This window comes from Tachypleus tridentatus, chromosome 9 (genome assembly GCF_004210375.1).
Source record: "Tachypleus tridentatus isolate NWPU-2018 chromosome 9, ASM421037v1, whole genome shotgun sequence".
NCBI classification, from domain to species: domain Eukaryota; kingdom Metazoa; phylum Arthropoda; class Merostomata; order Xiphosura; family Limulidae; genus Tachypleus; species Tachypleus tridentatus.
Window position 1 is genome coordinate 86218514 of NC_134833.1, and position 69178 is coordinate 86287691.

General features: G+C 32.7%; 1 protein-coding gene and 1 long non-coding RNA gene across 4 annotated transcripts in view; both read left to right on the plus strand.

Moving 5' to 3' along the window:
- Positions 1-9275, plus strand: part of LOC143227417 (uncharacterized) — a 108645-nt gene extending 99370 nt beyond the window's left edge. The window contains exon 39 of the mRNA XM_076458870.1: positions 9076-9275. Coding sequence (XP_076314985.1) covers positions 9076-9275 — 200 coding nt within the window. The remainder of the gene's footprint in view (positions 1-9075) is intronic.
- An 18368-nt stretch (positions 9276-27643) lies between these two features.
- LOC143225669 (uncharacterized) lies at positions 27644-56460 on the plus strand. Of its 3 annotated transcripts, none has more exons than XR_013013980.1 (3): positions 27644-27901; positions 46850-46934; positions 55728-56460. It is a non-coding gene; the product is annotated as an uncharacterized LOC143225669 (long non-coding RNA). The 3 variants fall into 3 exon arrangements; XR_013013981.1 differs by having other exon boundaries at positions 55885-56460; XR_013013979.1 differs by lacking the exon at positions 46850-46934.
- Positions 56461-69178: the final 12718 nt, after the last annotated feature.

Genomic DNA, 69178 nt, shown 5'->3' on the forward strand with positions numbered 1-69178 from the left:
TATTTATTACGAGTTAGCGTTATAGTTTAAAGAATCAAGAAACGACGTTGCATGACGGGTACCAGAAAAAATGTTTTCGCGTGCAACCTTGGGCTACACTTCTATATAGTTCAGCGTCTGTAGTTAAACAATTGCTATTGTTATTTGTGCCAGTCACTCTCAGTTTTCGTTCAAAATAGCTTTGGTTTTCTTCCTAAATGAAATTGCACATACAAATAGACATCTAACTATCATTAGCTAGCTTCAAAGAGATATTGAAAAATAAAACGCATCATTTGTTTACAATGACATGATTATATTTTATTCTATTTTCATCGACTATGCTTTAAGCTTATATAATGTTTGCAAGTGAAACAGAACATCAGTAGATCATTTAATCACAGCACAAGCGTTGAGTTTTATCTCTGCACTTAGATCATCAATTATATTTTTTTTCACTTAAATACATTAGATGGTAAAAGTTATTTCCACCAATAACGTTTAACAATAAATTTTATAAATCAACATATAACGTTTCAATCCTTAATTAGTAGTATATGACTCATAACAGACACCATAATTAATTATATCCTTTATTTAGTTTTTTATATTACAGCAGTTCTCTGACGATGCTCAAATGTTATTTCAAAGCACTGTCGGTTCTAAAAAAAACATTAACTTATGACGTAATTCTTACTGGCACGCCCTCCAGTGGCTAAGCGGTATGTCTGCCGACTTACAACGCTATAAACCGAGTTTCGATACCCATGGTGGGCAGAGCACAGATAGCCCATTGAGTAGCTTTGTGCTTAATTCAAAACAACAACTTACTATTACTACTTTAGAAAGTGCTTAATAATATGAAATAACATTCATGAATTTTCTGCTCAGTCTTAATATTCGATACATTTTCATCTTCCCTTTCGCAAATACAAATTTTTTATAACAAATTAAAATTTCTTTTCCAAAACGTTTGTATTTTAGTTTCCTAATAATAAGTATGATTATATATAAAATAGCCAAGCCTGAGCTGTTTAACAAATTATGCTTTTGTTCAACGTTAATCCATGTTTAAAGCCTAAAGTTTCGACCAATAAAAGTTAAATTAAAACATTTATTTTCTATGATAAAAAAATAGAAATTCCAGCAGGAATTAATGTAATTAATTACAATACTGATGTTATTGCTGTTCACTTTTTATGATACTCATATATTTGGAGATTGTACAGACAATAAAGTCATGGACCGACAAGCACTTTTGTGCATGAAGAATACGTTAAAATTGTGTTTCGAAATCCAACTGGATCCCCTACCCATATTAAAAATTCTAAGACTTATGTCTTTATGTTATATAAATGCTCAGTTCTGACAGTTTATGTTCCATGGACTACTGTAATACTAACAAAGAAGTAAGTTTAATGTAACTTTATTGTTTATGTTGTTTGCAGCTGAAATATGTTTTAGAACACATCTGATCTTTTAACGACAATAAGGTAGAGGTCTGTTATATCTTAACGAGAGCAAAGCCAATACTATGAAGTACTGTCAGCGAGACAGCCAGAAGAACCAATGATTGATTTTACCAATAGCTAAGTTCCTATACTTTTACAAAAGGTTGTGTTGGTTAACGAGTTATGAAAAAAAGACAAAAATGAATTTTTTTAAAGATTGGTCTAAACGACAACAACTTCATCGCCAGAACACAAGGGATCTTGCAATCTTGATAACAGAGTGTAAAATACAGAAGTCAAATAAAGAAAGTAGTCTTCACTGCTGAGTGGTATAAGATTACAAATGAACCATTATTAAGGATGATGAATAATAGAAGTCAGTTTGTCATGATTTAACACATGTTTAACAAATTATACAACGTCAAATCGCAAGAACGTATGAGCAGATCTTGAGTAAAAACTTCATTACCCACATAAATATTTTATATAAGTAATACATAAAAACAATAGTATGATGATCACAGTTTGTTGATAGAACATGTATAATGGTTTTTTGTTTTAACAAGATTTTTTATTTTGCTCTATTTCAAGCCCCATACTTTGTATGTCTTATTTAATGAATTAAAAACAGCAGTATTTTGGTTATATTATGATTAGGCACGAATTCAAGCCTTAGAAGTGAAAAAGTACATTAATGTAAATCATTCCTTAGTTGTTTCACAAGAGTTGTTGTTAGATGACTTAGTTGAACAGAAACAAACAACTAAAATAAGGCACGTGACTTATTTCCATCATCTGAGAAGTTTGTTAGTGTGGTCCATTTGTTCCTTGTTTCCCGCTGGGACAGCAGTAAGACTCCGGATTTACATAATCAGGGGTTCGCTTCTCCTCGGTGGATAGAGTAGATAGCTCGATGTGGATTTGCTCTAAGAAAACATCACACACAAACAAACCAATTTCTCTCTTATTCAACGTGAGAATGAATCATTTTGCATGAGTTAGGTGATGGCTTAGATCAATAATGACGTCTGAAACTTCCTAAACCTTCGTAGTACCATGTTACGTAACATATACTATTCCTAACGTATTTAAAACATTGAAAACTTCCTAAACACGTAAAATAGGATTTCTATCTTAATCCCAAAACATAAATTTCACTGTTTGGTCACTTACGTTTAATGGTCCGTTTCACTACACGAAACTTTGCAAAGATACAAAGTTCTTCTGAGAAAACCGACAAGAGAATCAATGAAAGGCAATACGTTCGTTGTGCACAGCATTACCCTAACTACAGAACATGTTAAGTAGCTTCATGACCAAGTTAACACTAGATTTCCTTAAAAGAAACTAGAATACTCATCTCAGACATTGTACTTGATGACGAGAAACGAATAAAATATAATATGGTGAGAAGAAAATCACCGTAAAAGTTATCGTTGAGAGTACTGGAGACAATTTGACAGTTAAATGCTTTAATGTAAAAACACCTGACTGTCTGTGCAAGACTTTAATAAGGTAGTCAATAACAACCACTACTTTATCTCCAGGATTCTATAATTATATCAATTAAAAGAAGTCCCTGGTGCTCTATGATAAACCTTGAAGTTCTCACTGATGGTTACTAAAACTCAAGATGGAAAAACGTTTTCTAAAGTTATGTAAATTATTATTAGCAAGCAGGTTTTACACAGAATAATGTATAGAGAGAGCCCCTGCAAAGAAGCTTTATTGATGAATCAACAAGAGTAGATATATTTGCAAAACGCAAGAGTGAAACTAACAAAAACTTGGGAACTTGTAAACATCTCGAAACTACTCAAAGGAAAGTAACGTAAACGCGATTGTTTTATATTTTAGTTAAGTATCAGTATTAGCTAATTATATCAAAGAATATGGATACTTAAGGCCTAATTCTTACAGGCATTCTCTAGCTATCAAACCAAATACACATATGTTAAAGTATGAACTATTTATGAAAATATTATTCATATAGTATAAGTTAGCATTTAATGTCTGAGTCAAGTATAAACCAGATAATCATGCCTATAAGTAAATACTGAAATCTCGTAATTACAAAATGTTATGAATAAAGTTTTACATTACGAAGCAATAACATATATTACAATAACATACATTCTTAATTAATTCCAGAATTCCTTGTTTGTATCAGACATTCGTGTAATGTTGAAGAACGAATATCTGCGCTAGCTATTGAAATACCGTATTTGACAAAAGACAGACGACAGTATCCAACACCAATTTTCGACTACTATAACAGAACATTGACATTAGACTATCATTCTTTTCACTCGTCCAAGGCTCACAATCGTGGAACTCTTTTTTTCTTTTCGGTAACTTGCCTGGATCCTAGGTAATGCAGTATGGCACGCTAATTAGCCCTTTCCACAAAAATAAAGATGAAAATAATAATAAAATGAAATACCATTGTGCACTACACTCCCCTCTCCGAAGCTCAGCGGATAACCTGAAGGCTTATAACACCGAAATTGGGGTTTCTATACCCACGGTGAGCACAGCTCAGCTGATTAAATGTGTGGCTTTTGCTTAACAACAAACACACAAACAAGCTATTACTTCTACTTTATCTAAAGAACCAAATGTTTAAATATATTATTAAAAGCATCAGTAACAAAAGTTTAAGAACAACTAACCATATTCTATTTTGTTCTGCTCTCCGTTGGTGGCTCAACGGTAATTGTACTAACTTACAACGCTAAATAGCAAGTCTCGATAACTGTGGTGTGCAGAACACATTGTATAGTTTTTACACTTACTTTTGCAAAGTTACCAAGTTTACCTTTATCCTTGATTGGTAATTTATCAACACGAAAGATATAGGTATCTGTATATTGGTACATCATGCTTGTATATCTCTATAGCTTTTTAAACTTTACATTTTATAATACAAAATATTAATAAGAATTTATTTATATAAGGAAACATCTACCCGTTGTATTTATGAAGTGTGTAATTAAAAAAGTTAAAAGCCTTACAGTTGTGAGTTTCAATTGGATTAAGCAGTAAATAAATGAAGATATTATAGTTTATAGTTTTATAAGTTATGCTTTCTTGTGAATTTAAACCTAAACTTCATATCAATATGTTGTTTCTATATCAAAGAAAAATGCCACACTTAAGCTGTGTCTACAAATTCAACGACCTCCTTTGGTTGAAACAGTGCTACAGATGAATTGGCTTTCCACAACTTTTTCATGAATAATTGAATTGCACCTGAAACGTCATTGAAATATGTTTCATTTTGCGCGTTTACTAAAGGTTAGACTGTTGAATACTAAATACAGGTACTATAACAGGTTTATTAGTAAATGTATTATTTAATAGGAAAAGTTGACGTGTATTTTGGAAAATAATGTCCAAGTTAAGAAATACAACTTCAAGTTAACGAAAGTTTGAATTATTAAATGGTTAAAAATAACAATTTCTTGAAAGTGTAAGTTTATATGCTGGTCGTGTAGAATTCTAGAAAGAAAGAGAGAGGTCTATATAGAATTATCTTCTCTGTGATGTTAATAGTTATGTTCTAACTTACATAAAGTGGGCTAGTCTTGAAAAATGAAACGTTAGCAGGGTGTGGTTTTTCTCTGAATTCGTTTTCAATCTTGCTTCAGAATTCTTCCAACCATTTGATACATCCACTCTTCCTTCATGATTTCAACATGAGAACATATCTCATAACGGAATAACTCTTGGAATGATATGTTATTTGAAACAAAATCGATGAGAACCAGGGTGTGCGCACAGAAATCAATAAAAACCAACTAAAAAGGGGGCTCAACCTTAAATCGATCAACGTTGAAAGGGCAAATCCCGTCATTCCTTCAGGATTATGTTTGGATTGCTTCCTTATAAGAATATCTACTAAAGGACGGATGAAAAAATCAGTCTAAATGTGCAATCTAAAAGACTGAAGAAACGTAAAAGCATATAAGTGAACAATTAAAATCTGGAAGAAACAGAAAAACGTAGGTAAAGTAGAAATGTAAACTTGTTCCGTGAAACTAGATGGACATAAAAATATATATTTGGATAATCAACTTTCGATGTGAAAGAGAGAGAAATAAAGACAAATAAACCAAAAAAAAAGTTGTAAAAGTCTATTGTTTTGTAGAACAATGTAAATGCGTTCTAGCTCAAAATGGATCAACAAGAATATCATTTTTATTCCTTCCACTTCCCGTGTCATGTTATTTTATTATTTATATTCAAGACTGTTTTAAACCAATAATTATACCTCTACATCTTTTGGAATGCCACACTGTCCAATAAAAACAGAGAAAGAGATGTAGTCGAAACTTTAAGTTATAACTTAGTAGGCTTACAACAGCGGGACCTACGTAAGACCAAACTGATATACCTTTTTAGCCATTGTTAGCTTGTTATTTTCTTGTAGTGAATCTAACTTCATTATGGATTAATTTACAAGGTATTGTTTATTTATCCTCCATTTGATTAGCACATATTTACGGCCTTCAGATAGCCAAATAATGAAAATGTCATAATATGTCAGAACGTTCGTGAAAAGTTACAAAAATATGATGCAAATATACCTTAATCTACAACGCACTGCAGTCAGTCTCTTATTGAAGTGAAACTTGAAATGGCAAAGTGTTATTTTAACGACCCACTAAACAACCATATAAAATATACAATCTAATCTAAGAGAATAAGTTGACGGCACATTTTATATTTATTCATCAATACTTTTAGAAAAATTACCATTTAACTATTTCAACAGGCCTCAGCTAGTTAAGATATATTTTACACTAGTTAAGAAAAGCTGACTATTTTAATCATTACAGAATCAGTTAATGAGCTCATAACAAAAATGTAAAAAGTTCTATTAATAACTAAATGAAACTAACGACATCAAAATATTTCTGAAATTTGATCTAAAAATATTTATTTTACCTCTTACAGGTTTCTTTGACATCATTAAAGTATCTACTAGGAGGACCTAATTAATGTCTCAAATGCTGTTTTTATTTTGTTGTAAACTAAACACTTTTATGTAAAATACATTTAGTGTATGTTTTCCAACAAATGAATCAAAAACAATTGTCTTGCACGAAAGATGTTACGTCATGCTTGTTAAAATGAGTTATATAAAAGAAAACTAATTCACACTTGTTGTATGTATTTTGATTTGATTTGATGATTTCAAACTTTTAATGGATGTAAATATATTTAATTTAGGCTTTTTCTGCTGCATATGGAATACGTATCAACTAGCATATTCTTAAAAATATGTATTTGTCAATATATTTAAAATTATCTGTATTATAACATGAACTAATTAACAGAAGTACTAAGAGAGAAAGAAGCTTTTAGTTTGTTGGGCGATTACATCTAGTCAGCAATCAGTTTGAAAAGGGCTAAAAATATCTTAGCAAGTGGGATAAAGTGCGTGTTTTTGACTTTAAGCCTTCATCTGTTAAAAGCAGCTGGTATAGACCCACGAAGAAAGTATTTCCAGCTATGTACTAAAACAGTGAAAATTTCAAAGCAAATTAATGACTTGTTATGACAAGAAAAAACTCAACATCATTAACATAAGGTTTTCTGTTTTTTTAGATAAATGAAATAAACATGTATTATTTTAGGAAATGTTTTTTCTTTGTAAGTAAAATGGCCTGGATCTTTACTTTACACATCTTATAAAAAACTCTTTATGCATAAAATGTAAACAAATAAACTGAATTTGATTGGAATAAGAAAATGAATGCTATCACGTTTCACCAATGGATCTTTTACCAACGATTGACCGTCACTTTTAACGCCCCCCTGCTGAAAGGGCGAGCATGTTTGGTGTGATGGGGATTTAAACCCTCGACCATCGAGAGCTCCAACCACCTGGCCATGCTGGACCCAGTTTATTTGGAAGTAACTTTTGATTCGTCTATTTATGTTCTATCACATCCCAGATCTGCTCAAATGGGTTGAGACTGGGGCTCTATGGAAGCCATTGTATCATTTTAACGACTCCGGCAGCTTCTTTCTTAGCTAAATAATTTCTGCATATGTTGGATAAATGTTTGGAGTCGTTGTCTTCTTGATATTACAGTCCTTTACCAATAATATGCAAACCACTGGGTATACCATGACGGATGAGTATCTGATAATACTTGTGCTGGTCCATTATGTTCCATTTATTTTGCAAATATTTCCTGTCAACTCAACAGAATAATAACCTCAACCATCACACTGCCTAACCCATGTGTCATGGTAGGTGTTATGCAGTGAGATAAGTATCTTTCACTTTTATGTTGCCAGACTTATAACCTACGGTTTGAACCAAATATTTCAAACTTGGGCTCATGCGTTCATAGCTCCCTTTTCTAGTCATCTAAAGTATGTTTTTTGTACTTCTTAGCACATTTCAGTCTCTTGCCAATAGTTGGAGATCAAAGTAAAGTTTTTGAACCACTACACACCAGATATTCTTTTATTTGAATCTTCTTGACATCGTAGGTCTGAACACTTTTCTGGCATTTGGCACAGGGTTGTTTATCTCATGCTTGAAATCAGTGGGAGTCTTCTTTCAGTACCTAAGGCTGCATAAACGAAGATGTTTAACATCACTGTCATTGAGCTAAGGTGTTCTGCCTTTTTTCATATTTTTAAATTTACCTGTCTCGGTCTCACGATCTAGGGTGTACTTGACAGTGCTTGGGGAGCATATCAAGTCTGCAGTATCCAAACCAGCATCACATAAAGCTTTTATAGGAACTTTCTGCACTACTGACAATTCTCTAGGATTTGTTTGGCCGTGGCATGACAACAAAACTTATTATATCGTATCAAATACTGTTTTCATAAAGGTTTATTTGCAGAGTGCTAGTAAACACATTTTTCTAGCATATACTGGAATCATATGCTAGCTCGTTGCCAACTTCTTTCTAGGTGGCTAAAACATTGCATGGTGTACCATGACAGTTGTTACAGACATAAATTTAATACATATGTTAATTCTAGCAAAACCCCTGTGACATGCCCTTTGTACAAGCATATGGTAATTCTAAAGAATGATAAGTATTCTTACTCTGTATTGTCAACAGGGATCAGTGAAGCATTAACATAGTGTTGAAATTTATATTGTGAACGTCATGGAAAAATTAACTTTATAAAATCGAGAGAATTACAAAATATTCTCTTGTTCCAACATTTTTGCACAGTATTGTGCATAGGCTGTTAAAACACTTAACATATTTCCTTATATGAAATTAAATACAAATATTTAATATTGTTTGTGATAAACCTTTTAAACTCGACATATAAGTAGAGGCACATATAGCGTGAAGCTTTGAGGTGTTTATTAAACGACACACAAATGAACTTTGATTTTGAAGTTTTAGTTTATTTCTCTATGCTGTAGAAATTTAGAAAAGATTCAAAAGAAAGAAACATAAGTCATAACTTAGCTACGTTATTACATTTGTTGAAGTTAATTGCACCTTACAGGCATCGTTCTTTTCTATAGTTGATTCTACTCAGTCTGAAGACCATGGTAACGTATTTACTTAAAATCGAAATTTCCACTGTTACAAACTTCTATGACGAACGACGAGATCAGTTTAAGTCCACACACCTGACAAATATTCCACAGACTCTGTACTGTTTAAGGACATTGACTTACAAACCGCTCTCAAGCAGATCGAAGACACAGAAGTCTATTATGGGTTCATCATGGGACGTGACAAGCATATGGCCATATGGTTTGCCGTGGTTACACTTTCTTCAGCCATATGCCTCACTGATTTAGATTGGCTCCGAGGAATTCCACTTCTGACAAATAATCCAGTATAAAGGATAAACCAAGATAAAAACTGAATTTATTATGATAACTTCCCATAATGGTATACGTTACTTTTGTTGAATAAAGAACACTACAAAATCCATACACATAGGGATAATGTCCTAATAACTCAAATATGTTTGATGCTATACTAGAAGACGGATTTGCCAAGTGTCTACATCACTAAACAATATGATGTGTTACAACTGTATGGCACTACGTAATTTTTTTTTTTTGTAATAGATTCATCATAAGTCTTGATTAGTAGTCAATCATGTATCGTCCAGATATTTGCTCTTTCTATATCTTCTAATTTTTTTTCTGAAATAATATCCAAACAATACTCTACAGAAAAGCATATTGCAGTAGTTACGAAGGTTTCTTTTGTTCGACCATTCCAGTAACACTTGTTAAATTAACGTGAGGGCTACTGTAGTTATTATTTTTAGAATTAGAAAATGTAGCAAAATCATGTTTTTAAAAGCTTATATCGGTTTAATACGGGGTTAATGATCTTAGATCATGTCATATATTTACGGAAAATATACTACCCAGTGATTATTCTACTCACATTTATACCAATTAGATTCGAAAACTACAATTGTTAAACTACATCAAATGTTATGTATATCTATACTGTATCTCATATTGAGTAAAACAAAACAATTTGACAATGAACTGGGAGTCACGATAGCATACATTTATAGCATGCTATAAAATGTTGAATCTTTAAATGTTGATCTCGTAGCTCAGTGGTAACTGATACCATGGCAACTCATAAAAATTCTTTTAATTTATTCAATATATTTATTGAACTTTTTTACTTTTAAGCTTGATTTATCTTAAATATATTTTGACTTTTCTGTAATTGTAATAATGTGATTTTAATTCGTGTATATAGCTTTTAAACTTTTTTAAAGTAATGTCACCATTATAAATAGTCTGTTTGTTTGGAATTAAACACAAAGCTACACAATGGGCTATCTGTGTTCTGTCCACCACGGGTATAAAATCCAGGTTTCTAGCGTCGTAAGTCGGCAGCCATACCACTGTGCCACTAGGAAGTCAAAGCAAAAGAAGGTCGTAAAGGAAACTACTTCATGCATGTTGTTGATAGATAATTGTACTGTTCCAACATTTGATTTATTACCAGTTACCAATGTCAATAAGTATCGACCTTTTTATCAATGACATCATTTATTGACCATCGTAGAATATTAAGTGTTTCTATCTACACTGGTGACAGTTCACCATGGTAACAGCTTATTTGGTTTTACACAAACATCAGATCTAACGTTTAAACAACACAGCACCAGAATATCGTGACTATTATGCCTTAAAAGGCGAACTGAGCTCTCTTGAAACCAATTATAAATCGTATCGTCTTCCTGCATTCATTTTACATGGGCGAATGCTGTTTCTACGCTAACTCCATTTTAAATCTAAAGTTATTATGAATAACTTATAACTTCAGACATTAGAAGGCATGAACAAATTTGTTACTGTGATTTATTAATTATCTCTGTAGTTCATATCTTTATGTAAATTATTAGGTATAAAGATATTTTGTGCGTTTTTAATACAGTCTACTAACTATAATTTGAAAGCAACATTTTTATCAAGCTAATATTTTAATTTTCATGGAAAATTCTATTGTTAATACTACTGTACCTCCTCATTAGAATGAGGTACAAATGATAAAATTACAATAAAAACTAAACACATCAGTTAGATTCCTGATGAATAAAACAAATGATATAATGTTAAGTAAAAGGCAATCAAAACAAAATTAGTTTTGCCCGATTTATCCAAAAATAACTGGTAAGAGTTTTGTAAAAAAAACTCGAGTCTCCTGACTTTTCTTCAAAAGCATTTTTCACCATAAAAGAAAACAATCGCACATTGAGAAAATAAAAATAATGTTTAGATGCATTATCAAAATTGACAATAATGTTGCAAACTTAAATTTAAAATGGTTCATAATATATTAGTAGATACGGCCCCACCAGCTCGACACGCCGCTAGAGAGCGCCACACGTTTGTATGGAGTTCAAAGACGATGACGTCATACCTGCACAAATTGTCACGAATGAGGCACATTGTTATGAGCGTGTTAGTAGCAGCCATGACACAGTTTCACAAAGACTTTTGAAATTATAGTTCAATACCAGACAGATGGCTATGACGTAGTTGTTATACGAAAACAGAGATCGAGTTTCTAATCCGCTATAACAAACGACCATGTTGTCACAGTTGCATATCGTAAAATAGTATGCATTTATTAAAACTTACACTTTCACTAGTTCGACTTCATGCTATTAATATAACTTGACAAAATAATTCATTTATTTCCATTTTACAAAGATGAATGATGTTTTACAAATACAGCATGTTACTAAAGCAAATTGTTTCTCAATGTGTCTTAACATGTGATTACCTCATAAGAAAATTGCTTATTAAATATTATGCAATAATTAAGCTTACACTTTCACTAGTTTTACATTATGCTATAACTTTAAAAAATGTTTCATTTTATGTATGGTACTTTATAAGTATACGAGTTTTACAAAGTTGGAAACAATACTTCCACATGACTGATGTCTTTATTTAGTTATGTTAAAACTATTATTTTGCATCTGAACTAATTTATTTTGCTACAACTAAAAATAATAAATAAATGACTTACTATTTATCAATCTATTTTTTATAGACGCTTAAATCAGCAAAAACTTCCAGACTGTTTATTTTTTAATTTCACACAAAACTACATGAGGACTATCTTCGCTAGCCTTCCATAATTTAGTAGTGTAAGACTAAAGAGAAGAAAACTAGTCATCACCACCCATCGCCAACTCTTGGGTTACTCTTTTACCAACGAATAGTGTAATTGAGCGTAACATTATAACTCCTCCACGGATGAAAGGGCGAGCACATTCGGTTGACGGAGATTTGAACCCGCGACTCTTAGAGTCGAGCGTCTTAACCACCTGGACATGCCGGGCCACCTCTGGCCTGACTAACGCTATATTAGGAACTGATCATTGGCAAACACACATTTAATCTTCTTCGGCTATACAAACATTGTGAAAGTATGGAATAGAGCTGTTTATAGCTTCTTTTAGACAATTTGCTGTATGATACTCACTGCTTTCTTTCACATGTAAAACATGCCTATATTCAAGGCCACTGACCGACTTGGTTTTAGAAAATATACACAGCAGGACGTCAACTTTAGACTCCTTTTTTTCTTTTTCTTACCTATAGTGTTAGGTAAAAGAGATAACACTTTCTTCTGAACGTATAGAAAACTTTCATTAAAATAAAAATCAATTGTATTACGCTGTTGGTATCTATGTATTTATATTATGTTTAATACTGAGTATAAGATCTACGTGATTTAATATTTATTCTACTTAACTAAAGTTTCTGTATGTCACTGAGTTACAAGTCACTAAACGTAGTTCTTTCACTTTATGAAGTGATATAAAACAATAAATCTATATTCAAAATATAATCCATAATATGGATTAGCGTACAATTATTATAAATAAGGCCTGAAAAACGTTCAGAATATTTCAGTCAGCACAGAATAATATTTCAAAATTAAAGTTCTGTTCAATTCTAATTTATGATATTTAAATAAATATATGAAATATACGAGATTTCACTATAGTGACTATACACTACAACGAATTATGTACGCGAATAGTTAGCTGTTTCTAATTGGGATTGATAAAATCCAAAATTTTAATATCTGTCTACAACAAACAGTCTAAACTTCAGTCAAATCTGGGGAACATTTTCATCATCAATAATCAGACTGATGCAGCTTTACTGCATGGAAGAAATAATGATGAATTAGTTCGTAACGTTGGCTGGAAATGTATCAACATATCGATTAAAACAGTATATTAGTTATTAATGTAGCATCATTTAACTTTAGACATGACATTTCAAACCGAAAATGTACTGGGTAGAAATGTATCAAAATATCGATTAAAATAATACATCAATTATTAAAGTTTCAGTATTTGTTATTGTATTTATCTTTAAAAATTATATTTCCTGTCGGTCCACGAAATCTAGTACTGATAATAAGTCTCATTTAGGCATAACCAAGAAAGTCGTCATATACTGAATGTAAGTTGTTTGTTTCCGTAAATTTGTTTGCGAGAAAACTCTATCTTGTTGTTTGTCTGCAACTTTTACTCAGTCTGAGATTTAGAGGATGTGATCAAAGAGTAATGTCTCAATTTTTTCTTCTCACCAGTAGAAATAATGATGTAGTGACGATATATTCAGCATCGTACGTTTACTATCAAAGATTGTTTCAACGACGATTACAAAACTATTGTGAACATCCTCCCTTCTCTCCTAGCCACCTCTTTTTCTTTAATATATACTAACTTTATTAACCCGAAGATGACCTAAGGTCATCTTCATTCTTCTGTATTTTATTTTAATTAAAATGTTAATACCCATACCAGCATTTTTGAGAAAGCATACATATTTGAGTTTGTGTTATTTGTAAATATCAAAGGTTATTATGGTTTAAGCTTATCAGAGGAATTTGTTCCTAAGATGAAATTGATGGACGATACTAATATGTCTTTACGTGTCTGATCGATCACACCTTCAAAACATTATCCAATGTGAAAATCTTTGTAAAATTATATTTAAACAACAAATGTGTGAAATCTAGATCAAAAACGTAAAGTAGTAACTCAGAAGTAAACAATAATTTCCTATTGTACCATCAAATACTGAGAATTTCGTGAATGTGCAGTTAGCTTTGTGTAATATTATCTAAAGTGTAGGGATATATAAATTTGTTTTGCTGACTGTAAAACAGCATGTTATTTTCAGTAACATACAAAATCTATTTTTTTCTGTTCAGATTCAAAGTATAGTTTTGCTTCCAAAGTTAATTCTGTAATGATAGACAGTAGACTCAATGTCTGAGTATGTTTGATTCGCGAGAAGTCTTTACTTACATATACTGATGAAAACACGTCAGTTTCAAGGTATAGAGAAGTGATGTGTTAAGGTCAATAACGTTAAGCACAACACCGGAAAGCAATTCAGTTACGGATTTCAAGAATGTGACACATTTTGTATAGTTTCCAAAATAAAGAAACTTTTATATTTCATTTATGGTAATTTATTCTGTGTGACTAATACCTGTTGTTTTTTTTTAATTTCGCGAAAGCTACATGAGGGCTAGCCGTCCCTAATCTAGCAGTGTAAGACTAGAGTGAAGGCAGCTAGTCATCACCACCCACCGCCAACTCTTGGGCGACTCTTTTAGCAACGAAAATTGGGATTGATCGTAACATATAATGCCCCCACGGCCATGCCGGGTCACATCATTTTTATTTCTTTTCTATTTTAACGATTTCTAATGTTTTAGAACTAATTAAAAGAAATGAATTATTGTGGAATGCTTTTTAATCTCTTCTTTGACATATATTTTTTCTTCAGAAAACGAGTTATTTTTGTCTGATGTAGCCTTTCAAAATACGGTTGGAAAATATTTCATCCGCCAGTACCATTATATCTCCTCTGTGTTTCAAAAACATGAAGGAGAAATAGCACTCAATAACCTAAATAACCATGCGTCAAATGTCAAATCCTCCTTTGATGTTCAATACAGCAAAAATAGTCTTACATTTGCTCAACATGATCAAAAATAAATGAATAACAGTAATTTTTCACCCTTAATTTATTGCCTCTAAGGAATACATAATATTAAGTGAAATATAACTGATGATCAACCTCATATGTTTATTACACCATCATTATGTTAATTAGCTTCTATGTGGCATTCTTCCTGTTTTAAACCAGAAGATATCCATGCTTTTTGAAAAGTGCAGTATTTTGAAAAAAAAAATTGTTTAGAACTTTCCGTTTTTACGCTAGAGGTTTAAATAATTAATATACTTTCATTTTTTATTTATTTTCTTCATATACCACTTTCACAGATTTTGTAATTTCTTCTAATGTTGTACGTCTCGTGATAGAATATTCTCGAACTTTATTAAAAGAGCTTCATGGAAGAAAATAACTCTCATTTTCACATAGTTTAGTTTATACCAAATCTTTTACTCAAAAGAGAAAGTATGCAAGATGATTTACACATGTGACTTATAATCTAAAGAAAACGTTTGGTTGAATTTTCACATGGAGTGATAGTGTCAGAATATTTCATGAAAATCATTACTGTTTGAAGATGAAAAACAGCTTGCTGAACGTACCGTTAAAGAAACTAACAAATTCACTTCAGCCACTCATAAATAACGATCTTGACAAAAACAGAATAAGTGAAACAAAAATTAATAAGTTTTTCAATATGTTCTTTAGAACTTAATAGTTTTGGAAGTAAACGCACACAGACACACACATACTCATGCATATATATATAATCTAAAAACAGAAATTGGTTACCTCAGTTGTTGTTTGTACTCATTGTCAGAACGTGGAAGAAGAGTTGGACGTAAAAACGTAGTAAACATTTTAAATGTTCCAACAATAAATATTATACAACAAACAATCTATTTTACAAACAAACTAAGCATATAATTAACTTGAAGTTATGTCGTTAAAAATTTTTGTGACTTTCGCGTTAATGTCAGCTGTTTTAGAATCTGATTTTCGAAAAGTATCGTTCTAATCTGAAGGTTTGTTTTTATTTCGTGCATAGCTACAAGAGGGCTATCTGCGCTAACCGTTCCTAATTTTGCAGTTCAAGACTAGAGGAATGGCAGCTAGTTATCATCACCCATCGCCAACTGTTGGGCTACTCCTTTGCCAGCGAATAGAGAGACTGACCGTCACATTATAACGCCCCCTAAGGATGAAAGGCGAGCATGTTTGGTGTGCCCGGGACTCGAACCCGCGACCCTCAGATTAAGCGTCAAGTTATTTAACCACCTGGCCATGCCAGGCCTATAATTTAGAGAATATATATACAATAAAACGAAGCATTTTTCAATAAAACACACAAATAAGATGTTAACATCTTGAAGTAATAAAAAGCTTGAGTGTCTGAGGAACGTAGAAATAACAAAACTCAATAAGCTGTACAGTATATCGAGATAAAAATTCACCAATACAAGTTCTTATTTCTAAGCCAATTGATGTTTTCTGAACTTTAGCTTAAGAGAATAAATAAGCCGTCTCTTAACTTTAGAAATGGATACTTATGAAGTATATTTAGAGCTTGTTGATATACAAGAAACACAAGGCCATTATTCGTGGTATTAAGGCTAAATAATAAGGTCAAAATTACCTGTATTTTTAATTAATCAAATACTATCCTATTTTAATGCATTATGTTTTGATGGCAAATAGTCTTTTGCCATACAAACTACTGACCAGAAGGAAAACAGCCAGTCAGCAGACTACCGCTTACCATCTTCGCTGAAGGATTGACTGTCGCTATTATAATCACCTATGGCTTAAAGTGCGAATTCGAATTTGGCTCGTCAAAAAATCCAGAACTCCATCACAGGAATAACAAACGCTCTGTATATTCTAACTCCAAAACTATCACTTTAATGGTTTGCGTCCAGTATAGAACGATAAAACGTAGCTTTCATTTTATCAATACCAAATTAAATCAGTAGAGATGTGGTTTAATAGTCAATTTTGTATATGAATACAAATATATTATCAGGAAGAGATAAATATTACTTACAATTTATTAATTTAATTTTGTTTTTATTTTGCACAAAAATATAGTTTTCAATATAGTAGATGTCATTTCATATGTACGGGTGCTATAAAAACAATCATTTTTGAAAATTTGCTTTCAATTTCCCGCAAACCTACACAAGGGCTATCTGCATTAGCCATCGCTAATTTAACAGTGAAAGAATAAAAGGAAGCCAGCTAGTCACCACCACCCACCGTCAACTCTTGAAGTACTCATCTACCCACGCAAAGTGGGATTGACTGTCACATTATAACGTCTTCAGTGCTGAAAGGTTGAGCATGTTGGATGGGACAAACTTTTTATTAATGTTGAACCTAACTTCTTATTCCGAACTAGCAGGTGTCTAGGTAGAGACGTTAGCTTTATGAATAAAGATTTAGGAAAAATAATATGGAAATATGATCAAAATATATGGATAGAAGAAATAATTATCACTTTAAAAATTATTTAAAGCAAAATAAATGGCTTCTTTGTTTACTGTACTCGAAAAATTAGGTACATAAAACGGAAAATTACTAAAGAAATGTCGTTTTAAACGGTTAATAATCAAACTCACCAAGCTCGAAACTCACGGAACTTACGAAAATATTTTGATTGCTTCAATTATTCCTAACTGTATTTTCGCATTTGGTATACTTAATGCCAATACGTGTAGTGTACATAACATGACATTATTCTGGTAAAAATATTCAGTGCCACTTTGCTACTAACTTTGTTTCTAAATGAGTTTTATAATTTAGTCCCTTCAGCTCACGTCAATAAAATTAATAATGCTTAAAACTAATATTTTAATTTGTTTAATAACAGTTTCCAAATAAAATTGTTTTTGTGAAGAACTAACTGTAGTCTTTTGTTGAACAATGTGATAAAATTGTAATCTACCATTCAGATTAACAGGTTACCCAAGAAGGATCAGTTTCATGAATGGTTATATTTATTCAAATCAGACAAATATACATTTTAACCACCTAATATTTTTGTTACCAAAAAATATTAACATGTCGTTGCTTTGATAACTGTAATTTAACTGTCAGTTAATATTATGACGAGAACGTTACCAAAATGTTCGATCCATTTATTACTCAAACAATAGCGTTAGGCTATAATTTATTTTTATTTTTATTTTACAAGACAACGAATAATCTGAAACTCCAAACATTTTATTTATACATAACAAATTAAGAATCATATAACTACAATAGATATTTAGAACACATGTTTAGGCAGGAAAAATAATGTATATATGAAATGTATTTGTTGCTAATAGTGTAAACGGACATGAATGAGAAACTGAAAATACATGTAACTTTTAGACAGGTAATACAGAAATGATGAGCCATGGAATCACGGTTCACATTAACGCATCTTGAAAGGCATTTATAATGAACATATAAATTATATTTTTTCCTTGCCTCCTGAAAGAGTGCAATAAGAAATACAAAAATAAAGTAATACGGTAAATATGTTTGATATTAACACTCCTAGATTGGACAAGATTTGGGAATTATTTATAAAAGTTGTTAAGCAAATGCATACGGAAAGTGTAATATATATAGATACTTATTTTAGCTTTCTGGGTTTATGTTTTACATAACTGAATTGGTAAACAGACTTTGGTTTGACACGAAAAAAATCTTAATAGCATGTACTTACTGCACTTTTCTTTAGAAATACATAAAATTCGAGATATTTGAATAAAGAATTGAAAAATGATCTTACATACACACTCCAAGTAGATTTTTTTTAAATAAAATAAACTGTGAAGTACATGTTAAGTGTTTCTCGGCCTACTTCCTTTTTATCAAATCATTTTTATATTTAATTTATTTAAAATGTCCAAACGGAAAGTCTAAAATTTTAAAATGAACTTAAATCTCAATATTTTGCGCTTAATAATTGTTTATGTTTTATATTTGTGATAACATTTTTATTGAATTCTTCAATAACCTACCGTATCATTATTTTTATTATGAATAATGAAGTGTTCTTTGCTTCTTACTGCAAAATTTTGGAAATTGGTTGTTATTACAGGTTTGTTTTTAAGATTCTGTAATTTTGTTATTCAATAAGCATAGATTTGTTTGTTTGAAGTTAAGCACAAATATATCATGGGCTGTCTATGCTTTGGCCAGCACAAGTATCTAAGCCCGGTTTCTACCATTGTAAGTCCGCAAACATTCTGATGTGTCACCGGAGGACATGATTATCGAATGCTAAGCAATCATGTTGTACACATATACAAATGCCTGTCGTACAAAAAGTTTTACCTTTGTGGGCTTACCAGTAGAAACAATGAATTTGTTTTTAGTGAAAAATAAAAATTATTTAAAATGGCATACCTTAGATGGATTGAAGATTTCTATTTTAGTTAAAAAATGTTAGAAGTATTATTTTATTTTAACATTTCAGATTTATTCAACATTGATAATTCTACTCACAAAACAATACGACATACTGGAAGCCCACGACCCGACATACTTGTGAGCAAAAGTGATAAATGAAGAGAGCGTTGAATGATGTGTATATATCATCATTCCAATACACATTTACTTTGGCTATATGATGCTCGCTACATTTTTTTTGGTCTTTGTATATTTATCCTACTAAGAAATACAGCTAATTTTTAAGTCCAACTTGGAAAGATCTGCAAAAACAGTCGTGGTCAAATTAATAGATTGATTTCAACAGTACTTCATTAAATACAGGATTTCTAGAATAATGTAGCAATTCTAATCGCAAACACTGAAATCTGTAAGTCCATATCTCTCAAACTTAACATTAATTAAGCCTATATTAAGTAGGGGTGAACCGGTGTACCGATTTCAAACCACCCCTGTAAATGTTACCTCCCAGTAATTTGAATTCGTTTTCATATTACCGGGGAGTAGGACAAAATCGATTTCACGTTACCTCCGGGGGAAGTCTGAAATCGATTTCATCTTACCCCACTTGATTTCAAACTACCCCCCTTCTCGATAGACTCGTTTTAACGGTTTGTTAAGATGCTATATGTTTTTATCGCACTCAGTGTGTGTAAATGAAACTAACACATTAATAATAATGTAAAAATTCGAATATTTATCATGTTCTATATCTCTTGCTATCAATCACTCATTTTTATTTCAGTGCGCATAAAGAAATATAAAAAATTAATATGTATAAATTATAATATATTGAATGAAGACAGTATGTAGATCTTGTGGTCTGGCGAGGACGAGCCCTTAAAATACCCTTTATCTCATATAAATTATCAATTTTAATAAAAGAAATAATACACCTTTTGCCTATTATCATGTACTTAGATACGTTCTCGACACGCACTACAAATATTAAAAGCAATCATTATGTTTGTCATTTTGGCGTTAGAAGAGGGGCTAATTTGAAATCAAGGGGGGATAATTTAAAATCGATTTCATGTTACTCCCCCGGCACTCTGAAAATGATTTCATATTACCAGGGGGTAACTTGAAAACGGGGCTAAATTGAAATCGTTACACCGGCATGTACAGAAGGTTAGTGCGCTCGGCTCTTCATCTGGGGGTCGAGAGTTTGAATCTCTTTTCTACCAAACATGCTTGCCCTTTCAGTATTTGGGGCGTTATAAAGTGGCGGTCAATTCCACTATTCGTTGGTAAAAGAGTAGCCCAAGAGTTGGTGGTGGGTGGTATTGACTATCTGTTTTCCCTCTAAGTCTTTTACTCCCTAAATTACGATCGGTTAGTGCAGATAGCCTTCATATAGTTTTGCGCGAAATTCAAGAAACAAACAATTAAGTACGACCTATATTCGATAAGGATCTGAAGTTACGCAGCAGCTTGTGTCCGTTGTTTGCTTTAGTTTAGTTAGTACTAAATTTACCGTGTTTTGTGCTATCAATAAGTAAACGTATACGACAAGTTTCTAATGTGTTGTTCTACAAAATGTCTTGCAAAATTTATTCACATCCGTTGAGATGAAATTCACTCACTTACGCGGATTTACATTTTCTGAATAAATAAAAACTGAGTACATTGTAGTAAATTAATCACGCGTTGCATTTGATATTGACAATCAGGAAATGTTATTTAAATTGCCGTGAAAAAATCTGTTGTATCACTACGCTCTTTAAGTTGCAAATAATGTTGTGTTTTTAAGGATGATATTTTCTTGTGGTACAGAAGTAATGTTAGTGAAATATAAATTTTGAACTCACAGATTTACAATTTGTAATACTTTTACTTAATTAGGCACGGTATAAAAATATTAATTGAATTGAAACGACATAACGTCTCACTCTTATATGTATCATTTTAAAACAATAACTGAGAGATTTTTTTTATGTTAGTTGCTTGTGTAAGGCTACATAAGGTCGTTAATTTTGAACTGATAGACGAGAAAATGTCCCTCACTGGCGTAGCTGTATATCTTCGGACTTGCAACTCTAGAAAGCGCGTTTCAATACCCGTAGTGGGCAAAGCACAGATAGTCCACCGTGTAGCTTTATGCAACCACAAACAACCAAGAGAAAAGACACAAATTCAATAACACCTATCACCACTTCTTGAGATATTCTAGTTGAATAATTGGATTTAACGATAACTTCTATAACCCACTCATAACCCCGAAATATAAAGTGATTTTTTTATTTTTTCTAGTTTGTAATGACAAGATAAAAATCATGGACATTCAGATTCACGGTTTGGCACAGTAAAATAAAGATATAAGCCCGCAATTTTTGAACGCTCCCAGTGACACAGCGGTATGTTTGAGGGCTTACAACGCTAAAAACCGGCTCCTGATACTCATTCTATATCTATGTACTGAATTCCAAATAGTTTGGTTCAAAAATACGATTCTCGTCCTTCTTTTATCAGCTAAGCACAATATGTTGCTCATTTTTTCCTTGTAACTGAAAGGAGTATTGGAATTTAAACATAACTTCAAAGTTATTAACGCAATACTTTTCAAATACAAATTATTCGGCAATTTTATCGTCCTTTCAGAATAACATTTTAACACTAAAAACATTTATTTGTAGGGACATTTTATAAATATTTTTTCTTATTTGCATTTTGGTCACTGTCTAATGAGTTCACTTATTTTATTTTTCTGGATACGTTATATTAAATTCATAAATCCTTAAAAAGAACATGTTTTATATTACACCATAAGAGCATCACAGTTTTAAAAGTATAGGAAAAAAGTCATCTTTGTTAATATGCCAGTTATTATTTTTATTTAATAACTAATTATGATATTTTCCTATTACGACCTTAATGCTTAAAATTTATTCGTATAAATAATTAACGTAAGCTGAAAAGAAAATTATAAAAAGTACTTTACACGAAGAAATCACAGTGGAAATATATAATTATATTTCAGTTAATTTAAAGATAGATAAAACACTGTATGTTACGTACGGCTGTTAGTGGATTCTATGATTTTGAGACAGACGGCTAAATAGAAAAATATGAATATTTAGACGATTAATAAACCAAGATATCACTAATTTATTAGTTAGCCAACTAACTTGTAATGAATTGTATATCACGTTTTAAAAATTTCATAAGCAATTATTCGTTAAAATATTCTAGTTATTAATCTGAAATCTCATAGATATCTAAAGTTACAGATGAATTTGAGATGTCAAAAGTAACTTGTATCATAATCTTAATTGTTACAGCTCAACTATATTTATGATGTACTACTTGTTTGTTTGAAGTCAAGCAAAAAGCTACACCTTGGTGTATCTGTGCTCTGCCCACCCTGGGTATCGAAAACCGGATTCTAGCGTTGAAAGTCCACAAACATACCGCTGTGGCACTAGAAGGCATGATGTACTACATTTTTAGAGATGTAATAAATTAATTACCTAATTTTCTAAGCTTGACTATGTCTAGCCACTATCTTACCATATACAATCTCATAAGTCTACTGTTTATTCATCAATTACCGAATACATTAATTATAAACGCATCTAAGGTATCATCGGTGAACTATCTAATAATTAAAATATCACAGACTAACTTATCCAAGATGCGTTAGCTCAACTACTAACTATCGTAGTTTAACACTCTACTTAAGTGAGTTTTTTGTTATTCTCGTATGTTTCATGTCAACTATTTAGTGGTACAGATTATTTGGTTAGTTTAGAAGCAAAGACAAATTAAACTGCGAGAATTGAACTCTGGATTTTAGTTTTGTAATTCCGTAGACTTACCACTATCCCACTAGGGAATTCTTAAATTTTACTCAGAAACTACATAGTTACCTGTAATGTCGTACATTAATTCTTGGGGCTTTATTTTTCAATCGAAAATATTTTAAAGTTCAGTCTTATCACATTTGATTGTTTGTAATTTATTTTTTATTGTAGTTTACGCTGTATCATCCTCAGTTATTATTTTATTCAAAACAACTATGGATCTTTTTCTATTTTTTTAATTTATTAAGAGAAACAACGAATTTATAAGTACATTTCAACACTAAATATATCAACATAACTATCTCAGCACCAAATAAACTATGAAAATTTGTTTTTCCTGCTCTCTTAATTTACATTGTAATAAAAGCTAAATACATATGCAACTTATGATTAAAACATAATTTTAATAAGCTAATGTTTATCGCACCACATTACCTCTAGATCCATTACAAATAATAAGTGTAAGACGACCCCTCGAAAGTGATCCTTTCGTTGTTCAAATACACCATGTAATAAGAGTGTACAGAAGGTGATTATTACGTGACACACCCACTACACTAACTTCTAGAATCTTTGTAGGATATTCGAAGAACAGTTTTAAAAGACAAGAATAAAATATTTTATTTTGGACCTGTTATCCGAAAGACATAAATTACATAACTGCTGATTGTGTTGTATAAAATCAATAATGATAATATTGTATTTAAATCGTTAAATGCACACGTTTGCTTCTGAGTACGTAGCGGATATGGTTACGCTTTGCAAACACGTGAAAGCAGTAGAAGCTATTATTGTGTGAATACTTTACTGCTGTTACAGCTTCGGGTTTCACACTTTCTGTTGAGCATGGACGTAAATAAGAAGTTCATTTAAAATAGTGCTACAAATCATAGTATAAGAAGAAAAAATGGCTAAAGTTTGTTTTTATTTTGTTTTTCTTAAAACATAAACTATAAAACTACTCTTAATAGTGGAATAAATAAACCTTTGCAGTGGCGTCACAAAATGTTTTTCTAAACTAGATGTTTGAGTTGTAACTCTTTCATTGTCGTGTGCATATACAGTATTTGTTCTACTCTTGTAAAGTGTGGAATTAATTGAATGTAAGTTTGGAATTTTATACCACTGTGAAGGAAAGAGTATTTCACATGAACTTTTCAAACGTTTATAAGTTTAAATATACTGGTAAGTAAAAATATTAAAATATGTCTTTTTTGTGAGTTTCAGAATAAACCTGACACAGGAAAAGCTGTTTATTTAAATAATTAATGTTTCAAGAAATACAACTGTACAACTGAAAGCTTGTTCGGGTAGGAATTCATTTCCAATTAAGCCTAAATTTTGTCCTTGTCTAGCCAAGATCTGCTAAATAGTAATGCTACTGCATAAGTAGAAAAATATTTAGACTTATTTCAAGATCGAATCTTACTCTTTTCTATTATTCAATTAGTTGTAGACCCCCAGTGGCTCAGCGGTATGTCTGCGGATTTACAACGCTAAAAACCGGCTTTCGTAACCGGGGTGGGCAGAGCACAAATAGCAATTCTGGAGCTTTGTGCTAATTCAATAAAACAAACAATTATTTTTTGCTCTTCTTTTTCAGTCTTGATACTTTCAAACTGAAACATAACCTTCAAGATTAGTATCATTTGTGGGTGAAAATGTTGGGATTTGTGTTATAATCCAAAACCAGAGCAGCTGTTTAACTACTAAGCCGATAAACTATATAAACATGCGTATTGAAAGAAATGATAAGGTGTTAAATTTGCACAAGTATAATTAATATTAGACAAAATTAGTTGGAGTCAAACGTATATTTTAATGACTTTTAATTTGGAATAGAAAAACAAACAAACAAAGAGTTGTTTTAACGGTTAATAATGAGATTTATTTTTAAAAATTAAAATATCTTTATAAAGCAATGAAATAGATACTTCAAAATGAAGTGTTGATGTCAAATAAAAAATAGAAAAATATCTGCTTTACAGAAAGAGAAAATTCAAAGGTGGAAAATTAGAAAACTAAAACAGACAACCTATATCTAAGCAATTCCTTTCAAAATACAAAAATTGTCATTAATAAATCTGTACTTATATTACGGTTCCACTCAAATTTGTAATTTTAACAAACTTTTAAGTTTGATTGCGTCATATTAGTGTTTTCATTGTGTTGCTATCACCTACGAATATCATGTTAGGATTGTGAAATGTTCGTGTTTTCTTTCTAACTGTTTTAAGAAATTGAAATGTTGATTCTGACAACGTAATCCCAATGTTTATTAAGGTGTTTTTCAGACTAAAGTGTCAGCGGTATTATGTTTCTAGAAAGAAGATCTTCGAATTACGAGCGCCGCAGATCAGTTAAAATGTTTTAATATCTGTGTTTTTTTTTAAATAGCAAAAACAAAGAGTAGTAAAAATAGCATATTGAATAATATGGAGTACGGACTTTTCTTCTAACAAAACAAAAATTGGTTTGTTTGGAATTTTGTGAAAAGCTACACTAGGGCTATCTGCGCTAGCCGTCCCTAATTTAGTAGTGTAAGACTAGAGGGAAGGCAGCTAGTCATCACCACCCACCGCCAACTCTTGGACTACTCTTTTACCAAAAATAGTGGGATTGACTGTCACATTATAACGCCCCCATGGCTGAAAGGGTGAGCATGTTTGGTGTGTCGAGGATCAAACCTGCGACTCTAGGATTATGAGTCCAGTGCCTTAACCGTCTGGCCCAAAACAAAAATATTTTTTGTTTAATAAAATCTACTATAATTGTTTATTTTAGAAGATTTTTTGTTTACAAATGGAGCCAGGTGCTTTGAATAATATACTAAAAATATCTGATTGTGTTGTTTTAAATCTGCCCAACCTATCAGGTTGTTTAGAATAAATAAAACAATATACAGTTTAAACTTAAAATTGATATCAAATGAAATCAATGTAATATATGCACCAACATGTCGCAAAAGTTTCCTATTAACAGAAAAAAAATCTTTTAAATTAACGTTTAATATGTTACGTTTCTATGAGTCTTAAAAACCAAAATAATTCCCGTCTAGGTAAGGACAAAAAAGTGCTCTGCGTTTCAAAAATGATAACGTTTAGGGTTATACATGTTTCTAGGTCAGAGATTCTTCATGTTCGAAGATCCCTGATCTAAGTGTTAGTTAGAAATAGGAAATATAATCTAGAACAAAAGTGTGATTCAATCTGTTTTCACCAATAAGCTAGTGTATTGATTATTGAATGCATATTTCTTTTTAATTTAAATAAAATCTTTGTAATCTTATATATCAAAACTGAAAATAGAAAAACCTGAATATTTTGAAGTCAAACATTACTTTTAAATGCTGTTTGGTGTGAAATAAGAATTGCTTAACATTTATTTTGAGCATGAATACCTTAATAATAATATTTGCATGTACAGAATATAAATGTTGCTGATGCTATAGTGTTGTAATATGCCTACTTTTTTATTAAACTGTTTATGACATTAAATACACATATTTTCGTGAATGGATAAATAATGTACCTGGAAGTTGTACTTTTTGACTGCTTACTGCGAACATTTCCCAAAACACACGTGTTTAAAGTAATAACAGTAACGCAGTCTTGTCCAATTTACTTTTATCAAACGGTGGAAAATAAATAAATAATGTTTAATAGTAGAACTGATAGCTATTGTTTAGAATAAAGCGACAGTAAAATAATAACTAATAAAACTACAATAATAAACTAAAACCTGCTCGAGGTATACAGAACAGCCTTTCAGATTTAAACAAGCACACGTGCAAAACATGATAATAGCTCAGACTATTTAAACTCTTATCATCCAGTTAAATTAGTTTTATCTAAAAATGAAATATAAAAATAAAGTCGATGATTCTTGTAATTTTGGAGCACAAACTAACACCTTCGGTCGTATACTTTCATGATTTATATTGATGTTCCTAAAGATTCCCTTTAAAGTCCTTCAGAAACATACAGTAGTCTTGTCTGGACGGGACCTAACTACATGGCAGAGTTTATATCCTATAGCGATGAATAAGTTACATTTGCCATTATTTTTTTGCTTCTCCATAGAAGGAGACATAGATATAGTTTAACACTCAAAAGGTTTGTAAGTGCATATGAAACTATTTGCTGAAAACAAAGACTCAAACTGTTCATAATTTGAAATAAATAAGTTGAGAACTCCAATAAAGATTTCGGATTTGAAAAATGAGTTAAGTATTTGTAAACGACAGTCCTTCAGATGACTCTACAATTAGAGATCCCGAAGCTCTCAGTTTCCGAACGTATACTTATTTATTTCGACTGATCTATAAGGAAAATTAACTTCAACCGTTTCGACGAGTGTACAACGTGAATACGTCATTAGAAGTAATCGAGTATCTGGTATACAATGGTGAGATTCCCACATCAAAATTCATATTTCATTGAAAGCAGCAAACTCCACCACATCCAAGTAGAATAGATGTTTACATTAAATAGTGAAGTAGAGGGGATAAGACGATGAATCCTACAATAAATACGGCTATAAGTGTGATGGCCACAGAACTCAGTCCTACCCAGGCACTACCGTTTCTCTTCTTCCAACGTCGAGAACGTGTGAAAATAGCGCGATCGTACGCGTCGTCACATTCTTCAGGCGGCGGTAGGGGTAAGGGAACGTCGTCGATGAAACTGTGTTCGCATTCGCAGTCTCTTCTGGAGATGGATTCCTTTGGATCCATTCAGGTATGTACAAGCACACATACAGGTGAAGAATGTTATTACGTTAGACGTCCGTTTATTTCTAATACCTAGCTGAATATAACACCAGCTGCAGTACAAGGATTATGAATACACAAGTAACATCTTAAAGTTTCATACTTGCTTCTATTTCTATATTATTGTGATTGAAAATTACACATTATGAGGTTATTTTAAATTAGTTACAGATAAAGATTTGTTTTTAAAAAATACGTTATGGAAAGCGAGAAGTCAATCTTCGAGGAAAGAAAGTTTTTATTGTACCCGAAATCTGACGTTGCCAGATGCTTCAGTTATTAGAAATAATGCGAATAATCTTACACACTTTTCATTCAAGTGTGAGAGACAAAGGCCTAGAAGGCTATGACGTTATGTTCTTTGCATTAGATGTTTTCATCAAAGAACTTATAGTTTAACTTCTTTTTCACGAGTAACACTTCACTTCTGTTCATCTCGTGCAGCACTCTTCTAAACATAACTTCTCACCAGTGGTCTAAAGTCTCGTCTTCAAGTCATTCATGAAGTCGAACATCACACACAGAAGATAAGTATATAACAAACAAACATTATAGCAGAAATTACTTAATATTTTCGCGCCTGACAGTAAACTGTTATTTTCATTAGCAAGTACAAACACTAAACTGTTTCAATTAACACGAAAGGACCAGAAACTGGAGTATTCCAGCAATGGAAGTACCTTACGATCTGCGCAACGCAACCTCGTGTCCCTAACTAGTGACATCTGTCGGTATACAGAAACAGGTCTTCGGTGGAATAAAGCCACTGAAATCACGGTCGATTCTTTGATATTTCTTCCCGAAGACTCTCTTGACAGAACTTGTTTACGTGTAATTCCTAACTCACAAAGTACCTCTGAGTACGAAAAGGACTCCTGTAAACGATTTACTTGCGTGATATACCATTTAAGTAACATATGCACCTATCAGACTTTACAACATTCGAATAAATAATATCATATTTAAAAGTCTTTAAACCAACAAAACATCTGAGCGTACGATAAACTACAGAGCTGAAAAGAGCATGAGTGATTTATTAGTTTTCTGACTGATATAGTTAGATAGCTACAAATGATTGAAACTTCTCATTCTAAAACGAATAAAATTCATTGTCTTTAATCAACTAAGTGTGAACCAACATACAACATATGGTTTAGGATATTTTCTTTAATGAACTAAGTGTGAACCAACATACAACATATGGCTTAAGGTATTTCCCATGAACCACTTTTTAGTTATACAGTTTTCGTCTCTTTTCTTCTTTTTCTTACGATGCGTGATATTTGAAAAAAACAACAACTTTAGAATTTGAACTCTTACATATCAGAAGTTTGTATAATCAAACAACCTGAAACAGGAAGGCAAAGCAACACTACCTGAATCTCTGCTGATTTAGAATACAGATGTAATCAAAAGTAACTGTGAAGTAGAGTAACTGAGTAAACAGTACCAACTCAGTTATTCAAATTACTTGCTGTTAATCATGAGGTATTCGGTAACAAAGTTTCGTTGTTTCCTTGTTAATCTTAAATTAATTTATTCAGACCTGAATAATTAAAAAAAACGTGGGCAGTATATCACTTTATATTTACTTTTGACCACATATGCACGCTTAAAAGCCTTGTCACTTATTTTACTTAATAAGAGTACAGAGTGTGTTATGATCTTATATTAGAATTTAAACTTATCGTGGCATAATAGGAAAACATACAAGATAACAGCAGGTTACACCATACGTGCTATGATGTATCCAGTTTCCAGTAAAGTCAACTCTCATCAGCCAGCCAAGTGAATAATAGATATTCACATCCAATGGAGCTTCATATGGCTTCAGAACCAAGCTTTGTTACCAAATACGATCTTTTATGTTTTCACAGTTAAATCCAACATATACAAGAGTGAACAAATTAACCTTACAAGAAAAATTACCTCATAGTTTTCTGTGCAATGACAGGGTAAAAGTGTATATCTATAGAGAAAAAGTAATCAGCTATTGTCTTTATAACTTGGGATTCCTCCAATGTTATGATAAGTTACTGTCTTTTCGGAGAAAATACTCTATCAAAACTTCCTCAGTGTAAAACGTTTTAATATTTCGACTGAAAATATAAAAATATAGCCTCATTAGATGCAGTCAACCGAAAACGAAGTAAAAAGTATTAACTTCTAAAACAATGCAATAGTTTTACAGTTTTTGAATGATTGTTCAGTATTGTATACTGATATACTGATTCGAGTATATATACTCGAAATACTGTTAATAATGTCAATAATGTTAAATGTATTCAATATAATATGTATAATTTATGTTAAAAAATACAGCTGGGTGTTACAGAGCATAACCGAACATTTTGTCAAGCAGCACGTGGGCATAAAACCCGAGAATTTGTTCATTTCAAGCTCAACTACAGACTAATAAAGATAAGTCCATTTGTAGAAAGTTTCTATCGTTATTGTTCGTTTGTTTTTTCTTTATCAACTAATATACAAGATAATGCAAAGAATCAGCTGTTATACTAAACTGTGGAAACAACTCAGGTTTCCACGAGATTATTCTTCCTAAAAACTACCTTCACCCTCAAAAAGGAAAAAAAACAACTTCACCAACAAAACCAGAACATAGCTTATACTCGCAGCAAACAAAAAACGAAGGTGTTTTTCTTCTATATGTGAACGTTTTATATAATTGAGAAAGAGGAATTACTTTCAGCTTTCTCTAAATTTCGATAACATTTATTTAATTTGGGAAACTTGTTCTTTCTATGTTCCAGACTTTAAAGCGTTGAGTAAAAAGCTCTATTTTACATTTTATGAGAGAATTAATGAAAGGCACACGTTTAGTGTTGTTTTAGCATTTTATTAATTAAAAAAGGGGAAGCTTTTTTTGGCCCACGAGTGACAAAGCGGGATGTCGGTGAACTTACAAGGCTAGAAACCAGGTTTTGATACCCGTGGTGGACTAAGACCAGATAACCTGTTGTGTAGTTTTGTGTGTAATAAACAACCTAAGTGTTTTACGAACTCTTTTTTCTTTTACTTTTATATAAAAAGTATCAAGGATGTTAATTTGATAATTTATCATATCATTGATTTTATGAAGTCAAGAGTAAGACCTTGTTATAGTCATCGGTATACATAAATACTAACTGGATTTCGTAAAATCAATTAATCATACTACAAACTGATATCACGTAGAAATAAATTATAGTTAGCGTTAATGTTCTCATTTCAGTGTAGGCTTACAAAGTGTGTAACATTGTTATAATAACATATATGAACTGTTGATACAGCAAACGGCAGGATATATTACATTTTTTTGTATTATATGCATACTACAATATTCATAGAAACTTGATTTGTACTATTAATAGTGTTTCGTATCAGTGTTTAGTAGCGCCACATAGTTAACTCTATTTAAATATAAATACATTAGTATTTCATATGAGCATGGTTATATCTGTATTAGTGAAGGTGAAACATTATAATGAAAGGGTAGAAGACACGTGAATAAACAATGTAAACAAGTGAGATAACTAAGAATAATGCATTTCATTCACCAACTGAAACTAACGGTTAACTTATTTAAGTAGGAAATTATTATTTGAAAATATATATAAATACCCTTCCTTTTAAAACAGAGAAACTATTTTCAGTTATCTACTTAGACTTTGTTTGTTTCTTTGTTTATGAATTTCGCGAAGCTATACAAGGGCTATCTATCCCTAATCTAGCAGTGTAAGACTAGAGCGATGGCAGCTAGTCATCACCACCCACTGCCAACTCTTGAGCTACTCTTTTGTCAATGAACAGTGTAATTGACCGTCACATTATAAAGCCCCAGTGTCTGAAAGAATAAGCATATTTAGTGGGAGAGAGATTCCAACTCTTGATCCGCAGATTATGAGTCGAGCGCCTTAACCTTTTGGCCATGCTGGACCCCAAAATAGTTATAAGTTAAACATAGTTATAAAAGAAGCAACTAACATGACCGGCCTGCGCAGTCGAAATCTTATCTTAAAGAAAGTACAGTTTATTCTTTTGTAAATAAGCTGAATAAGAAATATCGACTTTTCTTTGTCTCTTTACGCAAAGACGTAAACTATTTGCTAACGTAATTCCTGTTCACAACACATGTTCACTGACATATTTTCCTATTTTAACGAGAAAACTAATTTTCCTAATACTTATAATAATTTTCTTCATGAAATACGTTGTTTATTTTCGTTGTGGTTATTTTCCTTTATTTTAAGGGCTATAGTCGGCTTTCATTTTGAAATAAAAGACTAGAGGGAAGTCAAATAGTCAACCGTTCAGATCACCTAGTCTTGAACTAATCTTCTCAAATCGATTAGTTGGAATTGACCGCCACTTTTAACCACAGACTGAGACGCTAACCACTAGGCCATAAATAGCTTTATTTTTTAATTAACTGTGCCAACTACTTTAAATATACTTACCGAGAGGAGAAATAAAGCTTACACATGTATTGTGACAAAATATTTGTTCAATATTCGACATGATTTAGGAATAACAGTTTTGTTTTTTTTGAACGAGTTATATTGTTGAAAGATATGATTATACAGATTAGTCTATTACTTTACAGAGCACTTCTTTTTCCAAACTACATTATTCTCGTAAGAGAAATTTCTAAAAGTGTTCCCATTCTCTGTGCTCTAAAACAGTGAACGCCTCTGGATAGCGTATTTCTTATCCTACTTTCGTGTTAGACGTCTATCTTATATGTTGAATATTTACTTAAGTACGGATAAGACTACGAACTGTTACTTAACCTCATCACTAGTGATCGTTATTTAATATTAAAATGAATATCTAACATTCAACAAGATATATACAACCAAGGCTTTTATATAGTTGTAAATAACTACAAATCAGTTGATTGTGAAAGATGGCGCTATGAGAATAAATTAAATATTTCGTGAACACAAACAGGTTTCTTGCAATGAAACACATCAGCAAAACTAGTAATAAGTTGTTCATTTCTGTGTTATATAATTTTCTCGACAACGATAAATAGTTAAGCTTTAAAAATAATGATTACAAAATAATGCATGATTCGTGTGCGTAGATGATAACCAATATTACACTTTTCAATATTATGCACATTGTTATAGGAATTTATTACAAGTTGTAATCTAGATATCAAAGACTCGGTTCCATATTTAAATCGGCTTGTGTACCCTTACATGTACATGTATATACTTGTTTGTCTGTATTTGCTTTAAAATACACTTTTACAATTTAATTCTTTCCGTACGTCACACCAGAAAACATAACTACAAAAATCTCAAATAAAATCTTCTGTACGCATCAATAAACAGCAACTGAACATGAATCAGTAAAAAGTATTATGAACAGGTAAAATGAAGAATCAACAAAAATATTGGTTTGCTTTGTTTTTAAATTCGCGTAAAGTTACACAAGGACTATCTGCGCTAGCCATCCCTAATTTAGCAGTGTAAGACTAAAGGGAAGGCAACTAGTCATCACCACTCACCGCCAACTCTTGGGCTACTCTTTTACCAATGAATAATGAGATTGACCGTCACATTAAAACGCCCCCACGGCTGATAGGGCAAGCATGTTTGGTGTGACGGAAATTCGAACCCGCGACCCTCAGATTACGGGTCGAGTATCTTAACCACCTGGGCATGCCGGGCCCGATTATATGGAAGGCGTATAGTTTCAATGAGCTAACAATAACTTAAAAGTTTGAAATTAGCAAAATCAATTGATCATACGTTTTTAAACGGTCAAATTCTGAGACAACTATAAACACTTACCAACTTCATTTTCAATAAGCCCTAGTGGCTTAGCGGTAAGTATACAAGCTGACGAGGTTAAAACTCGGGTTTCAATACCTCTAGTAGCCAGAGCACAAACAAATTACCTATTATGTAACTTTGTCTTTAACGTCTTTTCGATAACTCGACAAAATATACTGAACATTTAAGCGACTATACATTATATATATATTGACGTTTTTTATTAGAAAATTTTCTCATACTTTCTTCAGTCAGTTCTGCTGTTTCCAGATACGTTGTTTATTTGGAATCAAGCACATTGAGCTATCTGTGCTCTACTCACTTGATATTGAAAGGTATCGAAACCCGGTTTCTAACATTGTAAGTTCACAAACGTAGTGTCATGCCACTCGGGGGCACTACTGCAAATATTTGAAAGCTTGATTACAAGTACTTGAGACTCATCTAAATCTCCTAAACTGGTAAAACCTCATGAAATATTTTTCGAATTACGTCAAAAATACCGATAACAGCGAGATACTCGAATGATGAAACTAGTTATTCTTATCTTTACAAATATAAATTTAAGATAAGTATATTTAATTAGTTATAATAATCGTCAGTTTGGTTTTTCGTTTCTCTATAAATAAATATATTGCTCTTATCAGAATTTATTAATAATATTCAAAGATAATTTTTTTTATTGTTTAGGCCTAAAGCCATTCACTCACATAACTTGGACTGTAATTTAATGACTTGTTATTTGTATCAAAACAATATTAATTTATTATATTAGTTTCAATATAATGTTTTTACATATTTTAAACATTATAAAGAATCATACGAAGTTAAAAATATAACATTATCTTAGGACTTTTATTACATGGAGCTTTGTACTAACTGCTGCAGACAATTTAAATTAAAAGAAGAACTAAAGTTTCAAATTATTTTACCAAAACTTTCAGACATATTTGAAATTTACCTGTTCAAATGGCCCAGCATGGCCAGATGAATAGGGCACTCGACTAGTAATCTGAGGGTCCCGGGCTCAAATTCCCGTCATACCAAGCGTGCTCGCCCTTTCAGCTGTAGGATCGTTATAATGTGCACTCAATCCCGCTATTCGTTGGTGAAAAAATAGCCCAAGAGTTGGCGGTATGTGGTAAAGACTAGCTGCTTTCCTTCTAGTGTTAGGGGCGGGTAGCACATATAGCCATCGTGCAGCTTTGCGCAAAATTCAAACAAACAAAGAACTTTTTCAAATAGCAGTTTCAAATTTATTTTCTGGAAATATTTTACTAGACAAAAAAAGCAGAATTTCCTGTTTCATAAATCAATCAAACTAAGAGTTTCCTTTACAAATTATTTGCAATGCGCTTATAGGAACTAAATTTAATAACCTGATCGATTCGTTTTCTATGAATTATTTACAGTCTAATGAAATTGACCAATTTATTTCTTTTTCTTTTGGCTTTATTTTTTGCTCTACTTCAAAAAGACTCAATAGAACCTGAATGTAAGTGCAAGATATGACTCAAGTTTTAATCATCAGTAAATTAAATGATCGGTTCTGAAACAGATACTTTTCTTGTTATCGTCTCTGTTAAAAACCTTGCTTGTGACTTTGCAGATTCAACCAAATAAGTGGGAATACATTTATGAATTTTCTTAACCTAATATTCTTTCTCACTACACGTTTCTTAGTGGTTTCTATAATCATTCTATGTGTATTTAGCAAAGTTTTAAAAATATATTTGTTAGTTCAGACACAGTATATACGGCTCGGCATTGCGAAGCGTGTTAAGGCGTGCGACTCGTAATCTGAGGGTCGCGGGTTCGCATCGTCGTTGCGCCAAACATGCTCGCCCTTTCAGCTGTGGGGACGTTATAATGTGACGGTCAATCCCACTATTCGTTGATCCAAGAGTTGGCGGTGGGTTGTGATGACTAGCGGCCTTCCTCTAGTCTTACACTGCTAAATTAGGGACGGCTATCACAGACAGTCCTCGAGTAGCTTTGTGCGAAATTTAAAATAACAAACAAACAGACACAGTATATAAGATTCACATTTAGGAGCTGAGTATTTCCACACTTCCTGTTAACTATTCTGCAACTAATTTAATATTATTTAACTAAATCCAAAACAAATTTGTTCATTTACTAGTTCTGCACTGCTATAGCTCTTTTTATCTATAGAGATTTTATTTGAATTTGTCATAATTCAAGGTTTTAGATGTAGTAAAAATTTACAATATTTCAAATAATTTGTTACCTTAAAGTATAGAGGTAGTGCTGGCGTAAAATAACGTTTGAGCTTTGTACTGGTATTAAGAATTTAGTTTCATTCATAATAAGTGTTGAATCTAATGGCAATCTTTATGTATTTCTTGCTCAACATATTTGATGAACTAGCCCTACCTTGTTTAAGAAAAAACTGTCTTTGAATAAAACCTACTCACTAGAGCAAATATATTCTTGAGTATTGTTGGACTCGAGAATGGACGAAATTGAATGTCGTCCATTATACAGTTTTTTGTGGGGAACGAATGTTATATACTCCTATTTCTACTGTTCATTTTCGTGAATAGTAGTTTCTTTCGAATACTTTCCAGATTAATGTTTCTGAACAAATTTTATTTGAACTTGCATGAATATGTTCGTCTGACGTTATATAATTCTCTGGCTAATCCACTAACAACTAGAATCTAGTACTGAAATTACTGAGCTAACATGAATATGACTTGTTGAAAGCATTTAATAAAAGTAAAAGTTATTAAATATTGTGTTTAAAAATACACTAAAACGACAACCTATTATCGCATTTTCCAGCTCAGTGTACTCCATTATTGATTAAGATTACATTACAGGTTACTGGGACGTTAATTATCACAAATTCAGCTGATTTCTTTGTTTGTAATAAAGCACAAAGCCACACAATGGGCTGTCTTTTTCTGCCCACCACTGGTATAGAAACCCGGATTATAGCATTGTAAGTCTGCAGACATCCAATTGTGCCACTTGAGGCATAAATTCAGCTGAAACTTATTTTCAGTTTTCATTCTGTGTGTTATTATTATTTCAATTTAGGTAAAGTATTATTTCTTCCATCGTATAAACGGTTCGATACTTATTGTCTGTGGATCCCATCAAATATCTAGACCAATTTGTATATCTTTCAGGGATGAATTACCTTGAAATTAAAATTTATAACATTTTCTTTTCTCTTTGCCCCTGGGGAATACTGAGAATCTGCTTTATATCCAGACCCCTAACATGTGCGCAGAAAGTTTACTGTTCACTTCCATGTGGATGCTTTCTACAAACAACTCGCAATTTTCTGTAGGAGTTTAACCTTGCTTTTCAGTTAATTATTATTTCAGCTGAAAATACAAATTAGGTTTCAAATAACGGTCATAAAGTACATATGTAGGTATAATTTTAACATTGATACTAACTACTTCTTTAAACCGTGTTCCTCTAGGTGAATAGTGAGCTTCGCTAAATATACTGATGGTTAATTGCACTTTTTAAGAACTGGACCCAGGACCTAATCTGCCTGAGGAATTAATTTCTATCTTATTCATCGTAATCAGATTGATGTTTATAATTACATGGTTTTGTTCAACACTGCAAAATCTATTGCAAAAACCAACTGGGGAAGATGACCAGGTCAGACCTTAGGTCACACATCTTTAAAAACTTTCCACAGAGCCTCCACTGTAAGTAAGTGTTGGTTTTCAAAACTATATGTATGACACCACATGCAAATATGTCCATAGCTTTACATTTAGGTGTCTACAAAGGTATATCTGAAAAGAAGAATCGGTGCCAGTTAAGCACCAGTTTCATTCTTAATGGTTCAGGTAAACACTGCTGTGAAATGTGTTGTTAATCTGGAATAGCCATATGTTTTTAACACCTTATGTAGCCATTTACACCTTTCTTTCGTAATGGCTATAGGATTCAGGAATTTCATCTTGTTAAACTGATGCTAACATGTTTTCTTGATAGTATTTGGTTTGTTTTGAATCTCGCTCAAAGATACACGAGAGCTATCTGCACTAGTCGTCCCTAATTTAGCAGTTTAAGACTAGAGGGAAGACAGCTAGTCATCACCACCCACCGCCAAACTCTTGGGCTACTCTTTTACCAACTAATAGTGTGACTGACCGTCACATTATAACGCCCAAACGGCTGAAAGGGTGAGCATGTTTGATGTTTGGTGGGATGGAATTTTGAACCCGCGATCCTCGGAGTGCCTTAACCGGCTGGCCATGCCGGACCCTTATGATAGTAACTAATGTTCATTTTTGTTTATTGCTCAAGTTGTAAGTTCAAGGTTTATATTCTGAGTCAATTGAGCAACCATAAAGCCTGATGAAAAACTTTCGTGGCACCGTATTGGAAAGTCCTTACCACCTCACTGATGGTAGAAAACCATTTGTTTCTTGTTACAGTCTTAAATGTATATCCAATCCTCATCCAATACCACATAAAAAAGTTCCTTTCTCACGCGCAAAGAATTTTTGGTCAATTTTCTGCAGTTTGTCTTTCTTTAACTGGTGTGTTTGAGGAACTCCCTATAGATTCGTAGTTTGTCTAACTTTACAAAGGCAAGGTTTTGATGGACTATTTTGTACTCAGTTGTTTTGCATGCACGCGACTTGTTGGTATAACACACTTCGAGAAGAATGGTAATGGGTTGCTAACTTTGGTAGTCCTGTGTATGATAAGACGTGATTATGTGGATCAACTGACAATCAGTTACCAACACTACTCATTATGTTACACGTCTTGCTTCTATGAGTTTGTTTTTCGCATCAAAATCTTTTCTTTTAAAGGGCTATGACAAACTAATATAACTGTAAGAATATCCCAGTTGGTTTTACGCTGCTAACTGATTAAAAAGTGTGCTGAACCAAATATACAGGACCTGTAATATTCAATGTATAATATGTACATACTTGTAAAACTTTAACAGGCTAGAAAACTAATATGTAATTATTAATTCTACTTTTCAGCAATATTCAATTATTGTATTTATTTGGATGTTAAATGGGTGATGTATAAAGCTGTAGTAATATGAAAAGCATATTTAAGTATTTTCTGTCTTGTTAAGTTTAATGACGTGAGAAATTTATGTTCACTAAGAATTTACACTTTTTTATGCACATATTGTGCCTGGCAGATAGAAAATTACCAAGATATGTAGCTAAATTTCTTTCAGTCTAATTACCTATTGTTCTGGCACTTCACCTTTTTGTGGGAGAGATTGTTATATAGTGGAGCACACTACATATAGTAGGTAGTGTCTCTTTCCAGCAGTAGATCAAGAGAATATATTAACCTTTATTTTTGTTGCACTGGGATGACCAACACTTGTTGGTGTATTACACAACCACTAATGCTGTCCTTCAGTCTGGGGAAATTAAAGATAAAGCTAAGAATAAATAACAAGGAAATGTTCAAGTAACTGTTAAAGTGTTATTGATTCTAGAATTACATCTCCATGAAAGCACTGTAACATAAACAGAAAATGTTGGTCCATGTCGGCCATCTGATCTACTAACTATTCTTAAAAGTAAAACACACAGCAGCCCTTATTATTCAAATATTCAACAAGCCGTCTTTAAATCGCTTTTTCACTTATTGTATTTACAAAATCCAAAGGTAATCTATTCCAAAGGAGAACCACCCTATTAGAAAATAAAATTGTCTTTATATATCAAGACGGCTGGTATGGGTATTAAAACCTTTATTTAAACAAAGTAGAGAAGAACGTTTCGACCTTCTTTTGTTAACCTGAAGATGACCTAAGAAGGTCGAAACGTTGTTCTCTTCTTTATTTTAATTAAAGTCTTAATACCTATACCAGCCGTCTTAAGATACATTTTTACTTTAAGTGGGTTTCTCGTCATCACGATTTGAAACTGTCTTTACTGAAAATGACTCACTCAACCAAAATGTATAATTGTGTCCTCTTGTCTTATAATTTTCACCATTAAACACAAAGAAAGACGATGCATCAGCATTATCAATTTCCTTAACAATATTATAAACCTCAATCATCAGCCTATAAATGTTCTTTTATGTACCCAAAATAAATTCAGAGATCTTGATCTATACTCGTTTGATAGCTTTTCTGTGCCAGGTACACGATGGCTGCTACGTTACTCGCACCTAATTTAGCAATGAAACACTAGAGGAAAGGTAACTAGTCATCATCACCCACTATCAGCTTCTGGGCTACTTCTTTATCAACGAATAGTGGGATTGATTGTCACATTAGAACGTTTCCACGGTTAAAAGGGCGAGCATGTTCTTTTTGTGACGGAGTTTCGAACCCACGGCCTTCATATTACGAGTCAAGCTCCCTAACCACCTGGCCATGCAAAGCTCCAGCACAAATATCTTAACAGTCAACAAGTACCCATACCTTAAAATCATCAACAAATTTAAGTAATTTATTGACCATTTTTTTCATTCAAGTCACTGAGAGGCCCAGCATATCCAGGTGGGTTAAGGCGTTCGACTCATAATCTGAGAGTCGTGGGTTCGTCCTTTTAGCCGTGGGGGCGTTATAATAACGGTCAATCTCACTATTCGTTGGTAAAAGAGTACCCCATGAGTTGGCGATGGGTGGTGATGACTAGCTGCCTTCCCTCTAGTCTTACATTGCTAAATTAGGGATGGCTAGCGCAGATAGTCCTCGAGTAGCTTTGCGCGAAATTCAAAGAACAAACAAACAAGTCACTGAGATAAATCAAAAAGAGCAAAAGTTCTAACACTGGGCCGTGTGAAGTTTTCCATTTGTTACATTAATCCACTGTGACTAAAATCTATTTACAACAACTCCTGCTTCCTTCCATCCGGCCACTTTTCTATCCAATGAGCATCAAAGTATCATTTTTAACGAGCCTTTTATGTGGCACATTTTAACGATTTTCCAAAAATCTAGATACAATAAATTTGTGCCCTCGTCTACAAGAGCAGCAATCTCTTCAAAGAATATTAAAATATTTGTAAAGCAAGATTTTTCCACTAGTGAAACCATGTTGATTGAGCAATAAAATTTTAAACTTTCTTAAATGACTTTGCAAAATCATATTTAATCCAAATTTCGAGAACTCTTCTGATCACTAATGTATATAATTACTGGGACAGTTTTTACCTCCTCTCAGGAATAACACTAGTCCAATCTTATGTCGTTTGCCCACTATTCAGAAGATGTACAACAAATAGTAGCAAGTGTACCACATATCCAATCCTCGACCTCCTTCAAAAAATATTTAGGAAATATTATCTGTCCCAGAATCGTCATCTTCCTTTAAACTTCCAAAAATTGTTTTAACAAACTCAAATTCGACATGTTTATAATTTGTTTTCTAAATCTTGTTTCCATCTAGCATATGTTCAGGATTCCAAATGTTGTTTAAATCTTCATTTATAATAAGTTAAGAAAGAAGCAAAATTTAATAATCCAACCATGTCATAACTATTAGATATGAACATTTCTTTGTCATCCTTGAAACGACCTAATCTCAATCTGAACTTTTACTTTCTCTTAATGTATTTAAAGAAATTTTTTCTGTTAATGTTTACATTTTCAACCAACATTTTTCATAATTTGTTTTCCATTTCCAAATTTCCTTTTGGTCAGTTATCTTGATCTTGTGTGATTCTCCATGTCTCCCACGATAAAAAAATTAACTTTTTCTATAATTTTTATCCCTTATACTATTTGTCACATAGTCTGATTTATTTTACTTGCAACTGTTTTTTGATACAAGAAACATGTTCATGTTACACATTCAAAAATCTACTTTTAATATTGTTCCTCATTTGATCAGTATCTCCAGATAATTTAGTTACCTAACTAACAAAGTCAAACCTTGTTGTTCATTAAGATTTATTTTATTTTACATTATATTTGATGTCTTTCTTCAAATTCAAACGTAATCATAGAACTTATATACAACGTTATGATTTCCTTTATTCTCTCAGGTTGTGAGTGCACCTGAGAATAGCATACTTAATTCTACCCTAATGTTCTTTCGTACAGTTAGAGCTAATAAGATTTGTTTGCTTTCGTACGTGATCAGTATACTAACAAAGTCATTAATCCATAAGGGAAAGGCCAGTCTCCTGACATGTACGGTGAAGCATTCTGGGTAAAATAGCACAGGTTAAACTTAGAGTTACAAGTGAAGACGAAATTTAACTTAAATTAGTTTATTTCTTTTGCTTAGTTAAAATTAATTTATTTTTATCTGATCTGTGCTAAGTTGCCTATTTTCTCACAAACTTGTCTCCAGTTTCTGATCAAATGACCGCAGAAAGGCCGCAGTATTTAATATAGAATACTGAATACGGTTTTCTTTATCGTTTGTTAATGTTGTGAATAAAGTGTTGTCTTTATTAAAAGATCATACACCAGTGTAAGCCTCTACTGTTGGTAGAATCTGACTTAATTAAAATTTATATTTGCGTTTGTTCCTCTTCTCTTGCTATTCGTAGCCTGGATACACAACTGTTGTTTCTACTGAGACCATCACATTCCTAAATATCTATCAAAAGCGACACACTAGAGCATTAACATCCGAATATCCTTTTCACAAAGTCGAATTACACTCCGAATTTAAATACATAGTATAAGACAGTAATAGTGATGCAGGACAGAAAAGTCTTTGCTCGTAGATATTTTTTCATAAAGTATAAACTAAACGAATAAGGTAAACGTTATTATTGAAACTTTGTAACAAGTAGCTAAGTGCGTTATAAATTTAATTATAGCGATGTCGAATCAGTTAAGCACACATATCTGACAATCGAAACGAACGTGATGTTTCACGTATTTCAGCAATTATAGAAATGTCGTCTTAAAATTCTGCTTTTACAAGAAAGTCTTATCTGAAAAACTTTTCTGATTATTTGATATCCTTTGTTAAAGGTTTTGGTATGGCTGACTATAGTTCGCTTTTCAAGCTTGCTAATCAATACCAAAAACGTGCAATGACAATAGGTACCTGTCACGGTTTCACGTGACTTATACACTACGTATCAGTTTTCTAAAATATTTTTTGCTCTTTTCTTTTTTTGGATTGTAAACGAACAGTGAAAAATTAGCGTTTCTACAGTACATGTTGGCAATCGTGCTGTTGTCTTTTTGTTTATGAAAACTGAATCAGTAACAGTTTTTGTATTGTTGCTTAGTTACAGCTCGGAAACAATCGCCATGTTTTGTCTATTGGTAAGGAGTGACTGTTGCGTGTAGTAGAGGTGCCACTAAATGGGAACATCATATATTTTAGTTGAAATGTAACAATACTATATCAAATGCGGAGTATTATAAGTCACGTGGATGTATCACGAAAAGACAGACATGTCATACAGCTTTAGTCTAATTAACAAATAACACCGAAGTGCTAGTAGATACCTTTAAAGAACAGTGTTATTTGGTGTAAAGATAAACTCAGCATCCGATACGATAATAATAAGTACAGTTCAGCAACTTAATTTAGTTCACACCACAACGGTTGTTGCTAGTGAAAACTGTTGATTTGTGTACAGCGCCTAGACCACCACTATGACTCTCGTATCCGAGCCAACCTGATGAACTCTGGAACTGCGCAAAAGGCCTCGTCGGAATTGGACATGGCAAATATAGTGTAGTTGACATATAATTACATATCCTTCTTCCCTTTCATTGATAAGAGTAGCTTGTTATGTTTACATAAGAATGGGTCAACTCTTGAGAGAATTGCATCTTAACTAAATAAAGTAAATAGATCAAAAAAGGAAAACGAAGAGTAAAAGTGAAAACAAACACTCAGTGAGACAGATACTGTGTAGAAAATGAACTATGTATGCAAGATAAAAGGAGTAATTTCACTTATTTTTTGGGGTAATTCTTTATATTTTACAAACCTAAAAGGTTTGGAATTTGGCTTTGTACAAGTTCTCAACTATTGCAGAGTTGGATGAAATTTATTACGACAGTAATAACACAAACGCAGCTTACTGTATAAGAAAAGAGGAAGTTGAAATTGTCAGGAACCCTTTGTTAGGTTAAGAACGTCCCTTAATGTAAAACTACACATGGTTGAATAAGTACGTGCAATAATGAACTTCTAGTTCGAATAACAAACTTTATTATTATATATGAAATATTGTTTATAATGATAAGAGGTGTTACAAATGATATCCCACGAAGCACACAAATCGTTCTTTACTAATATTTTTAACGTTTCACTCTTCGTGTTTTTTTTTCGTTACCAACATTTTAAACAAAAAGACCCAAGTAAAACAATATATTATCTGACTTTATGTCAAGTCAAAACACTTTAATTTCGTACCTATTATATACTAGGTCTAAAAATAGTTATTTCAACATACATCAAATATTATAACTGAAAAATATGGTTAATAAGCCAAACACTGGATATTCGCCAAGTTACTATGAGACAAACAACAACAACCTGAATTAAGGTGTACGTTGACGTTACAAAAGAAAGGAAAAAACACAACTAATTGACGTTAATTATCTTACAGTTGTTTGTTCTTTAGTTATTTTTTATGAATTAACGACATAATAGGTAACAATTGTGAAAGAAAAATACAACGTTTAATAAAATAACAAGTGTGGAATTATTTGCTTGCCCTTAGCGCAAAGATATGTGCCATCTGTGATCTGCTCACTGAGTAACCGATGTGCCACTAGGAGTGACACATGTAGAGTTCGGAAAGCTTCTATGCAACAAAATGAATGATAATATAAGTTTCCGTGTTGTTGCTTGAAGAAAAGTTCCCAGTTTTATTGTTTCTTAGAATCCCAACTTATTTATTGAGTTTTTGTTGTTTTTACAATAGCAAAATACATGGAATGGGGATCTGGCTGTGTCTCGTACATAGTTACAAACAGTATGTATTTAAATACCCGGAATATGCTGAAAATTTATATATGCTTGTTACACAAGGAGCCAAACACACATACTTAAAACATACAACAAATATTTATTGAAATCACATTCAACTTTGGTTCAAAGACTGGTTCCAGTCCCTCAGTATGCCTGCGGACACACACTGCTAGAAACTGGATTCCGTTACTCTTGATGGGCAGAGCACAGATAGTTCATTTTGTAGCTTTGTGTTTAAGTGTAAACAAACAAGCAAAAGAATGGCCATAAATCTATTTATTTTACAAATAAGCTATTATATTTGTAAATAACACTACGTAAGTTTAGTTGTTTCTTAATTAAAAATAATTGTAAGTATTGTTACTTTTAAAAGCTACGTAAACGGCTAAGTAACTATGCGAAACTGAACTTTGTTTAATTAATTTAACAGAAACGTTGCAAGCTCTAGAACTGGCTTGTGAAAGAATATTGGAATAAGTTAAGCCTTTTGTTGAATGTTATAGCTTAGTTTCTATTTATATTTCCACTGCCGCTTTCTATTTGGACAGAGCTCTGTTTCTGGCTTTGATATTGGTAATATTTCTATGCGACTTCTAGAAGTTTTCACCATATGAATAAATCGTGAATTTCTATAATTCATCCCAGATATTTAGTATTTCTAACTTGATTGGAACCTAATGTGCACATAGGATACATGGCCAAGTCGGAGGCCCATAAGTTTCAATTATAACCTTTCCCATTTTTAAATTGTTGATAAGAGGAAGGATATGTAGTTAGGAGCAATATTTATTCTAAGTTAATTACTTGGGACATCGTCATATGCTTCAAATAAAGTTTTTCAATCAATCAAATCAAATATCATCTATATGAGATATGTTTATGTTCGTGTGATCCCTGGGACCATTAACTTGCAGTGAAAATATTATGTTATATAGTATTTAAAATATTTCGAACAAACTAACTTCTGACTTGATCTAGAGGTTACAGAAATATCTATTATGGTTTGCATTTTTCTCCAAGGTTTCTTATTGGTTGGTTTCACAATGTCGGAGATTATTTACATACATGTAATTTGGCGTATAATCTAAATTAACTACGAGTATATTTTACAACCAAGTTCACTGTATGACTGTAATATTTTATCAAATATTCCAAATATTAAGAAAATTTATTAGCACGCATTTTTATTTAAATTTACCAATTGCTTTACTTAATAAGCTACCACATATTGGCTCTAGTTATTTTTAAGTGATTATAACTTGCTTAATAAGTGTAGTTAAAGTTGATTAGAATGTTTTTTATTACTTAGTGTCAATTTATTTTAGAAATTACTTTCCTAGTTGCTATAATTGATGTGGTCATAACTCAATTTTAATTAAACGGTTAAAGTATAGTTGTTGACTAGTACCACAAACCAACAACTTTGCCTTTTTCGCGAACTAGACGTTTACTTTTAATGGATTTTTTTCTTTTGGAATTCTTTATTTCATATTTGGTACTGCTAACTAAACCCATTTATGAACCAAAAGTGAAAGTTCTGTTTACTTTTAACCATATATGATTTTTATAAGCAAAATTGAAAGTCCTGTTTACTTATAACCCCACCCCAACTCTTGGACTAGTCTTTTACCAACGAATTGTGGGTTTGACTCTTACATTATAACGCACCCACGGCTGAAAGGGCGAGCACGTTTGGTGGGACAGGGACTCAGATCGCGAGTTGAGCACCCTAATCATCTGGTTATATAGGACCAATCGTAAATCTCTGTGAAGTGCGAAGTTGGTTCTTCATTTCTTTCTGCGCTTAACGTTAGTTAAAATTTAAGCTTTAAATATTAACAGCTCTATATAAAACTGTCACTGCATACTGGCCAAGACAAAAGGAGCATCAGAACCTATAAGGGTAAGTTTGTGATATCATGTAGTAAAAATTCTGGATACCCTAAGATAATCAGAAAAAAGCCAAATGTATTGACAACAGTTCCTCCAAGGCACTTTTTATCACATGGATTTCAGTACCAAATTAACTGCACAAAGAAATCCCACAGACAACTAACATTTAATGAGATAGAAGAAGTAAATATGATAGTACAAGTATCACCGACACCAACGAAGCAGTGAAACTTCAAAAAGAGAAACTTTTGATTCAAATACAGTTCAAAACTATTATAAAAAAGAAAGAAAATGTTTGATTTCCTTTAAGGTCCCATGTGTACTAATTTATATGTATGATCCTAGATTGAAAGAGGACTGATGTGCTGAGCCAAGGCAAATTAATTGAGTAACCTAGAATACAAAGAAAGAAGCTCAAAGTAAGGGCATGGTAAGTGCTCATTATTTTCTATTATCTGTCGTTAGACATGCAACATTGATCAGGTAAATAAACAGATCTTTTAATACCTTTATCTTTAAAATGCCTACTAAACTCATGAACAAAGCCAGAGGAAAGATTTTTCGTTTTTGTCTTTTCATCGATTTGTAAAAATGTTTGATAGAAGGAAAAGTCAAAACGATAGTAGGTTCTAAGCATTTGGAAAATTTCTTTAACATCATGAACCCTTTGAGCAGCATGCTTGTACAAAATATAACGCTGAAAATCATCAAACAAAAAACAGTTAGAAGTAAGAAAAACCGTGGATTTTGCTTCTGTACAATTTATATTTGGTTACAATTGATGATGCTGTTCCTAGCAATACACCAAGTATATATATTTTTTGTACTTAAAACGTTAGCATAATTTGTATTTTGAATTTCGCAAGTAGGTATATTACGTTTATCTTTCTTGAATGTTGTTATTATATTGTATAACAGTTTAACCTTCAGATCAGCTCAAGTGACTAGCAAAGTCATAGTTAATCAATAATTTAAATCAAATAACTTATTAGTTTATTACGTGTATTATAATTTGAATATGATTGCAGATAAATGAACTAGAATACAAAGCCATTTCTGTTCAGGTATCGATTAATTCTTGCAATTATGTTATAATCTCTTTTTCGCAACTAAAATAGTACTAATAATAATGTCATAAGTAGATTAACTGATCACGTTTGGCCATTGAGAAACTTGAAAGTGAATTCTAGAAGAGGACACTGTAATTAGACTTTTCCAACAGTTACAGTAAGGAAGACTGAAGGGGCATCTAGGTTTGTATCGAGTGGCTAAGACAGTGTCCAGTCATAGCAACATCAATCTAAAGCATTTGTCAAGTATGGTTTGTTAGGTTAAAGAAAGAGCATTGGACGAGTCTAGGTTGGCATCACAGTATGTTTTGTTAAAGTAACAAAAAAACATTAGACGAGTCTAGGTTGGCATCACAGTATGTTTTGTTAAAGTAACAAAAACATTAGACGAGTCTAGGTTGGCATCACAGTATGTTTTGTTAAAGTAGCAATAAACATTAGACGAGTCTAGGTTGGCATCACAGTATGTTTTGTTAAAGTAACAAAAAATCATTAGACGAGTCTAGGTTGGCATCACAGTATGTTTTGTTTTCAGGATCAACATGCTTAAAACAAAGGCACAAACTACATTTTGATGCGAAAGAGACCAAGATTTCTACCTTTATGATATAACTAAATTATGTATTTTTAGGATCTATCATTATGTTAAAAAATTCATTTGCCCACCCAATGATGTAAATAAAGATACTTGTTTCAGTACTGTATTTGAGTTTAGAAGAATTAAACTAACAGACCAGGTAGATGGTCTATTAAATGCCCCTAATACAACGATTACTGGAGCTCCATTCGGGATAGAGTCATAGTAATAGCTATTTCTCGCTTAAAATGCTTAAGCCACTAATGTATTTGCAGCAAGAGCATCAGGCTCCCTTCATCTAAACTAGTTAACAAAACTATTCTGATGTTTTCAGGTTTACTGATAACTTTACGAGGTCTGTTCAAAAAATACGCGGACTGTTTGAATTGCGCGGCTTCAGTTGGTTCTAGGAGAATTAGCTTGGTGTCGCTAGGTTTGCACAGATCAGCTGATTACGACGCCATTTCCCGATTGCAGATATCTTCATTTGTGTATTAGCTACGCGGTTTTAAGTGAAGTGCGATTTTTTCATTTGGCGGATTTCAGAATGAATGACCTGAAGGAGCAACGACTTGCTGTGAAATCTTGTGTTAAACTTGGAAAATCTGCGACTGAAACTTTTACTATGCTTAACACGGCTTACGGTGATGTTGCTATGAAGCATACGGCATGTTTCAAGTGGCATGAACGTTTTAAGGATGATCAACAGTCCATTGAAGATGGACGTCCTTCCACGTCAACTGACGACACATACGTCGACAAAATCAACACCCTGGTGCGGGCAAATCGACGTCTGACTGTCAGGGAGCTTGCTGAAGAGTGTGGGATATCAGTTGGATCTTGTTACGAGATTTTGACCGAAAAATTGAATATGCACCGCGTTGCTGCGAAATTTGTGCCTCAGAACTCGTGAGTTTTTGGCCAAACACTCGATCACTGTTCTTCCCCACCCACCCCACCCCTACTCACCTGACCTTGCTCCTTGCGATTTTTTCTTGTTCCCCAAACTCAAAAGACCTTTGAAAGAAAGAAGATTTGAGACGATTCCCGAGATTAAGGCAAATGCGACGAAGGAGCTGGAGGACATTACAAAAGAAGCGTACCAGGACTGTTTCAACAAGTGGAAACACCGTTGGGATAAGTGTGTGCGTTGGGTAGGAGAGTACTTTGAAGGGGTCCCATACCTGTAACTTCTAAACAAAGTACATTTTGTTTTATGACGTCAGTCCACGTATTTTTTGAACAGCCCTCGTATAGGCAATAATAATAATTGAACTAACTAAACGAGTTAAGCAAAATGTAACACATAGTGAAACTTAGTTTCATACCTGACAAATTTGAAGGAAAAGGTTGGACACAAAACATGTTGTGAAATGAAAAACACAATTCTTCATTAGATAAGCACTCAAGTAAACGGAATGTAGCAGGATATGCACACTGAACGGAATAGATATTCCTTCATAAGAAAATGTGCAGAAATCCAAATAAAACCATATACAAACACTGAATGATTATTTCTCTGTGCATACATTACCCAAATCACTTAGATCATCCCTAAACAAACAATATGGAGTACATTTCCTCAGTATATACCTAATTCTCTAGCTTAGATTATCTAAATAGGAAACAAAATAGTACTACATTACAGAGTTTCGTAGTAACATCTTTTATAAGAAAGTTTAGCTAGGATGCTAGCAAGTTATGTACAGAATGAAAACTTTAGTATATTAAATGTATGCGTTCATCTGAACAAACATATATGAAATCATGTCTGAACACTTTTGTTAAACATGAAATACTCACCTGTCTTTGCTAGGAGAAACCTGAACAAATAATGTGATACAGTTTGTTTTTTTTAACTTCGCGCAAAGCTACTCGAGGACTATCTGCACTAGCCGTTCCTCATTTAGCACTGTAGGACTAGAGGGAAGGCAGTTAGTTATCACCACCCACCACCAACTCTTGGGCTACTCTTTTACCAACGAATAGTGGAATTGACCGTCACATTATAACACCCCCACAGATGAAAAGGCGAGCATGTTTGGTGAGAAGGAGAGGCAAACCCGCGACCCTCAGATTACGAATCGCACGCCTTAACCCACCTAGCCATGATGGGTCATAATGTGTTACAGACACACTACCCAGTTGATATTGCAGTAAGAGTGTCTGATACCACTGACCTAAAACTCCATCAAAACCATTATCAGTAAACTCACGATACGGAATTAGACAAGAAGATTGTGAATCTACCAGTCAGTTGCATTTAGGTTGCTCGTCAGCTGCACAATAGTATTTCTGCGGACTTACAGCGCTAAAGTTCAGGTCTCTATACCCATGGTAGGGAGATCGCAGGTAGCCTATTGTGTAACTTTGTACTCAATTACAAACAAACATACTTTTGTAATTTTGATTTTGTTTGTTTGTTTGTTTGTTTAGAATTAATCAAAAAACTACTCAATGGGCTCTCTGTGCTCTTCCCACAACGGGCATCAAAACCCGGATTTTAACGGTGTGAGTCCGCAGACATCCCGCTGTGTCACTGAGGGAGGCGCAACGCTTGATAATAACGGATGAGATTTCTTCCACTGTCAAGTGCATTTTACACATCTGAGCCTGCAACAATCTGAAAGAGTTAACACACATTTGTCAAAAGTCCTGTTAACGTTTCATTCATTTATTCTGATATCATGTTTTAGACTTAACCATTATTGATTTGTTCCATGCACCCATTTCTTTACTTCTGCAGAGGATTCTGGAACAAAAACAAATGATTTCATCATGATTTAAAAGTCGTAACTCAGAGAATTTTTGAAAACCAGTAGGCCTAAAAATTATTATAAAAAGTGATGCTAACTGCAGATTTTTTCCCTGTCATTTGTGCAGTGCAGTTGAAGTTTAGAATCGTGTAAAAATAACGATTTTAGACTAATATCTTGTTTCCCGCAAGTCTTTAGCCAATTAAGTGTGATCTCCATATACAAAATAATAATTTAAAAGTTATGATTTGAAGCCCTGATAGATCTCAAACAATAAATACTCTAAACCAATACCTATAAACCTCAAGTTAACTGATGAGTTGTAATATTGAGCGAAAAGCTTCTTGGGCAGCTATTTGTAGGAAACAAACGATAGATGTGAAATGCTACTTTTGCGTATTTATGATTTTGAGAAAAGTGGAAAAATCTGTAATTAACTTGATATTTTTATGACATAATACATTCGTTGTTTATAAGTTTCGCGCAAAGCTACATGAGGGCTATTTGCGCTTGTCGTCCCATATTGAGCAGTGTAAGACTAGAAGGAATGAAGCTAGTCATCACCACCCACCGCCAACTCTTGGGCCACTCTTTTACCAACTAATAGTGGGATTGACCATTATGTTATAACGCATCTACGGCTGAATGGGCGAACATATTTGGCGTGACGGAGATCCTAACGTTCTTTATATGTTGAAGTAACACTTGTTTACACATAGCGTGACAGAGAAAAAGGTATTACTCATGTGCAAAGAATAAATATTGTTCATACAATTGAATATGTTTTATTAAAACGACTCTGAATAAGCGTTTAAGCAACCAACGTTATACTCACAGCTGGTATAATGTCGCTGTGTAAAAGTATGTATCAGAACTGTATTTTAGTATTACTTGGAAATTGGTAGGTAGCGTGATGACACCAAAAGGTTTAACATTCTAGAAAGGGCATGTAATACAACTTTCTGCTTTTATGAATAGGTGCTTTAAAATTAGCTGTCACCACAGATACAAATGTTGAAAGACAAATAGAACCAACAGTTTGTGCGCTAACATTGTTTTGAATTGTAAATCAATAGAAGACTAGATATAAAGGTACAACTCTTCAGCAAGTTTGAAACACGTTTTAAGAAAATAATTATTAAGGAATTCGTAATAAACAATATTATATTTATAGAATATATATATATGTGTGTGTGTGTCTTTATTTCTCTATGGTTATAACTTTTAGTTTCTAAGAGAAACTAATCTAAAGAGAGTAATTATTTTCATGTTATATGCTAAGTACATTCCCATAAGAATATCGTATGTAATGTTTTGAACCTGGGTGGTCATTTAAACAGAAGCTATTTTTATCTTCACAAAAAGGTAGACATCATCGGACATACACCCATTGAAACTATTTATTCCATTTGGCACTTTTGAGAAAATACAGACGTTTGCTAAAACAATTAGTTTACAACGCGTATTTTTATATTTACTAATCATTTCTATACCAGCATAATACTGTACATCTACAATAACGAGTCAATAAATCAAAGTCCAACATTATTAGTAATGCAAATATTTATATTTTATGTTTTTAATTTTTTTTAATTTTAAGTCAGTCAATTTGGCTATCTGAAGATTGGTCGCTATATTTTGTTTGTAAATATAATTCAAGAATAACTGTAGAACTTTGATAAACAAACAACTTAATTAAGTTTAAATATTCGTGAAAAATTATTATATAAGATAACTACTGAGGATATAATTTTAAAAGCCTATGAAATTACAATAATAAATTAGCAAAAACAAGAGATAAGTCAATTACGTGTACACTCGAGAATTAAATATTCACGTGCTTTTTTGCCTTTTTAAAAAAATTTAGTAAAAGTATTTTTAACTGAGAGGTCGCTAGAAATGTTTTTCATTCGTACGTACGTTTCATGTTCACTTCAACTTACAGAATATAAAGAATTTCTTGTGCAACTACCAGAAACGAAAAACATAAAACACAAAAGCTAACATTTTCACGTGAGCTGTCCAACCCTATCATATTATTGTGTAAACAAACTGGAGTTGAGAACTAGACAAGTGAGAACATTTGTTGCAAGTTGTTTGTTTTTTCTTTTCTTTTAAACGGAACGTATTCTTTCCACGCGTATTTTTATAGCACTGACATTGGTAAGTTATTACTTGGTGTTGTCTACAGAAATTAACCGAGTACGTAGTGCTACGCTGTGGAATGTTTTAGACATTTGTTAAAACCATTACTTTAAAACTGTTCTTGTTTAATTATAACTCGATATTCAGGAGTTTAAAATACCAGTAAAAGTGATCACTTCTTTGTGAAACAATATAGCTAAAGAAATATATCAAAAGGTAAACATAACCAACATCATTACTTGAATTCTAAATAAATATATACATTTTAGTAGTATTTTATAACACAGTAGAATGTTTGGTCGTCTGATAAATGTTTATACATCACAGATAAAGAAAAAAATTGAAGTATGGGTCTGGGAGTAACAAGTTATTATTCGGAAAATATATATATATACTGATAACCTTCGTGTATTGTTATACGTCAGATCGTAATCATTGGCTAGTTAATCGTCTTTAATTTCGTCTCTACTGGAAGTTTTGTTTGGATTTTTATTTTAGTTGAAGTCCACTTGTGCGTCTGCGATAAGTTTCCGGACGTATAATGGTGGCCCCCAGTGGCTCAGCGATATGTTTGCGGACTTACAACGCTAGACACAGGGTTTCGATACCCGTGGTGGGCAGAGCACAGATAGCCCATTGTGTAGCTTTCTGCTTAATTCAAAACAACAGCAACGTATAATGCTAAAATCCGAGGTTTATTCCATGCAGCGTACAGAGCGTAGATAGTCTATAGTGTACGCAGGTATGCGGTAAACATCAGCAACAACAACAACATATGAGATATGCGCTAGGTAAGTTTGAGGAAATAAAGTATTTTGTATCCTTCGAGAGTACCGTATTTTCTCAGCTTAGATACAGCATGTTTCAATCAACAAACTACAGAACAGATACATATTGAAACTGTATGAAGACCCGTGGATCTGTTTGTCTCATAGCTAATTAAATTAATCTGATTAAGGTTATAGAACTGTTTTTTTCATCTCAGCCAGTTAGGACAGCCATAAATATATTGTCACATAAAGTCCAATGTAAGCTTCTCGCCATTGGTTACTTCTTTAATGTATTTTACTTTCTTGTTACTGATGCATTACTTGTTTAATCGTTTTTCAGTATATAACAGTGTTACGGTAATGAGTGTAGAACACATGAAAATAACCAAAGGATATATTTAATTGATCAAAGAACACTCTTCATTGTGAAAAGTTGTAACGTACCTGAGTTTAAGTTATTAATTTGCATAATGTAAACGAAGCTAAATAATTCACTTATGTAATAATTAATTCGTCTATTACTAAGAATGCTTCCGTACTAAAAGCATTGAAGGTATGATAAAACCAAAATAATTCCTTCCTTTTTTTATTTTTAAAGTTATCTTGCTTCACAATATCAGCATCTGAGTCCTAAACAAGTTTTTTTTACATTTCTACAAAGCTGTTTTGATATTGGCGTGTATTAAGTTAATGGTTGAAAAGTATCTGTATATGAAGAAAGGATCCGTCCCAACTGAAAACATTGTTATGTATCCAAGATTTCAATATCAACGTAAGGAAAATTGTTTCTGTGTGGAGTCACAGGTTCCTGTGTCTTCATCTCTCAGAAGCATTTTTGCACAAGTTTTGTCGAGCGTGGCCTGAACATGACGTTCCAGGAATGTAAATCTGGTTTGGTTTGTTGAATTTGCCCAAAGCTACACGACGTATTTCTATGCTATCTGTCTCTAAGTTAATAGTGTAAAACTAGAGGATAGGTAGCTAATCACCATCACCCACCGCTAACTCTTGTACTTCTCTTTTACCAACGAATAGCGGGATTGATCGTCACTTCTAACGTCCCCACGGCTAAAAGGGCGCGTAAGTTTGGTGTGACGGGAATTCGAACTTGCGACCCTCAGATTACGAGACGAGTGCTTTAGCCATGCCGGGCGTGCAAATTTGAAGTTTTATGATTTGATTTCTGTTGGCGCTAAAATACGGCTGTGCAGTAGGGCTACAGGTATTTTATAACAGTGTAGGTCAAATAATGCTTTCCTGTGCGATTAGGATAATCGAAGAGTTGGTTATAGACGCTTTTGACGACCTGCATTTCTTTCAGCTTGTCAGTTAAATATGAGGAACGGTTCTGCACAGAGAGCAACTTTCTGTAGGTTTGCGCAAAATTGTAAAGCAGAACAGCAAACAATGCCAGCTATAAAAGCTTATATCGCAGTTTGTATGCATAATGTTAAAGAAACATAGCCAAAGAACCTTTGCATCAACACGCAACCCAAAAATGCCAAATTTTCATCACTTATTCAAGGGTAGGTGTTTAATAAAAACACAATTTATTAAAGGTCATTTATTCACAGGATACAGAGTGACACATTCTTGATGACGAGAAATCCATTTGAAATAAAAATGTATCTCAGAATGGCTGGTATGGGTATTAACACTTTTATTGATAAGGAGAGAACAACGTTTCGCCCTCCCTAGGTCATCTTCAGGTTAATCATGGAAGGCCGATACGTTGTTCTCTCCTTATCAATAAAAGTATTAATACCCATACCAGCCATTCTGAGATACAGAGTGGCACTAAACAAATGTAACTGCATGTTGTTTAGTGTAGGTTGAAACACTTTAGTTTTTTAAAAACTAAGTACAAATATCTGAGTGTATTACAAAAAATTACTGTTTTTAAAGGGAAAGAAAACATTCAAAGGAAATGAGTCTGATAAAAGATAGGGACTACATGATATAACTAGGAAAACCAAAGACAGAGAATCAATAGAACAGTATATAACACGACAACAACTGGTAACATCAGTAAAGAAACTATCTTCAACTCTCTTCTCTCCAGGAAAGGAACTATCTTCAACTCTCCTCTCTTCAGGAAAGGAACTGTCTTCAACTCTCCTCTCTTCAGTAAAAGAACTGTCTTTAACTCTCCTCTCTTCAGTAAAGAAACTATCTTCAACTCTCCTCTCTTCAAGAAAGGAACTATCTTCAACTCTCCTCTCTTCAGTAAAGGAACTGTCTTCAACTCTCCTTTCTTCAGTAAAGAAACTATCTTCAACTCTCCTCTCTTCAGTAAAGGAACTATCTCCAACTCTCCTTTTTTCAGTAAAGGAACTATCTTCAACTCTCCTCTCTTCAAGAAAGGAACTATCTTCAACTCTCCTCTCTTCAGTAAAGGGACTATCTCCAACTCTCCTCTCTTCATTAAAGGAATTTTTTTTACGAAAAAACCATGTTCCTCACAAGGAGTTTTGTTGTAGTCGTAATCTCTGGGAGTTTAACCAAACACTAAACTAAAGAAATTCTATATAATAACTCTTTGATTGTATTAGAAAAACAACACACAATTAACGGTAAAAGTCAAATATAATAATTCAAAATGTATTTGTTCTGAATAAACTTGGAGCTTCTACCATCACAGTCTGTGGTTTCAAGACATTTACTATATTATATATTTTATTTTCATAAGAAGCATTATCACACTCGTGATTATTACATGTAATGGAGTATTTAGCTCATTAATTTTTGTAACAAAGTTTCTTTCAGGAAGAAAGTTTATACTGTGTTTTATTTCATATCATATGGCGACAGAGAAAATTTCTATTTAAGAAAATCTGAGCGGAAATAAAGTTCAGAAAATATTAATTCATTTTTATTCTGCACAAATATAAATATTAAGATAGTATTATTTTCCGGGAGTTAAAGAATGACATCCGCGTGTATATTAGCACCCTAAAACCAAAACGAAACGTTAACATTAAATTCTAATAAATAGCAGTTTATATTAAAATAGAAATTAGTTGGAATGCAACATTTACGGGTATCATTACTTGTGGTATCTACTATTCTGAAGAAAAAGTAATCGAGCTGATAGTTATAGAAATCAAAAGTAATAAACCTATCAAATCTCGCAAAACGTAATGGTAAATAATTATTATAGTTTACAGCGTTGAAATATCGATCAGTGAAATACAGTTTATTTTAGCTTATTTCAAAGTTTGTAATTAGCTACAAGGTTTTATTCCTAGCAGAACGAAAACAGCAAACACGATCTAGTTTCTTTCTTGATCTGGTGTTACCAAGTGTAAAACCTATTGTACAATTACTATTCCTAGCCATCTGTCACGTGTTCCTTATGAAGCATAAATTCCTCGGAAAATTCTATAAAAGTAAGAATAAAGTGTCTTATCGTTTGCTGAAAAGAACATAATGATGCTAAATTCACTCAAACTGTTGTAAATGATATTGATAATGTGATTGAAATGACATGCAATGTTTGAAATCATTACATTTTATAGCTTAGATGTTCAATATCTTTTAATGTTCCTAATCATTATAGTGAAGATAGCAATAATATATATTCAGCGTACCATATGTCTTATCAAGTTCCTTTGTATCTCACATGGTTATAATTATATGTGTTCGGTAATATTATTCAGGTAAACAAACTACACGTCTTGAAAACACTTAACATCTTATTTTTAGTAGGCATTATTTTCTCTTGTATATCAGTTTAAATAAATGTAATCTGAATGAAAGATGACAACAGGTCAACATTTAAATTCAATCGTAGAGCAGGTAAAATTTTAGATTCACAGAGAAAAGTATTTTTGTGCATAACCAGCCACTATATACCAAATAAATTGTGTTTAATTATGTTTTCAAACTTAACATAGGCCATTACATGGTCTATTGTAAATTAAACAGTAAAATTCTTTTTTTGAGTAGCTTTGTACATTACAAAACTTTGAAAAAACTTATTCAAGCATTAACAGTTGAATAGGTCATGTGACATTAAAAAATTCTGTCTAGTTTGCTTGGATAAAAATTTCCATCTTTTCCAGATTAATTGGGTTTTATGTAATTAATCAACATTGCTTCAATACGCCGCTATTTCGCGATGTCTATTAGTATTATTTACTGGCTGTCTGAGGTGTATTGTAGCTTTTCAGAGAGTTCTTCTTCATCCATAATAAATCTCTTTAATTGGTTCAGAAAAAAAAAAATATTTGTCCAGGTATTGCATCCTTTGAACTTTAATTTTCTACTATTATTTATTTTATCATTTGAAATTGCATCAATAAAAACAAACGGACTTTTAATACAACTTTTATATCCTCGTACTTACTATACATTTAAGGTCATACATGAACGTGCAGATAGTTCTTTGCGATAGCACTTTGTTTATTCCTGAAGAATTTGTTTTTAAAGCACTGTCAACTATATTATTAAACACTAGGTTAATTAATTTTGTTTTGCTTCTTTATGATATAAACGTGTATGATTGACATAAATATGTACTAGCTTGAGTACCTGTACCTTGTACGGTAGTTATGTAAATTCGTAATTAATGAAAGATTATCTTAGAACATGAATAGTTGTTTCATTTATATATAATTTTAAAAAATCCAAAACGCTCATAAAAACAGCAAAATACAAAACGTGGAGCCGTAAGTTTACATATATCTCCTCATGGACCCAACAAATCTTTGTGCCAAAGTTGGTAAAGATCCACCACGAGGGGCAAAGTAGTGGTTAAAAAACCCCGCAAAAACACTCATATATCTACACCCTGCGAAGTATTTGCATGGATATACAACAAAACAGTCAGTGCAATTATATTTATGCAGATGAGGTCAGTGCATAAGATCCGCGTCTGACGTATTCATGGCGTGATATGTGGTTTGGTTTGTTTTTAATTTCGCACAAAGCTACACCAGGGCTATCTGCGCTAGCCGTCCATAATTTAGCAGTGCAAGACTAGAGGGAAAGCAGCTGATCATCAGCACCCACCGCCAACTATTGGGCTATTCTTTACCTAAGAATAGTGGGATTGATCGTAACTTATAACGCCCCCACGACTGAAAGGGCGAGCATGTTTTGTGTGACTGGGATTCAAACCCGCGACCCTGGATTACGAATCAAGTGCCTTATCCACCTGAACACGCCGGACACGTCATATCTGCACCCTGACAATGGAGAAAAATAAAGTTCTTCCAGACGGGAAACGTAAGCGAAACGGGAAAATCGTGACCCCTACTACAAATCTAAATGCACACAGAATAAAAATTTTGCAATGTTGGAGGTTACACATCACGTAATACAAAAGTTTCTCCAGTATCATATAAGCAAGAGCTCTGTTATAGTATGTTATGATATGGATTTCATAGTATGGATATATATATATACATTTAACAACAGTAACATTTTTTATTCTAATTGTTACAAGTTTCTTATATGTTTCTCTATAAGTGGGTACAAGTGGATATGATGAGCGACTGTCAGCTTATTCTGTTTTTATTACACGTGAAATTTATTGTTAAATGCTCTTCTAGGCCCGGCATAGACAGGTGTTTATGGCACTTGACTTGCAGTCTGAGAGTCGTGGATTTTCATCCCACTAAATATACTTGTCCTTTCAAGGGTAAGAGCATAATAATGTGCATTGTTTATTATCGAACTTCCACCAAACATAATGTATTTGCTGTTCATTGAAACAGATGTATATGACTGTAGTGTAGCATTTTCAAAGTTTCAGAAATATATTTTATATATCAGGATATATACTGGTATAAATAAACTTAGCAGTTTATACCTGTTCATTTAACAAATTTTTCTTTTCTGTCAATTAAATTAGTATATATGATCAAAGTACTCAGATTATTATAAGAATTTTTGAATGCACGTTATCACCGTCTTCAACTACAATGATTTGCGAAGTGACATGCTCACTTGTTCCAAAATTAATTACAAAGATTAACTATAATAAAAACATCAAACAAATACTTTGACCCTTATGGCATATGTGAATACCATAAGAAAATATCCTGTTCTGTGAACAAACGAAATGTTTTACAATGTAAACAATTCATATGATAGAGTGTATCAGTAAACAAGCTCGCGTTTCATGAATTATTTTTCGATTCGCTAAACTTTAAATCATCACACACACAGAATATCAGTTCGAAAAACTTCGACCCGACATGACCAGGCGGTTAATGCGCTCGACTCGTAATCCGAGGATCGCGGGTTCAAATCCCCATCCCACCAAACATGCTCGCCCTTTCAGACGTGGGGGCGTTATAAAGTCCCGGTCAATCCCACTATTCGTTGGAAAAGAATAGGCAAAGAGGTGGAGGTGGGTGGTGATGACAAGCTGCCTTCCCTGTAGTCTTACACTGCTAAATTAAGGACTGCCAGCGGAGATAGCCCTCGTGTAGCTTTGAGCAAAATTCAAAACAAACAATTAAAAGCCTTATCTCAGAAAATGTAAGAATAAACTTTATCTTTCTTTACCTTTATAACTATCTCCTTTTTCTCTCTCACTCTTGTCTCTCATTTGGTATTCCGAAATCTAGTTTAGCTCTCATTATACCTATCGTTCACTCCTATGCTGTTTCTTCGCATATTACGGAATCTAGTTTGTGGGCAAATTTTACTTCATTACGTTTTTTTAAATACGCTATGTGGTATTCATTGTGATAGACAATGATTTCAGTTTTCTTGGGACAAGCACCAAAAAGGACAGGCGTATGCTGAAGTAACGCAATTACTCTACTTTAAAAGTTTTCATAGAGGTTTTGTACTTTCTATTGCAATAAACAGTGATTCCAAATTGCTAGAAACAAATATCAAGAAAAACAGAATTTAGTTTCACAAAATAAATCTATTATGTATTGATTCTTTTGTAATAATGCTTTAATGTACTTGTAATGGCTATAAGATATGAACAATTTACGGCGCCATCTAAACAACCAGACATAATTTACTTAGAGACATATCTCATATTAAGGTAAAACGAATCCGATAAATGAAAATTGAAGGAGACCTTCTTATACAGTAATCGTAAGTTGTATCAAAATAATTTCAAAGTTTACACTTGTTTTTATTTATTGGACAAAAACATTTGTTTATTCTTTTACTCAGTAGTGTGAAACTAAGTTTTATAACATCTGAAAAATCTGAAGCACTGATGCTGTTAATTTATTTTTCTAACCTATTCAGTATCCAAGTTGTGCCACACAATAAGTGTTTACTTGTTTAATCTGGAGTTACTAGACTAAATAACGTAACTATTGTATAACCACAATTAAGTGGAAAGTAAGAGAAACTTTATCGCTTAAATTTGAATATTTTAACACACAAAACTTTCACTTAGGAATGCAGAATATTACTGGACATAAGCGAAATAAGCTCTGTGGTACACAAAACTGAACAGCGAAGTAGACATAATGAATATTTTAAGTCTTAACACAATAAGTCGTAGACAACAGTAAACATGCCTGATTTTACCCTCATAAATTTAATATTAACTGTTGCTTGTATAAAAGCTAAAACTACTTATATGAAATTACTTTTCATATAAAAAAATAATAGAAAATGTTATTTATTTTACTCCACATTTTAACAGTGATCTTCAGTGATTACGATAATAAATGTTAAACGAGTTTAAAGTTCTTTCAGATGTATATTTAAATATCTGTGCATGATATTGAAGTTATCTGTACAAAAATCAGTTATAATGACAATAGATTTTGAAGAAACTGTTGCTCGTTTCTAATGCCTATTTCAGCATCTGTTATTTTTTAAAGAATAAGATTTGATAATAAAAAGTTTCGAAGACATTGTCATGCCTACCTATGTATGTGTTCGTGTGTTGTTTTTTTTCAAATTTCTTTTGTTTAATTCAGTTTTCTTAGCATACGCTTTAAAAATTTTGGTTGTGTTTATCTACTTCGTTTTGGGTGTAATGTTTGAACAAAGGTATTTTACTTACGTACGTTTAAAGATATTTTACTTGCGAATGTTTAAAAACAAATTATACCCATGCCAGTACTTTTGTGTTTAGATCTTCTATGTTTCGTTTGCATCACTGATGTATTGTTTTTGGTTAACGTAAGTTATTTTCAAAATGTGCATAGGTTTCTAAGATATATTTGACAAAGTCAGTGAGATTGTTTTTGTTTTAGAATAAGCTGCATTGGGTTATTTGGTGTTTCCACAGCGATGAATCGAACTCTGGATCTTAGAGTTCGAGTTACCTCTGTCCCGTCGCCTTAAGTTATAAAGTTTCCCTGTGGAAGTCTTCTTTTTTTCAAAGAGAAGTAAATATTTATAATTGAATTAAATGAATGAAACTGGAAATGTTGTTTAGGGAAACTTGTATTAATGTTAACTTTTAATCAAATCAAACTATCTACATAGATAAGAACTCAGATTCAACCAACTAAACAATACAACTGATTAGGTATTCTATCTTCTCAGATTACAGTGCATTGTTTGTTTAATTGTTCTTGCTCGTTTCAAAAGGTGTGATGAGGTAAGAAAAATAAATTTAAAACACTGATTAAAATTAATGTTTTATTAATTAAATTTCAATAAATATTTGTAAATCCTTTCAAATAGAATAGCAACTTAACTAATACAAACATACATAAGACGTGTGATATCAGAGTACTTCGAGAGGGATTACATCACACGCTTCTCTGGATGTTGAGGTATACATAACTTAGAAACGCTGTTTGCATCAGGTCTGTAGACAGGTTAATATAGTACTTTTCAGGTGAATAAGTTCCTATCCCCCAAACCACTGAATTGTTCTAACGTCAAGTGAAAAACAGTGAAAATCTCTGTCTAATTAAATATATATTCATGTTAATTTATTATTCTTAACAGCAATACGTCAACGTTTTTGGATTAGTGTTTCATTAAGAATACCAAGCACAAAGCCAACAACTTTAGTTATAGAAGACCAATGTAAAAACGGTGTAATCACATATTATTGAAACTTAAAAACTTAATAACACCCATTAAATGTTGTTGTATATCTCAGTTGTGTGTTAAGCAAGAATATAATGTTAAGCTTAACTTTAATTTGCTTTAGTCCTTGGTTTTAGTTAAGTAATTAGGCCTACCAGTTCTTGTCTATGAAATGGTTGATATTGTACTGTGTTGGATAAATCACCTTGCTATGGAATACTTCTAACTTAAAGTTAACTTACTAACAGCTAGAAACGTTTTTAAAAATACTTTCATATTGTCTCTGGTAGTATTCAATGTGTTAGTAGTTTAGAAATAAGGAAACTAAAGTGGTGAATCAATATTACCATCCTATCAAAAGATACGTAAATTTCTTGTTTCTTTTTTATACATATATCTCCGATTATTGATTTATCTTTCTCTCGTATAGTTTTAGCATAAGATGGTTTTTCACTTTTCGAGCTCTAGATGTAGAATTCAGTCTGACACAAACGTATTTCATAATCTCGTCCATAAACGATTCGGTCTAACGATAAAGAAAATCCTCAATAATAGAGTTTCTATAAAATCTCATCATAGTGTTAAGCCCCTCGTGGCACAACAGTACGTCTAAAGTACTTACAATACTAGAAACCGGATTTCGATATCCGCGGTGGGCATGACACAGATAGCCCATTGCGTAGGTTTGTGTTTAAATTCAAACAAATAGACATAATGTTAAGCCGTACCTCTTCCACTCTCTGCTTAAAAAGAAAGGTATGTATTCATAGGGTAATGTCACCTCTATTTTGATTTTCAGAATTATGTATTCTTAGTCGTATGAATGCTCTAAGTATGCTTAAAGTGGAAAAGAGAAACATAGTTTATGTAATCCTGCTAGGTTGTACTAGATTGTTTGTTTTTGAATTTCGCGCAAAGCTACACGAGGGCTATCTGCGCTAACCATCCCTAATTTAACAGTGTAAGCCAAAGAGAAGGCAACTAGTTATTACCACGCACCGCCAACTCTTGGGCTACTCTATTATCAACGAATAGAGAAATTGACCGTCACATTACAGCGTCCTCCACCACTGAAATGGTAAGCATGTTTGGTGTCACACAGATACGAACCCGCAACCCTAAGATTACGCGTCGAACGTCCTAACTTCCTGGCCTCTACTAGTTTGTATTATGTAGTTTGCCGTTTTCTATCAGTGTTATTTTTGCAATCTCACGAGTTGTATTCCTCAGTGTAAACTAATTACACTATTCCCATTGTAGCTAGTATTTCGTTTTTTATGCTCAGCCTTATTCTACTCACTTAATTTGATCAATGTCACAAGTTGTGCTTGGTATCAATAATTTTGTAATAACCTGTCCAAAGTGACCCCCTTTCGTTTTCTTTCTCCAAATTTCAAGCGTTTATATTTTGTTCATTATAATATACACATATATTATTTTGTTCGTATATTTCTTTACTATTCTATCTGATGTCACTACTTTTTATTATTCTGTTCGCTGTCCTTAGAATGTGTTGTACTACAATATGTTAGTGTTTTTCTTATCCTACTACGTGTAATTTGCTTATAGTGTTATATTCAATGTTAATAGTGCCGATGAATATTCTGTACGTTATCTTCATATATCCACCATTCTATTTAGCAGTACTCTTTTGGCTTAATATTACTAATTTGTGTTGATACGTGTGTGTTTTCTTATAGCAAAGCTACATCGAGCTATCTGGTGAGCCCACCGAGGGAAATCGAACCCCTGATTTTAGCGTTGTAAATCTGTAGACATAGCGCTGTACTAGCGGGTGACGGTGTTGGTACGATCAACGTTAAAAGTTTATGCTTTTCCATTCGGAGTCTAGTTTGTTTGGTTTCGAATTTGCGTAAAGTTACATGAGGGTTATCTGGGCTAGCCGTCCCTAATTTTATTGTGTAAGACTAGAGGGAAGGAAGATAGTCATCACCACTCATCGCCACTCTTGGGCTACACTTTTACAAACGATTAATGAGATTGCCCGTAACATTATAATGCGTCCATGGCTGAAAGGACAAGCATGCTTGGTCTGATAGGGATTCAAACCTGCGAACCTCAGATTACGAGTGAAGCGCTTTAACTATCTGACCATGCCGAGTCCCAGTTGGGGTCACTAGTTTTTGTTATAATAATTTCTACTGGTTTGTGTAATTCTATTCGGTGTTATCTATCCGCATAATTCTATTCACGACTCACGAGTTGGTGTTGTTTCACCTGGTTTCACTTCTTAATAACGTTATTCTTAATCTCACAATTTTCTGTTATCTCTATGTATTGTTCTGTTCCGTGTCATAAATTCAATAGATACTTATCAGTCCTACTGTTTTGTGTTATTTTTCTGATATTGTCTCTCTATATTATTATGTCAGAGTTTGTGTTATTTTTTCGATTTAGTATCGCTTGAGTGCGTCTTACTCGATTATATGTTACCTGTTTTAGTTTCACTGACTATTGTTACCCCTTATCTATGTACCCCTTCGTATTATGTACTTGAGTTACTACAATAGCTTTATTTATTTGTTTTGCTTAAACGAAAAATACTACAGTTTGGATTTTTTTTTAGAATCATCCGCTTACTTCCTTCGATTAAGGTCACCTGTGTATATTCTTTTGAGCACCATAATCTGTAAACACTTTGATCCCGACATCTATTGGCAAGAAATATAATCCTGTTTATAGTTCAAAATTTTTAGATTGCTGAGTTTTTTTCTGCGAAATTATAAATAAAGAATAGTTAACAATACCTTTCTAAATTTTTCGATGGTTCATTCGGCTCTGGATTCTCTAGTTAACAGTTTGTTTTATTCTCCTTAGAGCGATCTCTATAAAGTTATACATTTTCTTTAAGCTACCAGCTCAATACTACTTGTTTGTTTTTCTCTGTTATCAATATTACCTCTCAAAAAATATAAAGTAGCAAAACAAATTTTAACAATAGGCATTGTATTTTTCAAAAAGAATTTCGTATTCTACATTTTAGCTTAAAATACAGAGTTTTCACTAACCTTAGTCTAGTGGACTTTAGATCGGGCATGGTTTCGTGAAATAACAGCCAAAGAGAGTTTATTGTGGGTAATGCTTTTTTCTAGTCTATCATTTATCAATTAGGGATGTCTAGGGCAGATAGTCATCAAGTCACTTTTTTTCAAACATAAAGAACCAAATTCTTGGACTTGCCAAATCTCGGAAGATATTATTGGGTTTTCGGCCGAAAATATTGTTAACGAAGGTACCCATTGATGAAACAATGTGTTTTAATCATTATTAAATAAGTAATCTGAGGTTCGCGGGTCCGCATCCCTGTCGCGCCAAACATGCTCGCCCTTTCAGCCGTGGGGCGTTATAATGTGACGGTCAATCCCACTATTCGTTGGTAAAAGAGTAGCCCAAGAGTTGGCGGTGGGTGGTGATGACTAGCTGCCTTCCCTCTAGTCTTACACTGCTAAATTAGGGACGGCTAGCACAGATAGCCCTCGAGTAGCTTTATGCGAAATTCAAAAACAAACAAACAAACATTATTAAATAAGATATCTTTATGGAATAATTAGTTTTGCTCACTGCTAGGCGTATTTTTCACTCTGACCTATGGAGGCGTCTTGTTGTGGTCAGAAATTCACGTTAACAGCTTCCATCTTTAACATTCTCAGTCCTCCTTTGAAGTTACTGGTTTAATGTTAATCCTATTGCCTTTATATTGATTTCTGATGTCTCTTTATTATGTCTTCCATCTTAAGTTATTAAATAGCATCGTTGAATCTTATATAGATTCATAGTTTGTACTTTTTGGTTATTTATTCGAAACGTTCAATTCTTATCACACGTTTCCCCGTTTCTATTATTTCTGTTGAGTTTCTAGATTTCTTCAAGTCTGTAAATCTATAGCTTTGTATCTAGCTGAACGAGTTTGTTTATATCTCTATTTTTTCTTTTTACTCAGAATACCTTACGTATTAATGGCTGTTTTATCTAATTTTCCCTATCTTGCATGCTAATTGGTTATTTATCTTGTAAGGTAATTGATAAAACTGTAAATACTTGTTTGAAATCATTCCATTTTCCAACTGATTTTATTGAACTTTTTTTATATTTTTGGGATATGTTATGTATTCTTGTGCTAAGGCAACAAATCTTTTCTATTTATATTTCAAATGTATCGAGAATGCTACTAAGAATAAGTTTTTCAATGTCTAGAACAGAATACTTTTATCTTCTTCTTCGATCTGATTTGAAGTTTTGCAATAGCCAGATTGTAATTTGTGGCACGTTCTGCTCCTCGGTATGTCCTTACTTACTTCATTGCATTCTTAAACCTCTTTGACCATAATTTAATATGTTTGATTTTCTGCAGTATTCCCTAAGTTTATTAATTATGTAGATGTATTTTATGATAGTTGAAAAAGGTGTTTGTAATGTAACAGATGTTTTCTTTGTATAAATGCACCGTAATCTCCCTTCCTCCATTTACAGATTCACAACAAAATTCTCCATAAATGTTCCCAGTATTTGTATTTCCATCGTTTACGTTTCAGTCACATTACCAATTGTATTTAATTTAATTTTACTACTTTTACAGTGTTGTGGACCTTTCATGAAATTATTCTACTTCTACGTGTGAGTGTTTAGGTGTTAAAGTGTATGACTAAATAGTGTGCATATTGAATGTCTTCCTGCTAGTTTGTTTAATAGCACTATTTAAGATTGGCCCAAAACTTACTGTTTACTGAATGTTTACTAAGCATTATTCTCACCCCTCATTGGTATTCTTCTCCATCTTAATGGATGAGCTCATAGTTACCATTACTTAAAAATCCATTTCCAATTCCTCTTATTTCGTTTTGGCCTGACACACAAGTTTTCAAAAAATATGTTTTCTGAATTATGCTGTCTTGTTTGCTACTCTCAAAGAAACGTCTTATATTCCAAGTGACAATATTTAAATTGCTATTCCGGGTTTTAAGGGGAAATAATTAGACAGCAATCTTTCTGTGGAATCTGAGTCATTGTTGTAATTGGTGGCTACTGAGTAATGTATTTTGTCACTGTATACATCATCGCAGAAGGTTTGATTTTGTTTTATTACAGGTTGTTAGGAGTTTTTAAATTATCATGGTATAAAGGCCGGATGTAGTGGATGGTGGATGGTTAAAAGGCTAACAGGATAGTACTGGAGGAAAGTTCATCTTCGCTGAAAGCATTCACTTGAAGCTGCACCCCCCCCCACACACGTATCTTAGCAAGACGGTTGACACCAGTATCATGTGTCAACTGCTGTGCTCTGAAAGTTTTGAGAAGACATAGGTGAGAGTTCAGTACCCAGTATATATCTTCATATAAATATCTTGAAACTTATTCCCGTTTTACACAGTCATAAAAGAATCATTTCGTAACACAAGACAGTTCGTCTTGCCATTAAAACGTATGTTACCCAAGACTTTAATTGGCCCATGACCATCATTTAGTCATTCTCTTGCATGTTAACGCTGTGATAAAATACATAGCTTCTAAATACATTCCACATTCTTGTATGACGATCTGGGATCTAGAAATGAAACCTACATCCGTATATGAATAGCACTGGCGCCTAATTTTGGGTGTCCAAATTCAGTAATCTTGAACTCAGTTTTCATGCAATGTAGACTCAATAAGATTCTAATGCCATCTATTTATCATAGGAGAGTTGGAGTTGACAAGAGTTTCAGGTGCATTTTGAGTGTCACAATAAAATTTCTCTGCTGTCCAAAACGTGTCGTGGGCTTTTTTTTTTGTCATAAAGTACTCTCGTTTGGGTTACGCCGTTCTGTTCAGCCACTTATTTAATACCACTTTTTCTTTTTCTCACATTCCCGTATATGTTGTGTTACTTTCAAGCCTGGAAACAACACACTGCCATGAAGCATTGAGACATCACAGCTTGTAGTTTACGAAGCTACGTTATATTTCTTACAAATATTAACGCTCTGAAAAACATGCTTAAATCATAATTGTATAGAATGTGAATTTGTAAAACTAAATTTTTGAGCAGTGCAAAAATAAGCTAGATGGAAAAGAGAAGTCAATTTTATAGAATTACTCTGATTAGAAGGATCCATAATTCACAGACAGAAAACATTCAGATTCTATGGTTTAGAAAGTGGATTCCGTTCTTTATATTTTTAACATTTCTAACTAATTGTTTAAAGTCTACCAACATTTGAAATTATCTTTGTGATCTAGTTTAATTTCAACTTTAGAGCATAATTTTGATAATGAAAGTCCTATGAAACACTATTGTCATGAATAGAAAAAGCACGTTTCAGCCAGAAATAATATAAATTTAACACAAATGTTATTAGCAACAGTCCTTAATGTTCATT